Source organism: Rhineura floridana, chromosome 3 (assembly GCF_030035675.1).
Source record: "Rhineura floridana isolate rRhiFlo1 chromosome 3, rRhiFlo1.hap2, whole genome shotgun sequence".
NCBI classification, from domain to species: domain Eukaryota; kingdom Metazoa; phylum Chordata; class Lepidosauria; order Squamata; family Rhineuridae; genus Rhineura; species Rhineura floridana.
Genome location: NC_084482.1, coordinates 24,735,327 through 24,807,179, shown reverse-complemented (window position 1 = coordinate 24,807,179; position 71,853 = coordinate 24,735,327). Strand labels below are relative to the sequence as shown.

At 45.0% G+C, this 71,853-nt stretch overlaps 1 protein-coding gene across 3 annotated transcripts; it reads left to right on the top strand.

Moving 5' to 3' along the window:
- The first annotated feature begins 31,668 nt into the window (after window positions 1-31,668).
- Window positions 31,669-66,511, top strand: CALCOCO1 (calcium binding and coiled-coil domain 1). Of its 3 annotated transcripts, none has more exons than XM_061615082.1 (15): window positions 31,669-31,761; window positions 43,211-43,359; window positions 45,554-45,659; window positions 47,035-47,234; window positions 49,047-49,205; window positions 50,357-50,505; window positions 51,130-51,220; window positions 51,603-51,758; window positions 52,782-53,036; window positions 54,059-54,184; window positions 54,983-55,078; window positions 55,319-55,430; window positions 57,143-57,357; window positions 58,281-58,387; window positions 60,703-66,511. In XM_061615082.1, exons 2-15 carry the CDS (start codon window positions 43,219-43,221, stop codon window positions 60,902-60,904), a joined length of 2,115 nt encoding a protein of 704 aa, XP_061471066.1. In that variant the 5' UTR covers window positions 31,669-31,761; window positions 43,211-43,218; the 3' UTR covers window positions 60,905-66,511. The 3 variants fall into 3 exon arrangements, with proteins under 3 accessions (XP_061471066.1, XP_061471065.1, XP_061471067.1); XM_061615081.1 differs by having other exon boundaries at window positions 31,745-31,789; XM_061615083.1 differs by lacking the exon at window positions 31,669-31,761 and adding an exon at window positions 33,600-33,620.
- Window positions 66,512-71,853: the final 5,342 nt, after the last annotated feature.

The window sequence follows — 71,853 nt, the reverse complement described above, 5'->3', positions numbered from 1 at the left end:
TACACACTGTTGTCATGTGCATGCGTGGCTACATCTCCCTGTTAACATTTAGTTAAGGAAGACATGTGATTTGATGTCATTGCTTGCAGTGTTCTCCTGCCCCTCCCTTGAAAACGGGGACCAATGAAGTGGAATCAAAATCATGACATCACATCCTGTGTCATCTTTAATGAAAGATTACCAGGCAGACTCAGATGGAGACATGGAGTAGCAGCAAACACACATTCATCATTCATAGTAATGTGTCATTTGAGCCTGATGAAGAGAACTCTTGTCTTCTTACCAGAACTGGCAAGGGATACACCCTCTTCACTTCACTGACACACAAAAAAAGATAGTTCTGTGTGGACACAGTCTGGGGATGGGGAGGGGACAGGATTTACATTTATTTCTCCCTCCCAATCAAAAAAAAAATCCCTCTTCCTTTGAAACAAACAAACCAAACAGTGATTTGGCTTGCTTTTTTCATCAAGAAAAGAGTGGGGGGGGGGGAAACCTTCACCTGAATCCCTGTCTTCCCATGAACAAGAAAGAAAACAATTAAAATTTCGTAAAAGAGGTTTGATGGCTCCCTGAGCTCCATTCAAAGTCACCGGGTCTCTGCCGCCGAAAGGCTGCAATGCACAGAGACTTATATATAGCTGGTAATTTACGTAAAGCAAGTCAGCAGATGGTTCGGCAATTTAGCAATTACCGGGTGTTTGAACATGTAGATCTCGGCTTTATGTAGAATTTTATTATTCCTAATTGTCTCACCTTTTTTACTTTGGCTTTTTTTTTTTAAGAAGAAATCTTAAACAATTTCTGTGGCTTTCCTTCTCCCTTGCTTCTTCACTTCTGGGGTTAGCCGAAGGAGGCTCTGAAGCATCTCCCAGCGGGTGCGGGAAATCCTTGTTTGTCTGGGTGGATAGAAGGGGCATTTAGTTACAAGGTTGTTGTTTTTTCAATTTGTCCTTAAGGATAAGTCACGTTAAAGGTGTAATCGTAAAAAATAATTGCCAGGCATAAAGCTTTCGCGAAAATGTTGTGCCCATTACAAATTGTCGTTGCTTTCTTATTGGGCTCTGGTGGCACTGCGTGCTAATGCACTCAGCTATTTGCCTCGGGAGAGGCTGGGTTCAAATCCTGGGTAAGGTCACTCGTGAAACGAGCCCACAGGGCCTCAGCGCTGCTGTCGTAGAGGGCATTTGGCTGCTGCCTTTAACAGCCTGGTTCCGTAGTAATTGGAAGGAGGGTGGTCTATTTAGTTACAGCAAAGAAGACCAGGGGGTGGGGGACCCAAGAGGGCCTTAACCCAGCTCCTCTGAACTTGTTGTGTCTCTGCCAACGTAGTTAGAAATTCAAGAGGAGAGAGAGAGAGAGAGAACCCAGTGACTGTGAGTAGGAATGTCTTTGGCTTAGTTTGTATGACAATTTGGTACATGGTTGCTGGCTGCCCCATGCTGAAGAATGTCCCATGCCTCCTCAGACCCCTGATTAGGGTGGGGTGCTGAAGTTGGTGCATTCTCAAGGATGGCCCAGTGCTTGTCTTTTTCCCAGAGTGCCCTAGTGGGGAAGAGAAACAAAAGCTGTCACAAAAAAGGAGGCCACCACAGAGTGAGGGCCACAAATCGGGCCCTCCGCCACCCAGCATCTCCCACTCCTGTCCAAAATTATGCTCCCAATGTTACAGCCTGCAAGTGAGGCTCAGAATGGGCAAAGCTGAGGAGATCCAGGACTAAAGTTATTACCAGATTTTTCCAAATTTTCAAGGTGGAGGTTTCTCCCCGGGGGTTTCTCCCATGGAATTTTGAGGGAAGCAAAAGGAGTTTCAGTTAGACTCGGGACTTTATTCATCTCTGTTCTATGCACCCCTACTGTCCACTATGTCTTGGTGTCTTTTGAAGATTTTCCAGGAAGTGCTGAGCTGCAATTGTGGGACATGTTGGATAATTCACAAGGCAGTTCACTACACCAAAAGAGTCCACTGAAGATTGCTTCATCCACATAACAACTAACACAGCATCAAGGATGGGGTGGGGAATGCTTATGAAAATCCCCCTAGCTCAAATTTGCTTCCAAAAAAAATGTTTGTTGTCATAATTTGAATTTTCTCCAGTGCCATAATCCATCATTCCTCAAAAAGTCAAAGCAAAATTGGAAAATGTTTACATTTTTAAAAGTTAAATTCAAACTATGAATTCATACTAAATTTCAAATTTGTGCTAAAAAGAACCTGCTTTAATAACTATAATGATTTTTAAAATATGACCACATAAATCAGCCCTTAGATCTCATCAGTGAGTTGATTTTTGTTAATGTCCTGGGAAGATGGAAGCAGTTGGGACCATGTACCCCACACTGAGCTCCTTGAAGGAAGGACAGGATACGGAATGTGATGATGAAGTTGCAGCAAATCGTAAAGGAATAAAATGATGATCTGAATCAGGTCTGAGCATCCTTTTCTAATGTTAGGTCTAAGAGGTTTTAGCAATGCCTTGGTTCAGGTGGACAGACAAAGGATGATAGGAGTTGTAGTCCAGCAATATCTGGGGAATGGCTGCAGGTTCCCCACCCCTAGTCTAAGGGAACAGTTCATAGCACATAGCAAGAGCATCAGCCAGGATGCGCCTTAAGTAAGGAGCTGGAATGTCAGCACTCCTCTGCTTCTGCCTGTTTAATATCTTCTTTGTGTCCTTTGTCCAAAGCTTGCTTCTCTGTCCCATAGTATCACTTGCCTGGCCCTTAGCTACAATTGGTCTTTACAGTTGCGTCCGAAGACGCAGTCATGTTTTTTTCTTAGTAAACTTCACAGCGAGAGATGCAGAAAGGAGACATGGCAAGGTCACCCTTTCACAACATCAACATACATGAGGGCTTTTAAGCAATGAATGCAGCTGCTTTAATGGGATGATCAACAGAAGCATATGTACAGTTTCAAAGAATAATGGTGAAGCTACAGCTTTTGACTACTGAAAAGCATTGCTTAGTATCCCAGCAGGAATGGACTGTAGTTCATAAAGCTATAATCCTAACCTTCGGGGAAACGGAACATTTGTCTCTAAGCCAGTGCCTTGAAGTGAGTCCTCAGCCCTCACTGTCCTCCAACTGTTTCCAAGTCAGGATGTGTGAGCTGGGACTGAACAGGGACGGCCAAATTCAGATAGATTGGGTGAACGAGGCAGCTGGCACCAACAGCACCAGCTTCATTTGAGCCAAGAACTCATCAAGGCTTTGTTGCTCTCTTGGTGTTATGAGTTGTGGTGGTAGTGGTGCCAGAAACCCAGCCCTACAATATGTCAAGTAATAATTTTAAATTGAGAAAGCTTTTGAGCATGAGCAGAGTGCATACCCCTCAGTGGTGAATGGGGAAGGGCTGTAGCTCAGAGGCAGAGCATCTGTTTTGCATGAAGATTTCAGGTTCAATCCCTGGTGTCTCCAGGTAGGGCTGGGAAAGATTCCCTGCCTGAAACCGTGGAGAGCTGCTGCCAGTCAGTGTAGACAATACTGAGCTAGATGGGCCAATGGGTTTGACTCAGTATAAGGCAGCTCCCTGTGTTCCTGTGTTGAGTAGGCAGCCAGGGCATCCCCTTCAGACCTGCTACCCAATTGTCCCCCGGGCCACCTGCCCCTAAATTCAGGCCTGGCCAGTTGTGTGCAACTGGATGGAAGCCTAGGGTCCATTGCAATGCTCTCTCTTCCCAAGACACTTCTGGCTCTCCTCTTACGTGGTCAGAAATTGATGGAAGAACTTTTGCATGGCTTGCAGTCTGATGGAGCCAGTTCCAGGAAAACAATTGCAGGCTGACGTCTCAGGCTTTACTTGTAGCATTACCCTCCAGTCTCCACAGCAAAGATTTAATTTTTCCAGCTGGCAAAGAGGGACCAGATAGGCAGGGCCAACAACCTTTTCTTCTCTGGCTTGAGCTGGAGCAGGACCTGCCCAATCTGAGCTGCCAAGATCCGGCACTTTGCCCCTTGACTTCCTCTGACAGATGGGACAGACTTTTCCGAGACTGGCACGCTACTTGCCAGAATCGGGGGGGGGGGAACCATTAACCATGAGAAAGCACCAAGATTTCATTTCTCCAGATGGCAAAGAGCTGCCAGCTGGGCAAGGCTAGAAACCCTTCCACAGATTTATTGCTTTGGGGGCAATATCTTTCTCCCCCAGCTGCCCTCTGATTTGAGCTGCCAAGATCTGGTACTTTGCCCCCTTGCCTTCCTGTGACAGATGGAATGGCCCTTTTCGAGAATGGCATAACATTAGTTCAGCACATGCCAGAATCTACACACATACATACGCACACATCCTATTCCTGAAACAATACAAGATCCCTCAATAAAGAATAGAAACTCATCTTGAGTAAAGTTTGCTCAAAGGCTGACCTTCATCCATCCATCCCCAGGTAGATGGTGCAGATGTTGTGGGTTGGATCCTTTGAGTGCCATCAAGACAGACCATAAACTAATGAGATGCTCAAGGGACCATGGATGCACATGGCCCAGGTTGGGGACTCCAGGGAGAATTGCAGCCCTCCAACCCTCCCTATCTGGCCCTCAGGACTCTCCTTACGCCATTTCCCCTCCCCAAGGCTGCTGCACGCCCTCCTCAATTGTTTCTTTCTGGCTGACGTATGGCCTTGAACTGCAAATGCTTCTTGCTTGCCTGGACTTGGGTGTATGCATTTGTATATGGGAACCTCTTATTTTTGGTATGCCTGGAATATAGCATGAAAATCTTAACCTTTGAACATGCATAAGGCAGTCTGGTAGGATCTCAGTAGGCAAAGGTGAGGAAATAAACCTGGTGTCTCTTGTGAAACCAAACCAGGAGAGCTTGGAGGCAAGTTGGATTTCCGCATCCATCCCGCCCTTCCAGAGGATGCTGAGGAGGAGCAGGCTATCTCCAGATAATTGGCATGTTCGCTCAGCTGCAGCAGAGAGTCATTACTCGCCAGACTGGTTCTGCGATAATACACCAAGTCCCAGTGACAGCAGCAGCCACGCGCATTCTGCAATTATCCAGTCAGTGGCTTACTGAATCACCGGCTGCCCAGAAAACATGGAGAGCATCAGAAGGCACAGAACAACTTTGGGGTTCCAGAAATGTGGCTCCTCCGAACGAGGAAGGAAAGCTCCCCACGCAAGGCCTAGCAAAAGCATTAAATTCCACCTTGTGGGGTGGGCAGGGGGGTTCTCTGCTTATATTTTGTAACATAATTCTCTTTGATCTCTGTTGGCACCCCAGGGACCACCACAACAATAACGGTATCTCTCAGTTTGACAGGACAGATTGTCCCAATGTGAATACCCAACCTGCACTCTGATCCTATCATGCTTTAGGAGACATCCTGCTGAGTGAGTTCAATGTGTACAGCGAGGATGGGGAACCTGGTACCCTCCAGATGCTGCTGGACTACAGCTGCCATCATCCCTGACCATTGGCCATGCTAGCTGAGACTGATGGGAGCTGGAGCCCAGCAACATCTGGAAGATCACAAGTTCCCCACCCCTGGTACAGGATAACAGCCATAAATAGACCTGGCTGCAATCCTAAACCACTTTCCTAGGAATAAGTCCCCCTGAATTCAGTGGGACTTACTTCTCGGAATACATGTATAGGATTACACTGTCAGTTATTTTATGGCTGTGTACGCACAACATTTTATCCTAGAATCAATGGAGACTGAATACTTGTAGGGGGGGTTCTATGTAGTCCACACACAATCTAGATCTATTGTATATATTTTGCCCCTGAAAACCACTTCTTGAGAAACTGGTTTCATTCTGAAAATAAAAGCTCACTGCAGATTGATCTGCATTACCCCACAGTGTGTCCATTTGAAGACAGATATAGGCAGTCCTGGCAATGAGGGATGCATCTACACCTGCACAAGGCTACAATCACCACTTCCTTCTTCCTCCTTCATGGGCCATGTGCAGGGAGGAAAAGGTGTGGATAACCTAACCAAGGGGAGGGTTTTCAAATGTGTATGAAGTAACCATGCCCACCCTTGTGGATGGCAGGATCTAGAATCAATCTAGATTGAAAGTAGCATGAGGATGAACAGGAACAATTCCAGATTGAGAAAAACCTACATTGTTGTGCTATAAACTGGTTTGTGTGTAAGCAGCATGTATCTCTGGACCAGACCTGTTTAGCTTCTGCAATGGAACTACATCATGGCCTTTTCAAAATCATTATTTGGGCTCCTTCTGCCCAGAGTCAATACATATGTGTCGAATAATTTGGTTCATTCATATCCTACTATTGAACAGCTATTAAATACGAAAACACTCTCCTGTTGTCATATTTTATTTAGTGGTTTGTTTGTTTTGATTTATATCCCACTCAGGGCAGCAGATTTGAATTGTACATCAGTGCCCACATCCTTAAAGGACTCACAATAAAAATATGCCACATAAATATACGTAGGAGTGGGGAAAGGAAGGGGGTGGTAACAGGAGGAAGGGATCAGAATGTGAAAATGTTGGTTTCAAAATAGAAAAAAAAACTTCTTCCAACACACATGGAAGTAAGCAACAACAACAAAAGAATAGATTTTCGCCCAACCCCACTGTCATTACTAATCTGTTAGTTGTGCACACTGTTATCCAAGGTTTATGTTAATTAAAGTGCAGAAAAGCTGAAAAACTCTACCTAGGAGCCCTGCTTAGATCTAGGGCTCATCTACACAGGGTTTTACTGTGTGTCTGGTGCTACTTGCATCCCCTTTTAGCAGCGGCGTCACTAGCAGGAGTGCAGGGGGGTGCAGACCTCCAGCGTGTGCACTCGAGGCCAGCCACCCCATCCATGCCCCTGGGAGGGCGCGTTCCGGAGGGGCACCCAGCCGGAGAAGGCCTGGGAACGCCGGTGTGCCTCCCTCGCCCCGCCGACGCTGCTCCCGGTCTCGCCCGCCTGCCCGCCTCCAAGGAGTTGGAGCAGCCTTGCTGGGCAACGGCACGGGGCGGCTCTGGGTATCACCCCCCTCATGGTGACACCCGGGTGCGGGCCACACTCTCCGCACCCCGGTAGTGATGCCCCTGCCTTTTAGTCCACATGGCATTACTGGCAAACAGAAGCTATCACACAGTTTCCACCCTGTAAATCCGTACTAACCCAATCCTCTGATAATCCAAAAAGGGAAGGAAAAAAGTCTTCACTCTGTATCTCTAGGGCTTGCAGACGCTTTGCTCTGATGCTTTTAGGTGGGTGTGTTAATCGTTCCCCTCTCCATGCCCACTCCCTCCTCCTCCCTTTGTTCATTTCATTTCCTGGCTTTTTCCTGGCTGCAAACAGTGCCTTTATTTTCTTTTTTCCCCTTACTTGTGCACAAAAGCATAACACTGCTCAAACAAAGATTTGTATTTTAGCTGTATTGTACAAGTGAAAATACAAATAATCCCACTTCGGGATGTTGTTGTTTTAAAGGAAACGTACTGGTAGAACAAACTGAGCATGCTCAGTTGCCAGGTAACCAGAGGGATTGGAATGTTAAATTAGAGGGCTGTTTTTGGGATCCCATCATGCGTCTCAAATGCGATAGTAAGAATGGAAGCCGGTCTCCCTTCCATCGAAGCTCGAATTTGGAAACTTAAAATAAAGTGGTGGCTAAAACTCCAATTCTCACCTGTAGGCTTGGCTCCCTTAGTACTCTCTGACACCTTTCAGTCGTCCTGGCACAAGTCGGTGATTAAGAAAGTGTCATCTCTCGGCTTTTTGCCTGCCAACATTTACAACTTAGGATATGTTAAAGCATGGTCAGCTATGTCCCAATGCATAATGGACATAGAACTGCAAACCCAACTATCTGTGTCATCTAGCAAGCTCGATACCATCACCTTTTCCAGGGGCTTTGCCCCTGCTCAATACCTTAGTAACCTCCTTATTGCCAGATATAGAAGAGCTTTTACCATGGCGAGATTCAACGTGATGCCGTCAGCTTTACTTGAGGGTAGGTTTCGTGGGGTCCAGCGCTTGGATAGGCTGTGCCCATGTGGAACTGGAGAAACTGAGACAATATCCCATGTCCTTTTATACTGTACTTTCTACGAAGATATCCGCACTTGCAGCATTACTCCTATCATTCAATCGATACCTGGCCACGACTCATTATACTATACAAGGCATTTACTGAAAGATTGCCACCCTCAGATTACATACATCGTTGCTAAATTCTGCACCACAGCAATTATAATTCGTAGAACACTGCTAAATCAAAAGTCCATATAAAGAGTATCGACACTGGTTTTCATTTGTTTTAAAAAATGGTTTTAACTGTATGATGATTTTGTATTGGCCATCGGCTGCAATAAATATAAATATATACTAAATTAGAGGGTGTGGTCTACATGACTGATGCTTCCCCTCAAGCGTGACTAGAAAACACCATGTTTACAGCTGGCATTGAACCCTTACTGTGGCCAGTGCAAACAGAAAATGGAGGTAACAACAGCGTCTTTAGCACGAAGTTATGCTCCCATGTGGATGAGCCCCTAGTAACTCAGCTCTTGTGATGCTTTCTGTGCTTTCTCTTGGGTTGCCAGGAATAACTTTCTGCAGGATATTTCAATGAAGGAATAAGCACTCTTGGAGAATAAGGATACTTTGAGAAGCTGTGGTGTGAAGTGTTACAAAATATGCTCAAGTGGCCTTTTGCCAGGGGAAGCATTCGCTCTTCTTTAGCTCTGCTGTCCAGTAAATATCAGGCAACACCTGTCCCCTTAGCACAGTAATTATGGCTGATCCTACGTATTGCAATGGATGGCAGTGAGAGCTGTCAGGCAAAATGAGTCTACAACTCCCCACAGTTCATCCGACCATGGCATTATCACATTAGCATGTAAGGGGCCATCCGCTGCAGGGATGCACTTTGCCCAGCATCTCAGTGCATGTAATTTGATCATGTGATTTGGCCTGTAGTTTGATGGAATTTGTGTCTTTGTACAAGGAGGAGCTTGTAAGGGTGCAGAAAAGCATGCCTATGTGTGCCATCTGACTCCAAAGCGATCAATGACAAGCTCTTCCACTGCAGTAAAGCCCGGCTCGTGGTGTGGGTCCCATCTGGCTTTTGCCACACTCACACACAGCCTAGCCAAACAGGGCCATCTGCTCAGACCAGCTGGCCCAGACAAGGTTGTGCCAGCAATGTGGCACTATGATAAAGCCTTTTGAATTTTTGCACAGATGCCTTTAGTGAAACCAGCTAAGCATCCATGAAGGCAATGAATGTGGTGATGCTCAGCAGGAGAATATCTACCATGTGGTCCAGCCATAGTTTGCCTGGGCAAGTCTCTCAGGGCTGGTCTACGCAGAGAGATGATCACATAGTAAAACTGTGCTGTGCTGCTTCAGACTCTAGGGGGAAGTTGCATATTTGAATGCTTCTACTAGTTTTCTATTGGGGAGGAATCCCTGCAAATAGAAAACTAGTATGTCAGGGAGAAGACTCAGCTAGAATGTTTTTCCTCATCTAACATGTAGCGCAGGGAGATTAGAATGACAGAAGCATTAAATAATGTGATGCCTTTAAGTCGGAAGTGGTACAGCTCAAGGACAGTTTTATCATGTGAACTGCTGATTATGTAGACCAGCTGTCATTCTGAGCCCTAATTCTCCCCCTGTTAAATGGGAGTACTGGTAACCTTCCTTACATGGTTGCTTTGAAACATTCTGCTAACAGCCTGAATCTCTATGTCCTGCATTGTTTGTTTGTTTTTCCAAATCTGGTGAGCTATCTACATGCATGGGACTTAACATGAGGATCTTGAAAGATATATCTCAATTGATTAGTATGTAGCCACCCCAGTTCCAAGCTGGTTATTGTAAATCTGAGTTGTTCCACAAGACTGTGTGGCCCTCAGTCAAAAGTCCCTCAGTCAAAAAAATACGTACCTTTCCCATCTGATTATATGCATTTTAAGTACTTCCTATTCTAGGATATACTTGCAGTGGAGTTAATTGTGAATAAATTGGGGAAACCCTAACCTGCCAAGATTTCCAGGTCGTTAAGGTAGTTTTAGTAAATTGGTTTTCCAATTGATTGTAAAAATGAGTTAGTTATAGGTACAAATGGCAATGTCCATAATGGGCCAGAGCTTACCATTCACTCCTCCAGCACAGTCCAGCTTTTGTTCACTGTCATAACTATAAAACTAAATTGGTGGAGTTTCAATACATCATAGTATATTTGCAAGTTGGGTAATCCCCAACCTCCTCCAATCACATGGGTGTAATATGCTTTCATAGCTAGCCTTGGGTTTTTATGCTGGGAAATAAATGAATTTAAAGATTTTTGCCATTTCTTTATAATGGCGCAATTGAAGATGGGGAGAACCTGCAAGAGATACAAAAATCTCAGAACAAGTTTCAAACAAACTGAGGCAAGCCTTCCCAAAAGAAAAAGAGTAAGTTTTGACCAACATTTTATACGCTTTTTAAGAGTGCAGGTTAATGGAAAATAATTAATTTAAAACAATACGGAACACTTCCTCTGGATTTGTATCCCCAAATATCTAAAGGATTTAGTGCACACTGAGACTCCTAGTGCTTTAAAAACTTTCAGTTGTTGATTTGGAAATGTGTGGAAAAACATAATGGTTTATTTATCATGGTTAACCTACAGGCTGGCAACATGGGCAAGTTTATCCAACTCTTGCCCAAGAGGGCTAGCTGCTGTTACTGAATCTCCCAACATGAGGATCATGTCATTAATGTACATATTAAGTAAATGCTCTTCACCCTCTCCCCAATAACCTGTTATAGAGATGTTCCCACGCAATCTAGCAGCTAAAGCCTCCAGGAAGAGGGTGAAAGGCACTAGTGTGAGTTGGCAGCACTGTTTTGTTCCTCTTCCAATATTTATATGAGTAGAATCCAAAGTATTGGTTCTGACTGAAGCATTGGTATTCACATATAATCATGAAACCACTGAAAGAAAATTGCTTCCTAAATTAAATTTGGTTATAACTTGTTTTAAGTTACTCCAACCCAGGTAAATCAAAAGCCTTGAAAATATCTAATGAAAAAACTCCCAGTGACTGTTTAGCATGCACAGCATGATGAATAATATCAAGTAAGCGTCTAATTGGATCAGAAATATGCCGGCCTGGGATGAACCCCATTTGGTCTAAATGGACAATGTCAGAGATCACTAAATTAAGATGAGCAGCTAAAACAGAGGTAAATAAGGGCCTGATCAGATGCCGGTATAATGTGGATCTGATGCGTTTTGCAGATCCTTTTAATTTGGACCATTTGCATGACGTTTTTGCCAACGCGAGTACATTCAGCTGCTTTTGCCTTTAACTCCGGATTAAATTGATGCGTCAAAAACCCAAAATTGCTTTAAAATCCGCACCTGCTTTGGTGTGCTTCTTCTACCGTGTATTACCTTTTAAGCGCCTTTTTTTGGCTGCACAGTTTCTTCGCCATTGGATCCTCCCTTTTCTCCGCCCCTTTAACTGTCTCTGGGCATTATTTTGTTTCCTGCCATTGACGAAGCAACTTCGGGTCGCTCTTGCCTTCCTTTCTCCCGCTTTCTCCCGCTTTCTCCCACTCCACCCCCAAATACATTTCCTCTCCCACTCCTTTAAACAAAATCACATTCATCCAAATTATTCACCCTAGAATATCTAATTCTGTGAAAGCTCTCTGCATGTGATGTGAGGTTTTTTTCCCACCCTTTCATTCTCTCTCTTCTGCAGCAACACCAACAACTCCCCGAGGGTAGCAGGGAATAGCTGGAGCTCAGGAAATTCCTTCCTGGCCACCAGAGAGGGAGACTCCCCTTCAGCCTTGGCCGGCTCTCTCACTTGAGCTGCGGGAGGTGTCGGCAAGCCGCTACGCGCCACTCGCTGGAGCTACACCCAGGCTTGGAGCGTGTGCAGCCACGGTGAGAGGAGGCTGGCGAAGGCACCGCTGGGGTAATTTATAAGTGCCCAAAAGCGCTAGGGAAAGGGGAGCTGCCTTGGTGTCTCATCCCAGCATCTGCTCCACTCATCCCACTCACGGAGAGCGATAATATTAAACACTTCCTTTAGTAGCTGCTTTTAATGTCTCTCTAAAGATAATTGTTTCGGGGTGGGGTTATGTTTCCCAGAACGCATGCTGAGGCTTGTCCCGGGGTACCAAAGGCACACCAATCTCACACAGACAGCCTAACAGGTGGGAGCAGGGGGGACAGGAGAAAGCCTGCACTGCAGGGAAGGGGGGCAGCTGAAGGTGATTCCCTTTCTTTCAAGCGCCCATTCTTCTCTTCTTTTAGGGAAACACCACCCCTTCCCCACCTCCGCAGTTAACTTTCTAATGTGTGGGCACGGCAACAAGGAAATGCTGATAGCTGATAGCAATAAATGTGCACATGTGTGAATGCTAAAAAGAAAAACAGCCAATTTATTCGTAGTGAGGGCAGAAGTATGTGAACTGTCAAAATCAATTGTGATGGAAAAAGCAGCATTTTTAATGTGGATCTTGGCTCATATGTGAACCAGCCCTAATTTCTGGTCTTGGTTCAGGGAATTTATGAGTCTGAGATCCTACTTTTTTCTTTTCTTTACCTGGTTTGGGTTTGGAAGAAACAAATCACCAGGAACAGATGGCATACCAATAGAGTTGCTACAAGTTACTGAGACTGAATTCTGTCCAAATTTTGACAAACATTTGTCAACAAATATGGAAAACTAAACAATGGCCCCTAGACTGGAAGCGTTCCATATACATCCCAATTCCAAAGAAAGAGGATCCTAGGGAATGCAGTAATTATCGAACTATTGCCTTAATATCCCATGCAAGTCAAGTAATGCTCAAGATTCTACAAAAAAGGCTTTTACCATATATGGAGCGAGAAATGACAGATGTCCAAGCTGGATTTAGAAAGGGAAGAGGCATCAGAGATCATAGTGCAAACATACGTTGGATAATGGAACGGACCAAGGAATTTCAGAAGGAAATCACCTTGTGCTTTATAGATTACAGCAGAGTCTTTGACTGTGTAGCTCAGCCTTTCCCAACCAGTGTGCCTCCAGATGTTGTTGGACCACAACTCCCATCTTTCCTGACCATTGGCAATGCTGGCTGAAGCTGATGGGAGTTGTGGTCCAACAACATCTGGAGGCACACTGGTTGGGAAAGGCTGGTGTAGATCATGAAAAACTATTGAATGCTTTAAAAGAAATGGGTGTGCCACCGCATCTGATTGTCCTGGTATGCAACCTATACTCTGGACAAGAGGCTACTGTAAGGACAGAATATGGAGATACCGATTGGTTTCCAATCAGATAGGGTGTGAGACAGGGGTATATTTTATCACCCTATTTATTTAATCTATATGCAGAACATAACATACAGAAAGCAGGATTGGACCAAGATGAAGGAGGTGTGAAAACTGGAGGGAGAAATACCAATAATTTAAGATATGCAGACAATACCATACTACTAGCAGAAACCAGTAATGATTTGAAGCGAATGCTGATGAAAGTTAAAGAGGAAAGTACAAAAGCAGGACTACAGCTGAATGTCAAGAAGACTAAAGTAATGGCAACAGAAGATTTATGTAACTTGAAAATTGACAACAAGGACATTGAACTTGTCAAGGATTATCAATACCTCGGCACAGTCATGAACCAAAATTGAGACAATAGTCAAGAAATTAGAAGAAGGCTAGGACTGGGAAGGGCCGCTATGAGAGAACTAGAAAAGTTCCTCAAATGCAAAGATGTATCACTGAACACCAAAGTCAGAATCATTCAGACCATGATATTCCCGATCTCTATGTATGGCTGTGAAAGTTGGACAGTGAAAAAAGCGGATAAGAGAAAAATCAACTCATTTGAAATGTGGTGTTGGAGGAGAGCTTTGTGCATACCATGGACTGCGAAAAAGACAAATAATTGGGTGTTAGAACAAATTAAACCAGATCTATCACTAGAAGCTAAAATGATGAAAAGGAGGTTCTCATACTATGGACACAAAATGAGAAAACACAATTCACTAGAAAAGACAATAATGCTGGGAAAAACAGAAGGGAGTAGAAAAAGAGGAAGGTCAAACAAGAGATGGTTTGATTCCATAAAGGAAGCCACAGACCTGAACTTGAAATGGAATGGATTGCCTTCAAGTTGATCCCAACTTATGGCGACCGTCTGGATAGGGTTTTCATGGTTAGCAGTATTCAGAGGGGGTTTACCATTGCCTCCCTCTGAGACTGGCACAAGATCACCCAGTGAGCTTCATGGCTGTGTGGAGATTCGAACCCTGGTCTCCCAGGTCATAGCCCAACACCTTAACCACTACACCACATTGGCTCTCAGACCTGAACTTACAAGATCTGAACAGGGTAGTTCATGACAGATGCTACTTGAGGTCGTTGATTCATAGGGTCGCCATAAGTTGTAATCGATCTGAAGGCACATAACAACAACAACCTGATTTGCGAAACACCACAAAATGAGATAAATTCCAGGTATCAGGAATGGGGCCCCTCTCCAAATATGGTTAAATAATCAAACTACATGCAGTAGGAGAATATCTTTAAATTGTTTTGTAAAAAGAACTACCAAACCCATCTGGACCCGGAGCTTTATTCTGTTTGGTCTCTCCAGATTGCAGATATAACTTCTTTTGTAGAAATTGGTGACCTGAGAGAATGTTTTTGGGTATCAGAGTGTGGAAGTCCCGAAGATCATCTTGAATAACACCGTCCTCAGCCCCCTGGAGGTATACAAGTCCTGACAGTATTTGGCAAAAATTGAACTGATTTTCCTGAGGTCATATGTCAGATCTCCCTCACTTTTATGAAGAGCAGCAATGCATGTAGACTGCCATTGTGAGCAGAGAGCATGTGTTGAACATTTGTTGCAAGATTCACAATAGTTTTGTTTGGCATACCACATAGCTTTGGCTATCTTTGTAGAGTCTAAGGCTTCACATTCACTGTGCTTTTTTTGGAGTCCAGCATAAACCCTTTTTAGTCCCATAGTTCTATGTTGCTCTTCTAACAAGTTAATATTGTATAGCAGCTGGGACCTAATGGAGTCCACCCTCTTCTCATGTTTCGCTGCTTGTGCTATACAGTGCCCCCTCATTGTTGCTTTCCTCAGATCTCATATTGTAGTAAAACCCACCTTAAGAGTGGTATTAAATGTGAAATATTCCTTAAGGGACAAGGCTTGCGCAGCCAATTGGTCTGACAGCGAAAATGCATCCATGCTTTTTGGGTATCAGAATGCAGAAGTCCCAAATACATCATTCAGGGTTAGACAGAACATGCTGCGATATATTATTATTATTATTATTATATGTAAACTTCTACCGCCGCATGATCTGATAATATTCTAGGAATGATCTTTGCCCTAATTATATCTAGTGCCAAAGGTGCTGAGAGGAGTATATAATCCAAGCAGGAAAATGACTGAAAACATAGCAAAAACTAAGAACAATCCTTGGCCCCCTGATTAACCTATCTCCATGCATCCACCATCTGATAATGCTCCAGGAGGTCTGCTATATGCTTTCTACCTTGGAAGTGACCAGAAGGTCATTCAGTGTGTTTAGGCCCAGCGCTGGCAGGCAGCCAGGTTGGGCATGGGCCCAAGGGGCCCCTCAGCCCAGAAGAGCCCTTCCTGTGGCTGAGGCTGGAACATAGAGCTCCCATTCTGCAATCCATGGCAGCGTCAGATAGTGGGCCATGATTTGCAGCCAGGCCGATGCTGCTACAGACTGCACAGCAGGAGTTCCATTCTCCCAGGCAACACCCCTCCCCGAAAGCAGCCAGCACAGGCTTAAATAGGCCTGACAGCCCCATCTTCTGCATCAGTGCAATAGCACACACACACCTACCATCACTCCATTGATGCCCCCCCACCATCTTGGGTGATGGTAGGCACGTGCATGCTGATGCAGATATGTGGGGAGGTGGGCTTCTGAGCCTGTTTAAGCCAACATCAGCTGCTGGGGGGGGTGGGCAGTACCATGATGGCCCGAGCGCATGACCATCTGGTGCCCAAGGGCCCAGTCATGCCTGCTGCCAGCCCGGAATGTGTTTATTTATAACCAAATCACAGATGGCTTTCAGGTCATCTCCAAGAATCACTTCCCCCAATGCAAAATTTAAAAGTTTTCTTACTGTATATGCCAAGGAACTATACTGCTTTGAATTCCGAGAATAAATAGAGGCTAAAGTCACATTGTGGTTATTCAAAAAACCAGTGACAAAAAGAAACCTGCTGTCCTTATCAGTTTTTGTCTTATGAAGCTGAAAGTTCACCAAATGAGCAAGTAGCCCTCCCACACCTCTCAAGTGTGCAGAGCCCGAGGGCAAAAACTGCATTCTGAGATATGGATGGGTAAATAGATATCTCATCACTCACTTTATATATCTCTTGTAGGAAAATGATGGCAGACCCCCGAGCCCGAAGATAGTCGGAGACTGCCTCTGCTTAACCACATCTCCCAGCCTCCTGAAGTTATGAGTCAGTATTTTAAGATATGACATAGAAGAAGCTTATAAATAAACTGAAAGAACTACGTCTAGCCAATAATCCTCCTGATGCTAGCCACAGCAAATAAAAAAAATTGACATGAAAATTCCAAAGTTTCCACCATGATTCCAGTAACCCCTCCCAACACCTCTCCCACCCCCACAACCAACGAGTCCAACAAAGGCAATTCCCATCCTTGTGGTGAAGACCTAAGGCACCCCATGACCAGAAAGGCCAAGCCAAGAGGGGGCTTATAACCATGCTGCAACTGTAACAGCAAATCCCTGGTCGCCCCCTCCTCCCCCCAAATTATCATACCTTTTGCACAGTATCAAACCATATATTAGACACACATTCAAGATCTAAAATATGAATGAAAAGAAGAAAGAAGATAGAACAGATCCACAAAGTTTAAATAGAGGTTATGTGGAGAAGTGCTATCCGTTGCATTCCACTATAAGTCAGTCAAAATTTTATTTATTTATTTATTATTTGATTTATATCCCACCCTTCCTCCCAGCAGGAGCCCAGGGTGGCAAACAGAAATGCTAAAAACACTTTAAAACATCATAAAAAGACCTTAAAATACATTAAAACAAAACAATGTTAAAAACATTTTTAAAAAGAAAAAAAAGCTTTTAAAACATCTTTGTTTTAAAAGGGTTAAAATAATTTTGTCTTTGCAGCAGTAGATTCCGTATTTCTCTGAGGAAGAGGTGCTGTGATTACAGAGTCAACTCTTGGGCAGTGGCAACGTTTCAATGCCTGTGGGAAAGTTTTCCAGTCCTCACCTACCAGTACATGTTGATCAAATTATCTGATTCTAAATCATCTTCCCATGGAAAGGTTAGACTAAATAAAAACAAGCAATCTAGTCTGCAAAGTTGTAAAAAGCCACTGTAATATCTCGCAGAGGAGCATTATTCTTTGATCTGGTGGCTTAGCTGCGATGAGCCCACTCCATGTTGGAACAATACAATTCCACTTCTGGAACTAGGCCTTTCCACCAATCCAATAAAATTGAGTCACATCCACTTGTTCTGTCCTTTCTTTTAGTCCATGCATGTGAAGGTTTCTTTTGCATGCCTGGTTTTCTTGATCATCCAGACATATTTGTAAATCTCTTTGACTCCTAATAATATGTTTAATAGTATCTGCATGTTGTAAACCAATATCTAGGGCCTCACTCACAGGTTTGGCCATTTCTTCCACCCTACCTCTAAGGGTTGTGATCTTCTCTTCCAATGTTTTGAAGGTTTTGTCCCCCCCTTTTTTTTTTTGACCAAAGTCTCTTGCAAAGCAGCGATTTGCACAGTGACAGAGTCATCTGCTGGATCAGAGAGTGAAGTTTATTCATCTTTATTAGATTTAGAGGCCTTCACTGTCATATTGGATGTATTCAAACCTCTCCCTTGAGATTGATACAAAACAGACTTTAAAAATGCAGTTATTGTACACTCTTTGCCCTCTTGGACACCATGCAGCATAGCACGACAGCCTTATATCCACAAAAATAAGATTAGAATCTCAAAAGTGTGCAGAAAGGGGAATAAACAGGAGGGAGGAATTGGAGCCTTGGGATTACCCTGCTGCTCTTTCCCACATGCACATGTGCCCACTGCTATTTATATTAACTTCTGGTCATAGTTTATGCAGAACTTTATAATGCAGAGGCATTTATAATGTAGTGTAGGTTTTATACTTGTATTTTAAAGCAATTGACACTCCACTCTTTGCCTGGGTGGTAAGTACCACTGAATTCAGTAAGACTTGCTGCTTTGTAGATATGCCTAGCACTTGCATTATGAATAAAGAACTGCTTTCAGATTGCACTGATTGATTGATTGATTACTAAATTTATGTCCCACTTATCCAGTCAAGATGCCTAAAGCAGCTCATGATCTAAAATATAAAGACAACATTGAACAATTTAAAAACAAACAGGTACCAAAAATTAAATGCAAATAGAGTGTCAGGCAAAATACCAAGTTTACCAGATGAATGTTTAAAATGTCTGCTGAAACAAGTAATTTTTAAAGAAATGGCAAAAAAATATATCATTAAGTAGAACACAGGACAAATCTCCCAGGACAAAGAGTTCTTATAACCACAGAGAAAGCTTTCTCCTGTATTGGAGCCCAAAGTACCAGCATTCATACAAGCTGGATTCACGAAAGCCTACTCTGTTAATCTTTTAATAGACAGGCAGATTCATAAACGATGATGTCCTTTCTCTTCACTAGTAAATTGGTGGCTAGGTCTGTGTATACTATTCTGCAATTCCACACAAGTGCTGCTGTTTCCTCATCTTAACTTGAAACCCTGGAACTCCACTGGGCTGGCTCCTAAGTGAAAATACCTACAGTGTTAGCCATCTCCTACCAGCATCCCTGAACTACTGCAGGAAACTGAGCGAAGGCTGAAACAGTGTTGTGTATCCATTTATTCCATTTGTATCTCAGCCTTCCTCCACAGAGCTCTGGGCAGCATATATGGGGAGTCTAATTTTATCCTTACAACAATCCTGTGAGGTAGGCCAGGCTGAGAGAGAGAGAGAGAGAGAGAGAGATTTGCTTAAATCCATCAGGTGAGCTTCATGGCAGGGGTTTGAAACCAGGGCTCCCTGATCTGTTCAACAGTCTGCTTTGTACTGGCTCAAAGTATTATGACATCACCATGGATGCCTCTCCATGGACACAAGCAGCATACCTTGAATCCCAGATGCTGAGGACAAACAGAAAGAAAAGGCCATCATTTTCATGCCTGACCTGTGAGTCTTCCAAAAGCATCTAGCTGGCCACTGTTGGAGACAGAATGCCAGGCTAGAAGGATCTTTGTTCCGATCCATTGAGCCCATTCTTTCCTACATCCTGCTGTTCAACACATCATTGTGATGCAGTCAACATGGCACACTTCTGCTTTCCGCTCTTCCAGTTTGCAAAGCTTGGCGACTTTTTATTCGCGTTGGCACATGTTTTCCTTCACCAAGTATGAAACGTGCCGGAATGTCTGCCTGCCATGGAAGCCCCCCAGGAGGCGGAAGGAGAAGCCCATGCAAAAGGTAGGTGGGCATGCCTGAATGGGCAAAGCAGATATAGGGCTGGAGTCCAATTGGCACTCCTTGTGCTTTTGCTCCAGTGAAGGCATCTGCTAATGGAAGAGGAGGAGAGGCAAATTTGCCCTTCCCCCTGCAGCAGCATCCCCCCATGTCACTTCAGTCCTGTTCTGGATGGTCTCCCATCCTCCAGAGCACATTTTGGGGTATTGTTGGGGCTGCAGGGAACAGAAAAAAATGAGCAAAAATTGCCTCCTCTTCTGTAAGCAGATGCTTTCCACTGAGTTAAAATCCCTTCCATTAATGCACCAGTTAGATGCAGTAGCGTAACTAGCTTTTCATGTGCCCTGTGCAAGGTTTTATTTTTGGGCCCCTTAATATTTTTTTGGGGAAAAATAACAATAAAACAAATACGATATAACAATTGTTTATAAATAATTTTCATTTCAGCAAAAATAATAATAAAACAAATACGATATAACAATTGTTTATAAATAATTTTCATTTCAGCAAATCCATTTCAGGGGCCCCTTCATCCTGGGCCTGTGCACCTGTTGCACCTGCCTAGTTACGGCACTGGTTAGATGTACAACCAATTGTTCTTTTGATGCCAGACAGAGTAGAGCTAGAAAGAAAAGAGATATGGAACTGCTTCTCCTCTGTCCATGGCAAGGAAGATGAGCCATAGCTCAGTGGGTAGAGCATCTATTTTGCATGCAGAAGGTCTCAAGTTCAATCCCCATCATCTCCAGGTAGGGTTGGGAATGTCCCCTATCTGAAACCCTGGAGAGACATTGCTAGTCAGCGTGTAAACAATATTGAGCTAGTTGGCCCAACAGTCTTAACCGGATAGAACGTAGCTTCCTATATTCCTTTGCATCTCTTCCCCCTCCTCATGGCACCATTTAATATAATGAGTGGTGTGATTTATAGATGGATGGATAAATACCAAGAAATCAATGTTCCTCCAAGGAACTCAAGGTGGTATGTATAGCTTCCGTCACCACCACCACTTTATCAAGCCTGTGAGGTAGATCAGATAGCTGAGAAACAGTGATTGACTCAAAACCACCCAGTGAACTTCATGGCTGAGTGGAGATTTGAACCCTGGTCTCCCGACACCTTTTTGAACACTTTGTACATTGCATCACATTAGCTCTCTTGCCACCATGTCATTTGCACTGTCTGTGCATTTCCCCACCTCTGCCACCAACAGCCAAGAATGTAAGAGGGGGCTGGGGGAGGGGCAAAGTGCACCACAGTGATGTCGCATCACACGTTATATTGCCACCTTGGTAAGTAAACCCACAAAGATTACTGTTGTAAACCCCCCCTCCCGGGACCTGCTGGTGAAGGGTGGGTAATAAATGTAATCATCATCTGCTGGGGTTTGGCAGGGGAGAGATTGAGAGCTCCAGCCCTCCTGCAACCACTCTGCACTTCTGTGTTCCATGAGGAGAACAAAAGAACATAAGAGCCCTGCTGGATCAGGCTAGGGGCCCATCTAGTCCAGCATCCTGTTCTCACAGGGGCTAACCAGATGCGCATGGGAAGCCCACAAGCAGGAGGATGGAGCTTTCCTCCTCTGGAGGCCTGCCCAAACACAGGAGAAGTGAAGCATCCCATCTCTTTTCTGCCAGCCTCCTCACTCACCTGCATGGAATTCTGGGTCACCTATGGCAGGGCAGGGAATCTCTTTCAGCCCGAGGGACACATTCCTTTCTAAGCAACATTCAGGGGACCAAGTGCCAGTGGTGGGCAGGGCCAGAACTAAAAGTGGGTGGGCAACGCATGTAATTTTTAACTTTGTTCAGCTGACTCGTTTCTACCTACACCCTCTCTATCCTCCGGGCAAGCAAAAGGCATTATTAGAGTTCAAGGACACATTTCAGGCAGACCAAAACATTAAAGGGGGATACAAAGCAGGGCCTGCAAAGCGCTTGGGCTTGGAGAGGGAGTGTGGCTGATGATGGGGGGGTGGAGTGGGGAGGGGAGAGTCCCAAGGGCCAGACAGAAAGGTTTGGAGGGCTGCATTTGGCCCCAAGGCCTGAGATTTTCCCAGCCCTGGCATATGGCTACCAGGCTAGTGCTTAAATTCAAGGCTGCATCAAACTAGATGTCAGGATCCAGAAAGAGACACAGAGTAGCTGCAGCTCTGTGTTTCCCATCACATCACCTCTGTCTCCCTCACAAGCTCCCACAAGGATCTAGATGGCTACTGTGAGATTACACAAAATAGTACTGATCTCCACCATGAATTCAGGTGCTAGGTTTATTGAAAGCGCTGTCAATTTTGTCCTGTTCAGGTTTGTCCTGGACCGTTTGGATTATTCCTCTGCATGTCACGCTGTCACTGTAGATGGTACTTTTTTACACAGAACAAGCAAAGCAGATTCCTGCCCCCAAGGAGTTTATAATCTTGAAAAAAGAGTGAGGAAAAAGTGATAGGATGAATGTCAACAAGATCCAATGTTAAATATTGCGGGGGGGGGCTAACACTGGTAGTAATAGGATGACAAGATCGGTCAATTTTGGTTCTCTCAATTTCTCATTTTCCCAATCTTAAATTCAGTTCTCCACATTTCTGCAGCAATTTGTGATTTTTTTAAAAAAAAATCCTCATGAAACTTCTCCAGCATTTTAGTGTGAATTTCTTCTAATAAACACATCTTTGTAGGCGATTTTGACTAAAGTACACGTTTTGCAAGCAATTTCTCCTAATATAATGCATTTTCTATGCTATTTTCACTCGTACAGTGCCTTGCAAAAGTACTCAGACCCCTGACCAATGCTCTCATATTACTGAATTACACGTGGTACATTGTAATTTCGTTCTGCATATTTTATTTTGAAACACTGAAACTCAAAATCAATTACTGTAAGGTGACATTGGTTTTATGTTAGGAAATGTTTGTAAGAAACATAAAAAACTGAAACATGTTGCTTGCATAAGTGTTCAACCCCTGTGCTGCGGAAGCTCCCAGTTTACACAGATGAAAGAAATTGCCCTATCGAGGACACAGTTACCTTACCATTGGCCTCCACCTGTGAACCATTAAAGTTGCTGTCACATTGTCAGGATAAAAACCCCACTGTTGAAGGATTGTTGGTCAGGCTGTGGATCTGAAGGAAAATGAAGACCAAAGAGCATTCTAGAGAAGTGAGAGATAATATAATACAAACGCATAGATTAGGAATAGGGTACAAAATAGTATCCAAGTGTTTGGATATCCCAGTGAGCACAGTTGGATCAATAATCACAAAGTGGAAGCTGCATCACACCACCCAGGTACTGGCAAGAAAAGGTCATCCCTCAAAACTCAGCAGTCAAACAAGGAGACTTGTGAGAGAAGCCACAGGGAGGCCAACAATCACTTGGAAGGAGCTACAGAGTTCCGTGGCTGGGAGTGGAGTAATGGTGCACCAGTCAACCACATGAAGAGCTCTGCATAACACTGGCCTGCATGGGAGGGTGGCAAGAAAGAAGCCATTACTCAAAAAGTACCATCTGAAAGCATGTCTGGAGTTTGCCAGAAAGCGTGAGAGGGCCCCAACTGTGATGTGGGAAAAGGTTTTGTGGTCAATTGAAACCAAGATAGAGCTTTTTGGCCAAAACTCAAAGTGCTATGTGTGGCGCAAACCTAACATTGCCCGTGCCTCAAGACACACCATCCCTACAGTGAAGTATGGTGGTGGCAGCATCATGCTGTGAGGATGCTGCTCGTCAGCTGGGACTCGGCATCTTGTTAAAACTGAAGGAAGAATGGATGGAGAACCTTGCTTCAGTTGTCCATGCTCTAGTAACCTCTAAATTAGATTACTGCAATGCACTCTACGTGGGGCTGCCCTTGAAAACGGCTCGGAAACTGCAGCTCGTGCAAAATGCGGCGGCCAGACTGATTACTGGGACCAAACAGTCTGAACATATAACACCGATTCTGGCCCGCTTGCACTGGTTGCCTATATGTTTCCGGGCTCGATTCAAGGTGCTGGTTTTAACCTATAAAGCCTTGCACGGCATGGGACCACAATACCTGATGCAACGCCTCTCCCGATATGAACCTACCCGTACACTACGCTCAACATCGAAGGCCCTCCTCCGGGTGCCTACTCAGAGAGAAGCCCGGAATATGATGACAAGAAAAAGGGCCTTCTCAGTGGTGGCCCCCGAATTATGGAATACTCTTCCTAATGAGATACGCCTGGCACCAACATTACTATCTTTCCAGCGTCAGGTAAAAACCTTCCTCTTCTCCCAGACTTTTTAGCATTTTAGCTTTTAGCATTTTTAGCATTTAGCATTCTAACATTCCTGCATTTTACTATTTAATATGCATTCAATATGTGTTTAATTTTGTCTTAATTTTTGTATAATTAATTTATTTTAATTGATGATATGTGGTTTTTAATTGTATGTTACTGGTTTTGTTGTTGTGAACCGCCCAGAGAGCTTCGGCTATGGGGCGGTATATAAATTTAATAAATAAATAAATAATAAAATAAATAAATAAATAAATATGGAGCAAAATACAGGGAAATACTGCCAGAGAACCTGCTTCAGTCCACTAAAAAAATGAAGTTTGGAAGGAAATTCACTTTTCAGCAGGACAATGATCCCAAGCACAAGGCCAAAGCAACACTGGAGTGGCTCAAGATCAAAAAGGTGAATGTCATACACTGGCCCAGTCAAAGTCTGGATCTCAATCCCACTGAGAATCTGTGGCTGTCTTTGAAAATTGCGGTCCACAAGCAACGTCCAACCAACCTGAATGACCTGGAGCGAATCTGCCAAGAATGGGCCAAAAGCCCTCCAACTGTGTGCAAAGCTGGTCCATACCTACCTACCCCAAAAGACTTACGGCTGTTATTGCAGCGAAAGGTGGCTCTACCAAATATTACTGTGGGGGGGTTGAATACTTATGCAAGCAACATGTTTCAGTTTTTTATGTTTCTTACAAACATTTCCCAACATAAAACCAACGTCACCTTACAGTAATTGATTTTGAGTTTCACTGTTTCAAAACAAAACATCATACAGAACGAAATCATGATGTACCATTTATAATTCAGGAATATGAGAGCATTGGTCAGGGGTCTGATTACTTTTGCAAGGCACTGTATATTCATTTTTATCCACACTTTCCCCTAACATATACAATTCTGTAAACATTGTTTACAAAATTTGAAAAAGTAAGAATTTCAAAAGATAGAGTAAATAGCCAGACTACATTTCTGGGCTTCCTCATTCCTTGTGACTTGAAGACGAGAAAAACAACAAATCATTCGCAAATTAAAGAACACACACATACACACACGTATATAGACGCTTCATGGACAAATGTTCTTCTGACGAGCAAGTTCAGTTTAAGCCCAGTGATTGGCAGGCTAGAGGAGAAGAAGAGCAGCCTGGCGCAGCGAGGCGGGCTGGCACACGGTGCGGGCCTGACCACAGAATGTCGAGCCAACAGCCCCTTCTGTTCGTTTTAGTGCCAGGCCTGGCATCAGAGGCACTAATGAGAGGCAGATGAGCCAGCCGGATCGAAGACTTAATTAGGTCCCTATCAAGCAGTGGTCTCTGCTTTTTAGCACTGTGCCACGTCACCATCCTCCAAAAGGCAGCCCAATCTACGCCATGCTGGGGTGCAAAAAACATTTTTTATGTTCAAGTTATGATGCTCTCGGCCCCAGCCCACCCACTGCCACGTAGACACACACATTCATGCACTCTCAGCATCACACATCCATGCACTCCATGCTAGTCAGAAAGCTGCTGACATGGGGCTCTGCAGGATCTTAAAGCACTCTCTCAAGATATTTCAGCTTCTGCTTAAAGCCGAAGAAGACGCTTGTTGCTTTTTCCAGTATGAAGCCCTAAGTAGCTGTAAAAGCAAAGGCTTGTAGCGGCAGATATTTCTTGCCGTATCTTCTCTTCCATTGCACAAACCTGTGTTATGCCCATCAGAATAACTCTGGCCAAAGGACATGAGCAGGATTATATCCTCTGGAGAGCAGGCAGGTTATGGGTCCAAAATGTTAGGGCACTTTCCCAGCATCCCCAAGGATACCAACTCCTCCTGTATAATCTTTGGATGCTTCTTTCAGGTAGTTCTGAAATAACACAACTGTGTTTTTTTTCTGTATGCTCCCATATCAGTTTAAATGTGCAGGATGATTTAGTTCACAGTGATCACTATCAGCCCATGATAGGAACCAGTAAGGTACTCATATGCCCTAGTGGCATCCAGGACTGAGTGTAGGGCATGCCCATGCAACTCATTTCTAAAAACAAAAGAATCAGAATTGTGTATCAAGGCTATCCTATTTAAGCAGCAAGAAAATATGAATTCTGTGACCTGCAGAAATTATGCAAATTGAAACAATTTGTGTTAGTTCCCTTTATTTTGCATGATTCTGTCATTTTTACTATTACACATAATTTATTCGATTGCTATTAGACTTGGAGAAGGACAAGAGAGCCTCTGATGATTGGAAAACATATCTAAATAGCTGCGTCCTGAGCATAATTAAACTATGGGATTCACTCCCACAAGAGGCAGTGGTAGCCACCAACTTGGCTGGCTTTAAAACAGGATTAGAAAAATTCATGGGGGAGGATAAGGCTATCAGTGGCTACTAGCCACAATGGCTATGTTCTGCCTCCACTGTCAGAGGCACTGTGCTTCTGAATACCAGTTGCTAGAAACCACAGGGGGGGAGAGTGCTCCTGCACTCAGGTCCTGTTTGCAGAATTCCCATAGATATCTGACTGGCCACTGTGAGAACAAGCTAGATTTGGTACCGAATTTTTCATTAATTTGTTTGCTCTCTTTTGTTGGATTTTTATTAGTGATTTTCTGCAACGATTTTCAAAAAAAGTTTTTTTTAAAAAAAAGGTCACCTGTAAAACATGAGAAGAATATTAAGAATAATTAATAGTATTAAGAATATTAAGATGTTTTTCCTTTCAAAATATCAATATCAACAAAATTTGCAAGGCAGAAAAACGGATCAGTAAAAGCAGTATCTAGCAGACAAAGAACAAACTCACATCAATACTGGCCTGTAAGGTGGCTGGAATGCTTTCAAAGCAGAACCATCCAACAGATCCCATCCCTATTACACACACACACAAACAAACACACACACATTTTCAGGTATATCTCTGCAACCAAAAAGGCTAGAAACTTTATTTAAAAAAATATGAAACCTGAGATCCATAAAGAGTCATAGCCTGCACTCTGCAATAGGGATGGGATCTGTTAGCTGGCACCAGGTCAAAAGCATTCCAATGACCAAACAGGTTGGTATCAATTCAAGTTTGTTCTTTATCCACAAGCCACTGCTTTTACTGATCTGTTTCCCCTACTGCAGAAAATATTGATATTAATATTGATATTTTGAAAGGAAATATTGATATTTTAAAGGAAATGTCAATAAAAGGAAATATCAATACAATACATTGAAGTAAATATTGATAAAAAGTTTGCTAAAATATAAATATCAGTATGTTAGGCTGATTTTATACAATAATATCAGTATTTTTAAAAAATCCATTTCTGAAAATAGCCACAGAAAATCATTACAGAAACAAGCAAATTAATAGAACATTCGGTACCCACTCTGAGTTGGGTAGAATTCTAGCACATTCCTTACTCTGCAGTCAGTCAGCATCACATGCATCACAGCACCTGCATTCCCACAGAATCACAACACACCTGGTGCAGGGGTATTGGTAGGGAAGGAAACAAGCATCTAGGTCAGAGCACAGAATGCTACCATCTGATCATTTTGTTACGTGCTCCGCATTTTCCCAAGAAGCTCCACAGAAGTTTTAGAAGTTCTGTTCTGAGATTGCTTAGTTTCCTGTGGAAGAGAGGGCCCCTAGCTTTGTGTTGTTTTTCTAAGATCTGCTTTATTTACGAATATGACATAAATGAAGATTAGCAGCATATGCACATTCCTGCTATGCAACAGATCCTTCACCTCACATCAGATCTCCAAAAAGAGGCCCTCTGCACTCTAAGACGCTTTGAAGCTTTCAGCTTTCAACTTGTTTTTTTTATGCATACACACACATACACACACACACCTGCATCTTCTCTTCAGCCCAGGGATGGGGAACCACTGGTCCTCCAGATGTTGTTGGACTTCGGCTCCCATCAGTCCCAGCCATCATGGCCAATGATCAGGCATGATGGGGGTTTCTCCATTTCTGCTTTAACCAAAAAGGCTGGTATCTGTCACTTTCCTAATCTCTGATGGCTTTCCTTTCCCCAACATTCCAGAGGTATATCTGTGAACCATTCATTACTTGGAAAGTTCATTTAAAAAAAATTTTTGTTCCAGTTCAGGTTTGCCCCCTCCAAAAAGGAACTAATTCCATTGCAATTCAATTCACAATTCATTCAGGTGGTCCTCAGGATTTTTTTTTAACCTTCAGAATTTTACATGCTCCTCTGCTAAAGTATAAAATATATGTAAGAAGACTAAGAAAACATCAAAACACACATACACAGTTTAATGTGAACCATGGTTTTACTTATTTCCCCCCCAAATTATTATCTTTAAGCTTAAACAACAACATCACTTTCTCAAGTAGGTAGAAATGGTATTGACACAATCAACTACAGAGGTAAGTGAGATAAAATTGAATTAAAATTAAAATTGAATTGAATTTAAAATTGGCCAAAATTCCACTGCAAAAGTAATCAGGTCACCCGGAAATTATAAGAACTACTTTCAGGTGTAATTCAGAGATTTTTGAATTAATTCACTGAATTAGTTAATCTGAGTAAATTCATTCCAAGCACTGCCATGAACCAAGAAATCATTTTCTAGCAATTAGTTCTCATATAAAAATAGAACCATCCGGGACCATTAACTGTCTTTTTCTGACCAGGAATTGTTTTAAAAGGCAAATAATGGATGGATGGACGCCTTCAAGTCGATCCCGATTTATGGCGACCCTATGAATAGGGTTTTCATGGTAAGCAGTATTCAGAGGTAGTTTTACCATTGCCTTCCTCTGAGGCTGAGAGGCAGTGACTGGCCCAAGGTTACCCAGTGAGTTTCATGGTTGTGTGGAGATTCAAACCCTGGCCTCCCAGGTCCTAGTCCTGAAAAGCCCATCAAGTCCGTCCTCCAGTGTACCTCTGAATTCATGTGTGTGATGCAGATCACAGCCTGACACAAGCAGGGAGGACATGCTTCACAGAAAGTGCTTGCAGAGCCACTTCTTTCAAGAAGGGAGCCAAGGTCTTTCTCTCTTCTTCCTGTCATCCCCTTGCCCCACCCTAGCAGTGGTGCCAAAGTTTTGATTGCCCCTGCTTTCCTGATTTTATCAGCAGCCTTTCTCATTGACATTTTCCACTTTCTCATTGACATTTTTCCCTGGCACGAGGATGGGGAAAGTTTAATATTTTTTTCTGTCTTTCGTCAGGCTTCTATTAGGCACAGGAGCATGGATGTTCTCCTCCTCCTCCTGCCGGGCGGGGGTGGGGGGTGGAATTGGTTTTAATGATGGCTCACCTTCACAATAGCCAGAGGAGGAGGAGAGGGAGATTTATTAGCCGCCCTTCACCAATAGGTCCCAGGGCAGGTCACAACAATATAAAATACATTTCTAAAAACAGTTAAAACAAAATACATTCACAATTAGGGAGTAAAAGAGGAGGAGACAAACATGTTTTGGCCAGAGCTTGGCAAAGTTACTTTTTTATGAACTACAACTTCCATCAGCCCCAGCCAGCATGGCCACTGGATTGGGCTGATGGGAGTTGTAGTTCAAAAAAGTAACTTTGCCAAGCTCTGGTTTTGGCTAATATGTGTTTCAGTCACTGATGCCTGCAGTCAGGTAGCTGTCACTCACAGAGACTCTGGAAAGAAGGCAGACAAACAAATTAAAAGATCAGCAGCTTGACTGGGGCAGAGATCTCCAAACACCTTAGCTGAAAGTTGCTTCAGGAATGTCCAGATAGAGGATACGGTGAACTTGTCTCTCTGCCTTCCAAATGGGAGCATGGAACTTTGGCCAGATGAAACAGAAGCAGGGCCGGCCCTATCTTTAGGCAATCGCCTCCAGTGGCAGATGGTGGTGACCAGCAGCGGCAGCCTCCCCAGCTTTTCCCCTTAGAGCTATGTGTGCCACAAGCCTGTTATGTACCCCCTAAACTAGCCTGCTGCCATCAGGTGCACCAGAAGATGCTATCACATTGCTGTTGTTGAAATAAGATTCAAACGCTAGTCCACTCAGCTTCTGTGCATAGGATAGGGGACGTGTGGCATTTTGTCCTTTGCCTCAGGCAGCAAAATGTCTTGGGGCAACCCTTAATAGAAGTGATACAAATTTTGTCACTCTGCAAGTATTTCATATGTGACTGACACTACAAGTGCTTTGGAGTCAGGGGTGGGTAGGAGATAGTTTTGGAACTATTGGTCAGTCTGTGAGTAAATTGCAGGGGGTTGACAAGGACTTCTGACTCCCAATTGACCAACAGAAACAACTAAGCGCTTCCTACCCCCCTCCCAGCCCCCAATATAGGTCACTGAAAAATAACATTTGTGGGGCAACCCAGGAGTGAATTTTTGTGTGAAAGGATTTGCTAGCTTGGTTCCAGTAGTGTTCACAAATTTCTGGGCTTAACATGTACTCAGAGGCACCATGTCCCTTATTTTTTTAGTGTACATCTGTCAAGCCAAGCCATTGTTTTGCACCTGGCCCTGGTTAGAGGATCTAAAGGTAATAATAATAGTAATAATAATAATCCCTGCAAGCCTGATGTATTCCCACCACTGCCTTAGAGCTTCTCTCACATTTTTGCAGCTGCATGTGTGATTCTTGTTGCATTCTAGCCAATGTTAATGTGGCACCTTCTCCATTATTCTGCTAAATTTCACCTTCACTGACGTTTCCAAATGATCACAGAAGGCCTGACCCTGTACATCACAGCAGCACCATGCAACAGCTCAGTTCCTCTGCAAACTAATTCAGTTGAGCTTTGCAGAACCTGAGCTGCTGCTTCAAAGAGGTCCTGGCAACTCCTTAGCACCCTTGCAAGTTAATTTAGATAAATGTGGGGAAATTGTAGGACTTGTCAGGGCAGTGGACATGAAGCTGCAATGCTTGGAGCAGAGACCAGAGGTGCCTAATATGCCAAGCCCTGCCATTACTAAAGCTACTCCAGATCAGGAGCAGTGTTGAATGTTAGGAGTTCCAGGGAATAGGAAAACAGAAGGCATGAAAATGGGAGTGCAGAAGGGAATAAAAGGCAGAAGTATCAAATAAACTTAATGTCAAATTGTCTGAGGCTTGGATGCACACCACACAGATCTGCTCGAAACAGAGAGCTTTGCTTTGCATACCGCATGTCCTTTCATATCATTTACACTTGCACAGGTGCAATAAGGCTTTGGCAATGATGGCACATCATAAATGTCATCGATTTCCTGTACATAGTTTGTACAGGAAGGATACACAATTTCTCTCTCTGTGGATATGTGTATTTGAGATTGCCTGTCTATAGTTCTGTCTTCATACAGATGTGTGCACGGCTGCACCAACACATTTATTTCTATTTTCAGATGTAGTTTTAGGTCAGCAAGTCCCTATTTTATCCCTTGAGTGTTTGTATTAACTCTCTACATGCATGTCAAGGTAGGTGCGTATGTGCAGCCCTGCATTTTGTACACAGTATACATTTTTGGATGTGTTCCCTGGTTTATTCCTTCATATTTGTTTGGAAGTACATATTCCATCACTGTACTTTCACGCGTCTTTTTCATCTGCACATTTTTACACTGTTTTGGCAGCGTGTTTTGCCTGTAAATGGCTTCAGACAGGCTAGACGCACCTAAGTCAGAGGCAAGGCCGTTGGTCCAGAAGGGCGTCTCGGGATATTGGATTCCTCACTTAGGCAACTTGAGCCCCTTCTGAATTATTTACTCTCCTTCCAGTAAACTGCTTCCATAGCCCTCAGTCAATGCTGCTCCCTGGAACTTGGAGTCCCTCAGGCCTCATTTTCCCCTTGAGTTGTCCGGCCTTGGGACTACTAAACCCACAATCCTTGGCGGTCTTCCCAGCCTCGCGCGGCTCTTTGGGAGATGCAGTCTCTCCCCTCCGCTCTTGCCGATTTACGAGCAACACGAGAGAACTACAATTCCCAGAAGCACTTGGAATCTCGCCTGCCTCCTCCTCCTCCTCCTCCTCCCCCAGCTGGCTTGAAGGCTGTTATTGTTGTTGCTAAAAGGTTAGTGGAACAGCTGATTGCTCTCTGGGTAAGAGACGTCTTCTGTCTTGGGGAAGGGGACGTTTCTGCTTTCTCTCTCTCTTCTCCGCTTTTCTTTGCTGCTGCTTGGAGGGGGATGGAAAGAGTGGATTTGGTGTGCACTGGGACAGGGAACCCCTTTCCCCTTCTATTTCAGGAGCATTTGATCACATAACACTTCCTGTGAATGCTGTGAGCAAAACTAAAAAAGGGGGGTGAGTTGCCTTTGCCACGCCGTCTATCAAGGGAGTAGTTTTCCATTGATTTCCACTCCTTCCTCTCTTAAGAAGCGGGGGGAGAAAAAACAGTATACCAAGGCCTCAGCAGGCCTTTAATGCAGGGCTTGCAGCACAAAAGGGGGGGGGAGACGATCGAGGGAATCTCTGCACTACCGTATCAAATAGTTAGGTCTTTCCTAATTACATTTACTTTTCTCTCTCTTTTGCCCCCACCCCCCGAGTCTGCCAGTTTTGAGTCACCAAAAGTCGTTGTTTCTGTCTGTTTCCGTGCTGAATAGGCCCAGGATGTTCTACGCCTGCAGTTTTTCTCTCCACTCGATTATTACTCTGTCTAACTTGCATATTATTTCGGTACTGGGGCCTCTCAAAAATGCGTAACTGCCAATAAGATGGAAGGACTGTGCGAGAGGCTTGATGTTTATTTGAGGGAAGCAAGGGACTTCTGGTTGCTTAAAAACAAGTTTTCCTTTGTTTGGCATTGAGCTCCTCAGGAGCTCAAACCCTGACGCCCGATAGGAAGGCAGTTTTACAGGAGAGTCATAACCTTTCCCAAAAGAAGGTGGGGATTAAGATCCGCCTCCTTCCCCAAAATTGCACGCGATTTCACCACCACCCCTTATAAACCAGGATGATGGGTTCCCTTGCGTAAGCCTTGCACCAGGCCAGCAAAATACTTAAGACTTCGTGATCCTTCCCACGCTTCTGCCTCTTAGATGAACAGATCTGATTGCTGGTTTGTTTTGCTCTGCCCAGCACAAACGTGTCTGGGCTCTTGCCTGGCCTCTGATTGGTGTTCTGCTTGGAGAAGCTCCACCCAGATGCTCCTGGAGAAAGGAATTTGGCCAACAGTGCTAGGAGCTGCCCGGGTTTTGTTACCCATGTGGTTTGGCTGTGACTCTGCCTGGGTCATGGGTCATTTGGGGACAAACTTGTTGCCTTGACTTGTGTAGCTTAGAAGGTATCTAGTACAGCTCCCATTTGACAAGGTTTCATCACAGGCTTCCCCTATAAGGAAAGGTTGCAAGGTCTGCTTAGTTGAAGCTTTACAATAAAGGTGAGAGAGGGTTGTGATAAGGGGTTTATCAAAGTATGCATGGTGTGGGAAAAGTGGATTGAGATTTTTTTCTCCCTCTCATAACACCTGGGATCATCCAGTAAAGTTGAACAGTGGACGATCAGGACAGACAAAAGAAAGTACTTCTCCTCACAGTGCATAGTTAAACTATGGAATTCACTTTTGCAAGATGTGGTGATGGCCAGCAACTTGAAATGGAAATGGACTGCCTTCAAGTCGATTCCGACTTATGGTGACCCTATGAATAGGGTTTTCAGAGGGGGGTTACCATTGCCTTAGATGGCTTTAAAAGGCGGTTAGACAAATTCACAGAGGATAAGGCTAGCCATGGCTACTGGTCATGGTGCTCATATATACAACTTCCAGGATCAGTTCAGCAGTATACCTCTAGATCAGTTGCTGGAGAACAGCAGTGGAAGAGTGCTCATGCCTTGCTTGTGTCCTTCCTGTAGGCCACTGTGAGAAGCAGGATGGTGAACTGCAGGCTGTTCTTATGTGTTAAACTAACTCTGAAGAAGCCGTTGCAGGTACTTGTGGACACAGAGGCAATAGATTTGCAGTGTGGTGTAATGATTAGGCTAATGACTATGATCTGGGAGACCAGTATTCGAATCCCCATTCAGCCGTTAAGCTCCCTGGGTGACCCTCGGCCAGTTACCCTAACCTACCTTAGAGTGTCGCCGTGAGGGTCAAATGAAGAGGAGAGAAACATGTAGGCCACGTTGAGCTTCTTGGAGGAAAGGTAGGGTATAAATGTAATAAAATAAATAATAAATATCCCTGGGCAATAAACCTCCCACTCAGTTATATCATCCTTAAGCCATCCTCACAAGAATGTAAGAATTGCCTCCAAGTTGAGAGTAAGGTTCATTTCATTCAGCGTTCTGTTTCCAATGGCAACCAGCTAAATGCTTCCCACATCTCTCAAGCTGGCCATGAAGCTGGCCATCCTCTGTTCTGTGTCCCCAGAATCTGGTATTCAAAATAAGCTGCTCCTATACATGAAGGTTCCATGACTAAGGGCTGTTGATAGATCTGTGGCCCAATAATGTAAGTAATCCTTACTTAAAGTAGCAGCTGTTGCCTTATCTTGTGGAAAGGAAGTCCACAAGTGGAGCACACAAGAATCTGCAATTGAATGTGTGTGGGTCAGAGATCCTGAGAAATCCATACAGCTCCATGAGCTGCCTGACCTTGCTGAAGGTTTGTACCAGTCATGTTCTCAAAACTAGACAACTTGTGCAGAGTTTGGGTTGACAAAACCTTAGTGGGTTTTTTAAGCTTCCTTATGCTACCATGTGGGCTAGAAACTTTTTCCCTTTTAAAAATATTTAGTAAAAGAACACATGCTATGCTGCAGTGTGGCAAAATGTCACACGAGGCCCCTAGGAATGCCCTTCATTCCTAGGTTGGGCAACCTCCTGGATTTGGGGGTGGAGGGAGATGAGTAGTGTCAGACATGGTTATATCATTAGGGAATACATGAGTTACTTTCAGAGACTCAAGGCCAACATTGTTAATAATTGCTGTACATCTTCTGCTCATCTGGTAAAAGCCGGGAGCAAGAGTGCTGGTATCTGGGCTACATTCCAGTGTAGTTGACTGATACCTTGCTTTGATGGCAAAGAATGCTTGTCATCCTACCCTTCCAAATTTATAATGCTATGAGCCTAGATCTCAGTTCAGCTGCCTTGTGACTGATCTTTATTACTTTATTTTATACCAGGGGGCTCTGCCTTCCTGCTCACCCCACTCGCCAACCCCCTCCCCCAAGGCACCCCCAGTCACCCCCACTCCCTTTGCCAACCTACTTGCCTCATCTGTTCTGCTGCCACCCCACAGCCCTACCGCCCTGGACAAACTTTGCCACTGCGCAACGCGCCTAGGCCACACACCAGCCTTCCGCTGCCGCATAGCCGCCACCACACCTAGACTGCTCACTCACCAAGGCTGCCACTAACGCCTTGCCTGTTTGTGAAGACAGGTAGTACAAGTGGCATACAGATGGGAGAAGCATTCATGCTGATGCTTACATTTTTATGTATATATAGATTGAAAATGTATAAGCCACCGTTCAGCTTGAGGTTCACAGTAAAACATGTTATTCCCAGTGCAACAAATGGAATTAAAAATAAATAAATAAATGAAGCCAGTAAAATCAATAAACCAACAGGCCATAGCCAGAAGACAAAACCCAGCAAAAGCCATACAGATATTTAAAACCAGCTAGTTAACAGGCTGGAATTTCTGAGCAAATTAACAAAAGTCTTTTGTCTGGTACCAACATCAGTTTTGGTACCAGGCGAGTGTCTCTGGGGAAAGCATCCAAAATACAGAACATTGTAGCCAAGAGATCTCTGTCTCTAGTTACCTCCTGGCTGACTTCTGATGGTGGCTGGAGGGTGGTGCTCAGAGGATGGCCTCACAGGGTGCGTGTAAGTGAAGACTTGCCTCCATCATGGGCTGAGTGAGTGCCAGCCAACTGCTTAGCCCCACTCCCTACCTTAGAAGTCATCAAGTGAGCTCTGCTGCCTAGGGAGCAGTGATCAACGGAGGGAAGACCAAGGATGAGGACAGGAAATGCCACCCAAATCATCCTGGCATCCTAGGAACGCCATATTATTTCTGTTGCTGAAACCAGACTTGAAAGTTGTTGATTGTCCGAGAATCTTTTGTAAACTGCTTTGAGGACCTCTCGGGTCAATAAAGTAGGAAATAAGCATTCTAAAACATGAGTTCCCAAACTGTAGCCCGCAGACTACCAGTCGTCCACAGGTTTCATTCAAGTGGTTCACGGCGTGTCTGTGACTGAAGATGGGAGATGGTACATCCATGGTATTAAATATTTGTATTGATTTTAATTATGTTTATTGCTTCTTTTATTTCTTATATTGTATTCTTATGTTGTATTCAATTCTATGTATTTCAAATTGTCATACAATAAAATACAAAATATAAGAAATGAAACAATAAATTTGCAATTAAAAACCATATAGCATCTAGCACAATGCGTTGCAATTGATACAACAGTCAGAAAAATCATGAAGTAGTCCGCTAAGACCCTCAGCAATTTTCAAGTGGACTGTGGGGAAAAAGGTTTGGGAACCACTGGTCTAAAATACATATATGAAACAGGCAGGCTCATGTTGTAGAAGCAGTCCTTTATATGTGCTGTGCTAAAGGCAATGCTGTCTGTCAACAGTGCACACAAGAAAGAAACCTTCAGTTCCTCATTTCTTTAGGTTAACTCAGTGGTTTTCAAACACTGTTCAGGGAATCCTTCCCTGTTGATTTGTGTGCCAAGGGAAGTGCTCATCTGCCAGAAAACCATTGAGCATTGCAAAGGATTCTGGGATGTGTGCTAGTTGCCCACTCATTACATATGGGATGCTGACTTGGCCAGTTGGGCTTAGCTGTCACCTCACACAGAGAGTGTGCAGTAGAATGCACCCCCTCCATGGCTACGTATGTCAGGAGACCCCCAATAGTAATGGGTAAACCACATTTCAAGGACATTTGGCCACCATTATTGGTTTTCTGAGTGAGGAACTCACTGTGAGTTTTTCAGGAACCCCAGAATTCCCACTTCCCCAAGTATAGTTTGAAAACAACTGGGTTCATTGAACTGTGTAGGTTGTATTCAACTAAGTCTTACTCAGAGTAGACCCATTGAAATTAATAAACATATATGTGTTTATTAACATCAGTGGGTCTACTCTGAGTAGGACTTGCACGGAATATGCCACCCTGTGAGTGTTAGAATTTTTCCTCATGCATAAGCTGAGGCTGTACAGCAAGTTAGGTGGCCTGTTCTAGTCTCTCTTGTTTTTCCTTCCAGCTGTGTCCCATGGCACTACTATAGGACTTCAAGGTCATTGCCCAGTGGGTGAAAATGGGCCAAGATAGATAGGACTAGGAAACATGTTACAGAGCATACCAGCAAATCGTTTTCACCTATGTTTGTCACTGATCTTCAAGTGCCAATTATGGGAAGTTCTGGCAAAACCTGAAATCTAATTTCATTAAACCTTTTTTTAAAAAAACAAAAAACATGTTTTTAACCTTTTTTAAAAAAAAGTCTTCAAAGCTTTTTAAAAAAATGTTTTTAAAGTTCTTTTGTTTTAATGTATTTTAATGTTTGTTTTTATGTTGTTTTAAAGTGTTTTTAGTGCTTTTGTTTGCCGCCCTGGGGTCCTGCTGGGAGGAAAGGCGGGATATAAATCAAATAATAAATAAATTACTGCCAAAAGCTTTTCCAGCCTCACCCAGCCCACCTGCCTGCTCCTGACTTGATAGCAGAACTGCACCAAAGCTGAAGGAAACAGTGGAGGGAGGCTTATGGGAGAGGCCCTGATTCAAATCCCTGCCCATTCAGTCATGAAACCTGCTGTGTGGCCTTAAGCCTGTCCTCTCACCTGTGGTATTGTGAGAATAAAGTTTTGAGTTCTTTAGTAAAGTGCCCTGTTCACTGAATCTGTCAGATAAATTATTATGAATTATTATATTTGTGCCAGATGAACACTGATCAGGTGGCAAACCTGTCTAGGTATGGCTGCTCTCTCGCTCTCTCATATGACTCTACATTACAGAGAGTTTTGTGGAAAGGAGCAAGATCTGGTTGTGCCTTTCACTGTACCTAGCATTGATCTACCTCTGTGAATTTGCAGTCAGTGTTCTGTGCAGAATTCAGAATCTTGTGTAAAAAGTAGACTCCATACAATTTCACTTTCTATATTTCTCCCTCCCAGAATACCATTATAGCAGTGGTTCTCAAACTTGTTTGGTTCGCGGCACACTGTAAAACATATAAAAAATTTCTGGCGCACTTCGTGTACAAAATTAAAAATATATTAATATATTTTAAACTATGAATAAAAATAACTTAATAATAATATACTTTCATAATATTCGCGGCACACCTAGCCACCTCTTGTGGCGCACCAGTGTGCCCCGGCGCACCGTTTGAGAACCACTGCATTATAGTATCATCTCTCTTTTTTTCCTCCCACCTCACCTCTTGAAACTTCAACCCTTCTGCCACTTCTTTGGCTTAATATGTTAGCCCTACTGAAACAAAGCCTGGTATATAACAGAACTGAATCACATTCACCATTTGTTTATTCCTGCCTCTCCTTTGATATTTCTATTGCCTTTTCCCATCGTCACAGTATGGATTCTAAGCTCCTTGGAGCAGAGACTTGCTTCTAAGGTTGTTTTCACACAGTGGCACTGCAAACTACAGCGTGATGACCAGGGCCGTGGAGTCGGTATGTCAAACCTTCGACTCCGACTCCTCTGTTTTTCTACTGTCCGACTCTGACTCCTTCATAAATGGCAAATGTATATTAATTTTTCTGCTGTCTGACTCCGACTCCGACTCCTTCATAAATGGCAAATGTATATTAATTTTTCTACTGTCTGACTCCGACTCTGACTCCTTCATAAATGGCAAATGTATATTAATTAATATTAATATTAAAATATAAATTTTATTTTGAAGTCAGAGCCAGTACATTTCTTCTGACTCTGACTCCACCAAAAGTAGCTTCCGACTACACTCAAAATTGCTTCCGACTCCGACTCCACAGCCCTGGTGATGGCAGCCTTCTAAATGCTGCAGGGCCATAGCAGTGAGGTGATCGAGCAAGACGGGTGGTGAGTGTGGTGGGCGGCAGCAGCCAGGTGGCCCAGGTGAACCACAGAGGAACAGTCATGACAGGCCGGGGCAGCTCCTCAGCAACGGTCCTGCTCTGCTGCCACCACCCACCTCACCAACAATGATTCCAGCCTCAGTGGCAGAGGGAAGCAGCAGGAGAGCAGGATGGTTTCTGGCGAGCTGCCCCAGCCTGTCCGGAATGTTCCTCAGCAGCTCGCCTGGGCTTTCCAGCCGCCGCTACGCGCCTCATCATCCACCACCTTGCAGGACAAGGTCTAAAGGGAGAGAGAACATAAGAACATAAGAAGAGCCTGCTGGATCAGGCCAGTGGCCCATCTAGTCCAGCATCCTGTTCTCACAGTGGCCAACCAGGTGTCTGGGGGAAGCCCGCAAGCAGGACCCGAGTGCAAGAACGCTCTCCCCTCCTGAGGCTTCCGGCAACTGGTTTTCAGAAGCATGCTGCCTCTGACTAGGGTGGCAGAGCACAGCCATCACGGCTAGTAGCCATTGATAGCCCTGTCCTCCATGAATTTGTCTAATCTTCTTTTAAAGCCATCCAAGCTGGTGGCCATTACTGCATCTTGTGGGAGCAAATTCCATAGTTTAACTATGCTCTGAGTAAAGAAGTACTTCCTTTTGTCTGTCCTGAATCTTCCAACATTCAGCTTCTTTGAATGTCCACGAGTTCTAGTATTATGAGAGAGGGAGAAGAACTTTTCTCTATCCACTTTCTCAATGCCATGCATAATTTTATACACTTCTATCATGTCTCCTCTGACCCGCCTTTTCTTTAAACTAAAAAGCCCCAAATGCTGCAACCTTTCCTCGTAAGGGAGTCGCTCCATCCCCTTGATCATTCTGGTTGCCCTCTTCTGAACCTTTTCCAACTCTATAATATCCTTTTTGAGATGAGGCAACCAGAACTGTACACAGTATTCCAAATGCGGCCGCACCATAGATTTATACAACGGCATTATGATATCGACTGTTTTATTTTCAATACCTTTCCTAATTATCGCTAGAAAGGAATTTGCCTTTTTCACAGCTGCCGCACACTGGGTCGACATTTTCATCGTGCTGTCCACTACAACCCCGAGGTCTCTCTCCTGGTCGGTCACCGCCAGTTCAGACCCCATGAGCGTATATGTGAAATTCAGATTTTTTGCTCCAATATGCATAATTTTACACTTGTTTATATTGAATTGCATTTGCCATTTTTCTGCCCATTCACTCAGTTTGGAAAGGTCTTTTTGGAGCTCTTGGCAATCCCTTTTTGTTTTAACAACCCTGAACAATTTAGTGTCGTCAGCAAACTTGGCCACTTCACTGCTCACTCCTAATTCTAGGTCATTAATGAACAAGTTGAAAAGTACAGGTCCCAATACCGATCCTTGAGGGACTCCACTTTCTACAGCCCTCCATTGGGAGAACTGTCCGTTTATTCCTACTCTCTGCTTTCTGCTTCTTAACCAATTCCTTATCCACAAGAGGACCTCTCCTCTTATTCCATGACTGCTAAGCTTCCTCAGAAGCCTTTGGTGAGGTACCTTGTCAAACGCTTTTTGAAAGTCTAAGTACACTATGTCCACTGGATCACCTCTATCTATATGCTTGTTGACACTCTCAAAGAATTCTAATAGGTTACTGAGACAGGACTTTCCCTTGCAGAAGCCATGCTGGCTCTGCTTCAGCAAGGCTTGTTCTTCTATGTGCTTAGTTAATCTAGCTTTAATTATACTTTCTACCAGTTTTCCAGGGACAGAAGTTAAGCTAACTGGCCTGTAATTTCCGGGATCCCCTCTGGATCCCTTTTTGAAGATTGGCGTTACATTTGCCACTTTCCAGTCCTCAGGCATGGAGGAGGACCCAAGGGACAAGTTACATATTTTAGTTAGCAGATCAGCAATTTCACCTTTGAGTTCTTTGAGAACTCTCGGGTGGATGCCATCCGGGCCCGGTGATTTGTCAGTTTTTATATTGTCCATTAAGCTTAGAACTTCTTCTCTCGTTACCACTATTTGTCTCAGTTCCTCAGAATCCCTTCCTGCAAATGTTAGTTCAGGTTCAGGGATCTGCCCTATATCTTCCACTGTGAAGACAGATGCAAAGAATTCATTTAGCTTCTCTGCAATCTCCTGATCGTTCTTTAGTACACCTTTGACTCCCTTATCATCCAAGGGTCCAATTGTCTCCCTAGATGGTCTCCTGCTTTGAATGTATTTATAGAATTTTTTGTTGTTGGTTTTTATGTTCTTAGCAATGTGCTCCTCAAATTCTTTTTTTGCATCCCTTATTGTCTTCTTGCATTTCTTTTGCCAGAGTTTGTGTTCTTTTTTATTTTCTTCATTCGGACAAGACTTCCATTTTCTGAAGGAAGACTTTTTGCCTCTAAGAGCTTCCTTGACTTTGCTTGTTAACCATGCTGGCATCTTCTTGGCCCTGGTGGTACCTTTTCTGATCTGCGGTATGCACTGCAGTTGAGCTTCTAATATAGTGTTTTTAAACAACTTCCAAGCATTTTCGAGTGATGTGACCCTCTGGACTTTGTTTTTCAGCTTTCTTTTTAACAGTCCCCTCATTTTTGTGAAGTTTCCTCTTTTGAAGTCAGATGTGACCATGTTGGATTTTCTTGGCAATTGGCCATTTACATGTATGTTTAATTTAATAGCACTGTGGTCACTGCTCCCAGTCAGTTCAACAACACTTACATCTCGCACCAGGTCCCGGTCCCCACTGAGGATTAAGTCCAGGGTTGCCGTCCCTCTGGTTGGTTCCATGACCAACTGGTCATGGAACTGGTCAAGAGGAGGCTTGGTGACCTGTAGGGGGGAGGAGGAGGAGACTTGGCCAGGTCTCAGAGGAGGGAGAGTTTGACAAGGCATAGGGGCAGCAGAAGATTTGGCTGTGGGGTCAGTGGGGCTGATGTTTCTTTGCATTTCCGGCATGGGGCAGTCAGAAGGAGAAGCAGAGGCAGGACTGTAAAAGGCTTTTGGTGAGCTCTAAGGGAAGGGGTGGTTTGGGCAAGAGATGGCGGGGTGGGCAAGCTAAGTGAAGCAACATATACCACAGTGCAGTGGTGTAAATAAATCATGGCGCTTAATGAATTGGTCTTCATAGTTGTGGAGATATAATCTGCCAAAGATACTTCTGTGTCCTGCATTCCTGTGACCTTTCCTCACAGTCTCCATCTGTGTTCCTCTGTGCATGCACCCCCACTTCCCATTGTTCCTTATATTGTCTTCCCTGCCGGAAGGCAACATTTTCACCAGAGGTTTCCTAGTTTCATGTAAGTAAATAAAAACACCCAACTTGACTATTAGACAGAATGAAGTATATAAATCATAATGATTACGCATAATAAGCAAATTGTATTGATTTGCATAGAGTTATTTCAATTTGCAAGGGTTTGTAACACTCTGTGGGCTGCTTTGGGAGGAAGGGCAGGATATAAATTTAATCAATAAATAAATACATGCATACATTCATACAGAAAGGCCTGCGCTGTGTGTATTCCGCAAACACATCGTCCCATTGTAGAAACTGGAACTGAGCCCAGTATTTTACATCCCAAGAAGCCACATAGTGCAACCCTGTTTATGTTTACTCAGAAATAAATCCCATGTTATTCAATGGTGCTGCTTACTCCCATGTAAGCATCCATAGAATTGCAGCCTCAGTGTTGTTTATTTCTGTAAAGACCCAACCTAAGCAGCAACATAATCCCCCCCACCCCCAAATGACTGGTCCCTGCCCCATAGAGCTTCCAATCTAGATTTCAGCAATGGGGAAGACGAGAGAAGAAGAGGAAAGACGAGCAAAGGATGAATGCAAGCAAATTGATTTACACACGCTGAAGCAGAGTTTCACTTTGGGATGAGGATAAGAAAGGTTTGCATGTTTGTGGGCAATGCCTGGTAAAAATTTAAGATGTTTGGTAATATTCAATTGGGGCTTCCGTGACACCCATAACTTCCCCCTGCCACTTTTGCATGGCAGAAAATATGCAAAAATAACTAGAAGTATGCAGTTTTCTCATGCAGCTTTTCAAAAGTTACAGAACATGGATTTTCTTGGTGCAGAATTTTAGCACAAGCCTCTGCCTTGCCCCGCATAGGCATATGAAGTTGCCTTGTCCCGAGTCAGACTCATTGGTCCATTTAGCCCAGCATTGTCTACTCTGACTGGCAGTGGCCCTCGCAAGGTCTCCGGACTGGAAAAGGCCTTTGTCTGTCTGAGATCCTTTTAACCAGAGAGAGGCAAAGACGTATAGGACAAGTACTATTGCTCAGCTCTGGGCCGACGTCCTGATACGCATTTGCCTATCAAGAGACTTACAGCTCATCTTTCAACAACCGACCTGGCTTTTGCCCTGGCAGACGCTGTCCGTGCCGGCACAGCTGCAGTTTCCAGGCATGATGGCAGCTTCTCTTGCCCTGCTGACCACCTTCATTTCCCTTGCAGCCACCAAAATGGAAGAGGTGGAGTCCCAGCCTGGCGTGGCTTTCCTGAATGTGGCCTCGAGCTATGTGCCCCACGCAAAGGTGGAGTGTCATTACAACCTGCCACCTGGCATGAAGCCATCAGCCAGAGACTGGGTCGGGATCTTTAAGGTATTATACCAGGGAGAGGGTGGAGGGAGGTTCTAGGAATGATGGGGGAACTGAAACTCACACTTTCTCATTTCCCTTATGTTGTCACTTGCAGTTGTTGTTATTGCCTTTTTATCCCACCTTTTCTCCATGGAGCTTAAAATGGCTTCCCCCCTCCATAGTATCCTCACAAAGAACCTTGTGAGGTAGGCTGGCCCAAGGTCACCCAGTGAGCTTCATGGCAGAGTGGGAATTTGAAGCCTGCTCTCTCAGAGCCTAGCCCAAAGGAGCCTTTGATTGCACCCTTGGTGCCCATTTATCAGGCCTGCTCTACACATACAACAGAATGAGTGGCAGAGCCCTGAGGATGGAGAACGGCCGTACTACTTCAGACTACAGGTGTCAGGGAGGTGTCACATTTTTGTAAAGCTGTTCTCCATTTAAAAAGGAAGAAGAATTCTGCAAATAGAAAGCTAACACAGTAGGGAGTTGATGTTCTAGTTCTCCCTTTTTTATCTTGCTGTTACAGGATGTTCTATATATGGAGCAGTCAAAAATGGCATCCCCCCCTTCCGCCTTCCACTTGGAGTAATATAGTGTCTTCTTCCCTTTCATCCTGCCGCATGTCCAAGACCCAGAGTCCATGCAATGTACGAGGTGGGGAAGGGGAGGTGGGGAAAGAGGACAAACACTCTTCCTTTATGCAGCCATAGAAAGGGAATGCTGTTTATTCAAGAGCAAGCTGGGGGTTTCCTTTTCTGTCTGCCACAGTCATTGGGAATTGAAATTTGGGGGCTTAATTCAGCATTCTTTCCTCTTTACCTGACCCCGACAGTACTGGGGAAATACTTCCCACCCTTCAGTGAATTCTGTGGGGGGGAAATCTGGATTTACCTCGAGACTCAGAAATTCTTCATCAAATCCTCGAGATGTCAATTGTTCTTTAGTCCTGCTGATGATGTAGGGATGGAATGTGGCTTTATGAGCTGCGGTCATAACAGAATGAGGCACAAAAGTCATAGGATTTTAAAGCTGGAAGGGACCTCAGAAGTCATCTGGTCCAACCCCCTGCTCAATCCTCAGCACCCCTGAGGGAATATAGGAAGCTGCCTTATACTGAATTGGCCATTGATCCACCTTGCTCAGTACTGTCAACACTGACTGGCCGTGGCTCTCCAGGGTTCAGTCCCAGCTCCACCTGGAGATGCTGAGGATTGAACTCGAAACCTTCTGCTTGCAAAGCAGCTGCTCTACTGCTGTGGCCCTTCCCCAAGAGGCTGGTGGTCCAACCTCTGCTTAAATACCTTTAGCGAAGGAGAGCTTACCACCTTCCAAGGCAACTGTTGAAGAGCTCCTAGTGTTAGAAAATTTCTCCTGATGTTTAGCCAAAATCTTCTCCCTTGCCATTTCAACCCATTGGTTCAGACCAGAGTGAACCTTCAAAGAAACTGGGAGCACATTTTAAGGTTGCAGGGAGCTCCTTTAAAGTTTCTGCATTTTTTTTCTTTACAGAAGAAGCAGTTTGTATTCAAAGCTTTGGAAGAAGCACTTTGAATCCAGGCCACTTCCTCCAGCCGCCTCGGCTGCACTCGGGAGTTCCTGAAGAAGAACTCCTGAGTGCAGCTGATCCCAGCTGATTGTCAGGGTTTTGGTTGTGCAGGGCTGTCTTCAAGCACCAACAATCAGCTGATAGTCAGGGCTTCACAGTGCCTTGCAATGGGCTTTGCAAGTGCCACCAATCAGCTGATCAATGGTGCCCGCAGCCACCTTTTTGGCCCCTCACTTGATGTCATATATAATGGCAGGTGTAGGGCAGGTGGATGTGGCATGGCCAAAATGGCCTGGCAAGACAAACAGGTAGGCCTGGCAAGCCTAAATTAGGTCCTCGGGCCAGAGGTTCCCCACCCCTGGTGTAGACCAATTGTATACAAGGGATAGTTGGGAAACTCTGGGCCAAATCTTGAAACTGGAAAAAAGGCATAGAATTGTGTTTTGTGTCTCCTGCCTAATCCTGGCTCCTACCATGTTTGGAAAGGTAGGGAAGAGACAAAGTAAAGCCATGACAGTTGCAAAAGTGGGTGAATATCTTCTATTCCCTGAATCTGTTCTGTGTCTGCCATCTCATACAGTGACGTGTTAACCTAAGCAACATGTCCTAAGGGAAGCTATAGAGATGTAGGTTGTTCGAATGCTTTCTTCCTGTTCCCTTTCCCAGGTGGAAGCCTCTTCAGTGCGTGATTATTATACCTTTGTGTGGTGCACGGTGCCAGATGGAGGAGCTTCTGCAGGAGCCCTTCTTCACTGCAGCGTCCAGTTCCAGGGTAGGTGTATGAGGTCAGATGGTCCACAGCATGTTAAGTGTCAGTGTGTCAGTGGCTGGACCCTCCAAAATAACATTTGAAATGTAGTTTTCTAACCTAAGCAGGACAGTGATTCAGGAAATGTAGAACCAAACAGAAGGAAGAGGACAGATGGAGATCACTGGATTTTGCTGCATTTGGTTTGAGCATCATGCTTGACCTGCCCTTCACTTTCAAAAACCGTGCATAAGTTTTAATTAACATACATGTACACACATCTTACACTATGTGCAGGTTAGAAAACAGGCTTTGCCTGTCTGAAAAATGGTCCTCGACATAGATGTTAGCTTGGCCGCTGTGATGTCACAGAATGTTCATGAGCGTTCTGGCCACAGAGGCGGTGCTAGCTTTTTTTCTACTACTCCTATTGGTGTAGAATTTAAGCCAAGGCATAGTAGTTTAGCTGGTGCCTGACAAGAGGTGCTGGAGAGTGGGGCTGGTGTGTGTTTGGATGGAAGGAGGTGTGGCTGGCTCCAACTGAAGATTGGTTGTGATTTTTTGCCTCCCCAGGTATAGTATTTAAGCTGGTGCCTGACAAAGGGCGCTAGCCAAAGGGCTGTCATCCTGCGGCTCTCAGCCGAGGCAGAGCAGCCAGAATATGAGATGGAGGTGACACAGCATGATAAGCACGTAATATCCAGAGCTACCCAAGAGGGAGACCACAGACGTGCAAGGCTAGTGCCTTGGATGGCTGCCTTTGGGTGGATATTGAGGAGAGGACAGCATTTTGGGGAGGTCTTGTGGGGGATCCGGAATGCAGTCTGGGATCCTTTGTTCTGCTACAGCATCTGGAATATCATTTCTCTTATTGTATTGTTATTATTGTATTTTTGTTATTGTAGTCAGTATGTAATTTTAATATCTTATATTATACTTTATATTTTACGTTGTATTCAGTATTTTGTATTGTATTATATCATATTGCTGTTCTTTATTGTAAGTTGCTTTGGGTGTTTCTGTAATAGAAAAAGAGTATAAATACTAAATCTAATCTAATTTATATCCAGTTTTTGTTATAAAATAAATTCAAAGCTCTGACTGCAGCGTTCATAAAATACAACAGAAACAGTCCAAATTATGGAAATCAGTTTCATACCATAGAAAGAGCAGGATAAAACAATTCAGCCAGAAAACAGGGAGACAAAATTTTCACCCACACTAAAAACATGGCAAAATTAAAAAAGTCTCAGCAGCTTGTCCAAAGGTTAAAAGAGAAAGATCAAACCGGAATCAAGATATTCAAGATCCACATTGCACTTTGCCGTAATGTGAAATGTTTGGGTTTTGTCAAACTATATCTACGAAGATAAACAAAACAGCTTTATCCTGTTTACAGCCAGCTACCTGCCTAAACCAGGCCCCCAACAATACCAGTTCCGCTATGTGGACCGCCGTGGAGAAATGCATGGTCAAAGTTCCCCTTTCCAGTTCAGTGAGCCACGGCCCATGGATGAGCTTGTCACTCTGGAGGAAGCTAGTGATGATGGTGGGGGCACTGACATGTTGCTGGTGGTTCCCAAGGCCGCCCTGCTAGAGGTAATGTACTCCAAGCCACATCCTGGGTTTTAGAAGTTTCCTACTCTGGCTGTTCAATCTATGGGATCTTTTACCATGTGTGCTCTGGACAACATAGGAAATCTTCCCAAGGGAGCAAATGGTTTAAAACAAGGCTGGAGGACCCGTGGCCCTCCAGATGTTGTTGAACCACAACTTCCATCATCCCTGACCATTGGTCATTCTGTCTGGCACTGATGAGAGTTGGGAGCCCCACAAAATCTGGAGGGCCACAGGTTCCCCAGCCCTGAAAGCCCTGAAACACCAGGGGGGGGTGCCTGGGAGGTTGGCTCCCGCTGTGTGATTTGTGGCAGTATCAAGTGTCACTGGACGTATGCTCCACAACCTGATGCTAGTGTGGATCATGGAGCAGGAGCTACACCCACCCAGCCCCAGCAGCCAGGGCCCCTCTCAGCTGCAGGGGCTCTCAGCCAGTGGCCAACCTGGCCGTCCACTGGCTCTGGGCCTGCCCTGAAATATGGCTTCCTAGAGCAATGACTTGGCCTTTACAACAACAAGGAACAGTTCCTGAACTGGACCACAACAGACAGTAGATGCAGAATTCTCCCTGTTGAAACCAACTTCCTGTATATGGAAAGCTAATGTGGCTGACTGAAGATTAAGCTAAACCTCTTCTGCATGACATGCTAGATTCCCATGTACAACATTGGTGTTGTTTTTTTAATGAGCACTCACATATATGCTTCTTTATTTTTATTTATTACATTTATATCCCGCTCTTCCTCCCAGAAGGAGCACAGTGTGGCAAGTGTTACTCCTTCAAGTGTTACAGCCCAAAGGGGCTTTATCATACTATTTCTTCTGAATCGTCTCTCAATTCCGCCCCATGATAGCAACATAGGGGCAGCAACTTTAAGATGAACTCTTAAGCACATCTATTAATGTGGGTGGTTCTTCTGACCAGATGGTGGATGTCCAACCTGTCCTGGATGCAGTTGCACTCCCCCTGAAGGAGCAGGTTCATAGCTTGGGGGTTCTCCTAGAACCATCTCTGTCACTTGAGGCTCAGGTAGCCTCGGTGGCACAGAGTGCCTTCTACCAACTTCAGTTGGTGGCCCAGCTACACCCCTATCTGGACAGGGATAACCTGGCTTCAGTTGTCCATGCTCTGGTAACCTCCAAGTTAGATTACTGCAATGGGCTCTATGTGGGGCTGCCTTTGAAGACGGTTTGGAAACTGCAGCTTGTGCAAAATGCAGCAGCCAGATTGGTAACAGTGACCAGATGGTTCAAACATATAAAACCGATTCTGGCCCGCTTGCATTGGCTGCCTGTATGTTTCCGACCTCGATTCAAGGTGCTGGTTTTAACCTATAAAGCCTTACATGGCTTGGGACTACAATACCTGACAGAATGCCTCTCCTAACACGAACCCACCAGTACACTACCCTCAACATCCAAGGCCCTCCTCTGGGTGCCTCCTCCGAGGGAAGCTGGGAGTCTGGCAACAAGGGAGAGGGCCTCCTTAGTGGTGGCCCCTAAATTATGGAATGATCATCTTTACGAGGTGCGCCTGGCGCCAACACTGTTATCTTTTCGGCGCCAGGTCAAGACTTTCCTCTTCTCCCAGGCATTTTAGCATGTGTTTTTAAATTGCTTTTTAAAAATGTGTTTTTAAATTTGTGTGTTTGATTTTAATGTTTTTAATTGTTGTAAACCACCCAGAGAGCTTTAGCTGTGGGGTGGTATACAAATGCAATAAATAAATAAATATTGACCTGTCCCCTGGCTTCTCATCAACCCTCTTTGGTATCTCTCCCCATCCTCCAACAGACGCAGCTGAAGGAGAGTCGGCAGGAGCAAGGAGCCCTGTTGCAGGAGTCATGCCGCCTGAAGGATGAGGTTCAAGAGCTGAGAAGCCGCATGGCTGAGCTAGAAGCAGCCCTTGGCTCCCTTCGTGATGAGCACACCAAGCTGGCTGCGCAGTACAAGGCAAGAAAGAGAGCCCAGGGATCTGGGAATTCTCAGTCTCTCCAGGTCCCCGTCCCTTTCAGGGCTAGAGGGGACCTGTGCCTTTTTCTCCTGCAGGTGATGAAGGTGGATGCCTTCATCAGGAAGGGCTAAGGTGGCCATGGAACCTTCACCTGAAGCCTGGTTCTGGGCAGCCGAAATTTGCAGCAGGGACTGATCTGGCTGTCATGGGCAACTCCACACTCTAGCACCATCTGTCTCACGTCTCACAATGGGATGGCTCAGACAATCTGTTTGTTTTAAGGGTTATACACTGCCCTTCAGGGATGCTATCAGGATGGGTGACGATAAAATATTTAAGATGTCATGAAATAACTAATACATAAAATAAGGTAAAAGCAGCCAATCTATAAAATAGTGCCAAACTAATCCAAGTAAAACAAATCAATGAAAGTTAGAAAGCCTAGAAAAAATAAAAAGGTCTTCTGGCACTGGAAAGGCATCAGTGTAGGTATCAGGCAAGCCTCTCTGGGAGGGTATTCCAAATCCAGGGCAACACTACTGAAAAGTCCCTCCCCTTATAACCACCTGTTCCAGATGGCAGGGAACCTGGTGAAGATGATTATCTTTTTTTAAAAAAAAATGTGAATAGCTTATTTTCCAAAGACAGTCAGACTTTGGAAGTCACCCACTGATCCTTCTTGACCCTCCTCCCATTATATTTGACACCGTTGTTTCCCAGGCTCCTGATTCTTCATCATACTTGGATTATTCATAGGGTTGATCCCACCCAATCAGGGATCCCTGGTGAACAGAATGATGACATGATGCTACCTAACCAATCAGCTTTAATTGCATAGTGATGTCACTGAAGGCAATAAACAGCAAGTAAGAGTAAGGGAAAGCAACAGCAATTTCAACAAACAAGCAATTTCCCCCCAAAAGGGTGCTGAAAGGCCATTGAAAAGGGAGATGTTTTCCAGAGTATATTTCAGAGTGTAGAAAAGAAGCAGAAAATTTATGTGATTGTCTCTTTGTACTCAGAAGTCCCCTGTACTTGTAGATACTGTTTCCTCACAGTGCTTGGAACTACAAGATTTTCTACAAGAAGTTTCAAGCACTCTCCAAATAACGTGGGCTTTGTTCACTCCTCTGTCTCCCCACCATTCCAGGAATTATCAAATTCTTATGCAGACACGTCCAAGCAGAGAGACACACTAAGCCTTCAAGAAGCTGAGCACATGGCCCGAATCCGAGAACTGGAGGGTGACATCCAGGCCATGGGCGAGAAGATGCTACAAAGAGAGACGGAGCTAGACAGGTGTGGGTCATGGCTGGGAGAGAGACCCACCAGTGTTTGCTGCCATGTGGCTAGTTGCCATTGTGCCATGCAGTCCCGAAGCTTGCATGCCTGCCACCAGAGTTGGCAGCCCCCCTATTACTTCCAAACTGAGCCGAGTCCGGAAGGATAGACTTTGGCCTTATTGGATGTTGATTGCTTTTTTCAGCCTGGTTCATCCTCTGGCCCATGAGTTGAATAGGTCCATAATGCAGATGGAAGAGGCTGAACTGCTGCTGTTAATGCTGATTGTATCAGTCCACACTCAATGAACCACATTTTGTTTGGGCGGAGGGGGAATTCCACCACCGAGATTGGCCGATTGAGAGTTACTGCCCTAACATTTGGTCGTTCCTCTGCTTTGAGACCAAGGAGACTCTGTTTAATAGAGAGTGTCATCTTAAGAGCAGACCTATGGAGCTTCCAGGTGGGGGTTCTGCTTTATTGGGGAGGATGCTGAAGTAAAGGGCTTCCCAAAGCCAACTTCTAGTGGTTCCCCTCTCACCACCACCACCAAAATGACACTCGTGATGCCAAAATTCATTCCTGGGAATGATCCCAGGGCCACAACTTCTCACCCGCCTCCGTTCTCCCTTCGGGCCCTAGAATGAAGGATACTGTCAAGTCTCTGCTGCGTGAGCAGGAGCAGATTCACAACCAGCTCAAAGAGGAGAATGCTGAGAAAGAGCAGTACCAGGTGAGTGGGGAGCAAGGTGGAGAACCTCAGGCCCGGGGGCCACATTCAGTCCCCCAGGCCTCTCTGTCTGGCCTTGGAAGGCTGTCCAGGCCACACCCATAACTGTAGAAACAAGCCTACTGTGCAAAGGTCAAATTTACATTTGTTGCTCCACCTACTTTGCCTCTGGCTCCACCTACCACTATCATGTGGCCCTCAAAAGGCTGCCCAGAAGGTAATGCAGCCCTCAAGCTTTAAAAAAAAAAAAAGATTCCCTATCCCTGGTGTGGTGGATGGAGCAGTTTGAGAAGAAGAGGGCCCAAATGGGAAGTAGGAAATCCAAGTAGGTAAGGTGATGTAATAAAGCAGCCCAAATGTTGTGACTCCCCTCCTTTCTCCTCAGGTAAAGCTGCAGGCCTCAGAAGAGGAGAGCCGCAGCCTGGCCTCTGACCTGCAGGAAGCCAAGACCCTCCATGGTGAGAAGATCTCACAGTCTCTGGTGCTGCAGGAGGACATTAGCAAATTACAGCAGAAGCTAGCAGCTGCTAATCGCCGCATTGTAAGTGCCTGACTGTGGAGTATGCTGTGCCTGAGCAAGACACTCTGTCTCCAGTAGCATGGTGTAGTAGTTAGAGTGTCTGTCTAGGACCTGGGAGACCAACGTTCAAATCCCCACTCAGCCATGAAGCTCACTGGGCCAGTGACTGTCTCTGCCTCCAACCTACCTCACAGGGTTGCTGTGGGGATAAAATGGAACAGGAGAGAACCACATTTGCCACTTGCAGCTCCTCGGAGGAAAAAGCAGGATATAAACGTAATGATAAATAAATAAAAGAGCAACCGCACAGATTCCTCCCACTGAAGCTTTCAAACTAGGTGAGGTAGAGATAGCCATGAAAGAGAGGAAAGGGGGAATCACTGAAAATCGGGCTTATATTGTGTGATCGCAGAAAGAAAAAGCAGAAAGAGTCTTGCAGCACCTTAAAGATTAACAAATGTATTATGGCATAAGCAGTAGGCCACAGAAGTTACTCTTTAAGGTGCCATAAGACTCCTTATTTTCCCTGCAAGAGTCTAATGCACTGCTACCCCTCTAGAAACTGTTACCATGAATGGCAGAAGAAAGTTTCCCATCCCATCTTAGTCCCAGCAACCTCTTGCCCTCCATCCTGCATGGGTCAGCAGGGGCCCCCCAACCCTACAGGGAGGCTTTTTTGAGGTCACAGGTGACTGCAGAAGAAACGAGGGCAGGAAGCTTTTCTTCTTTGGACATCCTTAAGTTAACTTGGGCTCCAAATCATTTTTTTTAAGTGGGCAGGTGAGAGGGGGCAGGGAACTTTTGAGAGTATCTAATATGAATAAGACCCACTCGAATAATCTGATTTTATCATTTATTTTATATAATTGCCCAAAATGCCACTGGTTCCAAGCATGAACTTACGACAAAAAGTACTTCTGAGTAAAGATGGAAAGATCTGTCAATTCCTGTTCTCTCAGTTTGTCATGTTTCCCTCAGCCCTACCCACACATCCTTCCATTGCCACTGTTGCACCCATTCACACCCCATCCTATCTCTTCCCAGGCCCAAATGGAGACCCTGTGTGAACAACTGCGCTCCACACAGGATGTCCTGGCTGCCAGCCAGCAGAAGGTGGCGCTCTTAGGGGAAGAATTGGCCAGCGTAGCCTCCATCCGGGATCGCACCATCTCTGATCTGCACAAGAGCCGCCTCGAGGCAGCCGAGATCAACATCAAACTTGCTGACATGACTCTCAAGTGGAAAGAGGGCAAAGGCCAATGGTGGAAGGAGAAGGCCACACTGCTGCAGAACATGGAGGTTAGACACACACCACCTGTCCCCCAGTCCTGCTTAGCAGCTGATGATAAACTCTTTATCCTGCTCCCTGCAGTGGACCCCCCCCCTCATCATTTCACATACATTCTCAAACACAGTGACAGGTGAGGCAAGCAGAGTGGGGTAACAGTGCTTACCTGACCTCCCATTACCGGCATCACTGCGGCTTACTGGGAGAGGCAAGGTTGGTGATTGGTTCCCCCAGCACATTTGCACCATGCCAACCTCACCTCGCCCTTTCCCTCCCAGTAAGCTGCAGAGACTGTGGTGAAGGGAGGTCAGGTGACCTCCTCCCTCAGCTGGCTGCTACTACTCAAACTGTAAGTTGAATTCTGTTTTTAGTGGGCGGGAGTAAAGTGCAGTGGATAAAGCAGAATACGGCATTGATTATTTGTGCGGGGATGAAATGAATGTATGGGGGGAATTTAAATCAGTTTTGCATGCAGGAAGAGTACATTTCCCATTTGGAGGTGGATGTCAGCTACTCTCGTCTGCAAAAATGTTTGGATTTTGATGTCAAGACATAACATTTGAGGTTGTTGGGTTTTTTAAGGCTTTGGAAACCCAGCATTCTGTGTATTAAGGCACAATATATTCCCCCAGGTAACTTTTTCACTATAAAGTGTATGGAGATGTGACAAAACATTTCTTGGTATACTTCACTAGATAATATAATAATCTTATCTAGATAAACCTAAATTTTACTTATAGAGAATGAATGGATTTTACTTATAGGGAATGGATTTCCAGTTTTCCATGCAGAAACCGCAATTTTGGATTTGACTTTCTGAATGGAGTGTTTTAAACACCAATACAATTTTATAATTTCAGTTCCACCGGCCCTGTTCAGCTCCTTCCCTCTCTGCTTTGTGGAATGTCCCCTGCTACTTATTTTCCAATTCTAAAACGATGCATGATTAGTTTGCTCCACTGGGGGGGGGGTGAGGGGAAGTTCCATCCACCCCCTGCACTGTCCATTCAATCCAAACCTGTGGTATTGGCAGGCAGAGAAGGACAAAATCCTGAAGCTGAGTGCCGAGGTGCTGCGCCTCGAGAAGAGCCTGCAAGAAGAGCGGGCACAGCACCAGGTGTTGCGTTTGGAGTTGGCACAAGAGCGTGACTCCAGTCTGGTAAATCAGGACCGGGTGGGGGGGAACCATTGCCCTGGGTAGCAGGAAAATAACAATCCCTTTGAGCCCCGCTTGTTTTCATCATACTGGATCAAACACCCACCAATAGAAACAGCTTGCCCACATTTCTTATCAGCATCGCCAAGCTACAATTAAGATATTGTTTTTATGTTCAGCTTTGTTTCCTGCCCATAAGGATGGGTTCCAAATGCAATACATAGCAGCCCTAGTAAGTTTTGAAAAAGGATTCACCAGATGCATGGTCTGTTGGTATCTATTTGCAATCACAGCAAAGGAAAAGTAGGACATGTGCAGTGCTGTTGTCTGGGTTCCAACCACTTCATTCCATTCCCCTACCACCCACAACAACCACCATCTGTGGCCACTTTTAGTCTTTATTGGACTATTTTGGGGGGGGTCTTCCTCCTTCCCCCTTTAGTTTTTTTTCTAAATATTTTTTGTACTTCAAACTTTGGGGTCCCCCCAAGTCCGCTGACACCTCCCTCTTGTGCATAACTCCTGCCATTTTGGCTAAATAAGGATTGGCACTCAGTCCTGAACATTTGAAATAGAGGGATCATTACAGTAAGAAGTTTTCCTGGGGGACATTTGGTGAAGAGGGGTGAGGTCTGGCCCATAGCTGAAAACAACCAAAGCCCTAGGGATGTGGGAGACTCTGGGGATTGGATATTTGTCTCTGCAGCTGCTTCCTTGACTCCCCCTCCCCTTCACATCCTGCAACCCATGCATTGCCTTAATGTTCTGGAATGTGCAAAATCTCGCCCTTTGCCCTCTCAGGTGCAGGTCTCTGAGAGCCGCCGGGAGCTACGGGAGCTGCGGGCTGCACTGCAGGTTGCCCAGAAGGAGAAGGAGCAGCTACAAGCCGAGAAGCAGGTTGGTGCAAAGAGTGGGGAGAGAAGGTCCAAAGGGAACAGCAACCATGAAATGCGAGTGTAGGGGAGGAGGGGGAAGCCAGTATCCACGGCCAGAGCCTGAACACAGAATGTTGGGAGGGGTGGAAGGCAGTGGCAAGGGGGAGGGTCTTTGGCAGGAAGTGGGCAGAGTCGCATCTTCCACCCACCTTCTTTCTGGAAGCTGTTGCTGTGACCTTTCAACCATTTCCCTGCCTTTCAGGAGCTGCTGGTGTACATACGGTGCCTTGAAGAGCGTCTGGAGAAAGTGGCTGATGAGAAATGGAGTGAATCTATTCTTGGCGACAAAGAGGAGACAGCGCCAGACTCCCCTGGTTGGTCTTCCCAACCTCCCACCTTGCATCACTGTCCAATTATGCTTGCTTGTCCCCAACCTCCCCTCAGAGTCATGTTTAACTGCTCGAAGGCTTTATAAAGCCCAGAAACCCAAACATCTAGTAGCTCACAACTCTCCCTTAAATTAGATTGGGGGGGGGGAGAGAGATGGCCAGGGGTTGGATGGAGCTTTCCTTGGGCCTTCCCAGAGTTTTGATGTAGCTAAGCCCTTTTCTCATGTTTTGTCTTTTAAAATAGCATCCATGGGAATGGGTGGGTCAAAGCTGCAGGTGAACTAGGCATGGGGAACCATTGGCCCTCCAGATGTTGTTGGACTCCAGCTCCCATCAGCCCCAGTGCTCAGGGATGATGGCCATTGAACAGCTTGAGGTTCCCCATCCCTGGTTAAGAATAGTGGCACAGTTTGCAATCTTCCCTGCTCCCTTGTGATGCTCTGAAAGTGAGCTTTAGGCCTCCATGAGATGTTTGTGTTAGGTGCAGTGGAACATCCTGTCCCGTTGAGACTCCACACGAGAGCCCTTTTCCATTCTTTTTGCTCTGTTTTCCCACCACCCCTGGGTTTTCTGATGAGACAATATAACAAGTGTGTTGGTTTTAAAACTGTTTTATAAAACTATTTTATAAAACTATTACTGTGTCTTGAATCCATCCAGTTCAGTAGGCAGGAAGAGAAGGGAAGGGGCAGAGGGGGACCAAAACAGAGAGGCCTCAGGCCAGAGATGACAACAGCAGAGTTCCCTTGTTTTTCAGCCTGGCCTGGAAGCTTTTCTAGAGGACCAGGCCTTGCCACAAGACCTGCTCTGGCTAGGTGTGTTTTGGTTGGCTTGATTTGTTACTCTGAAATTCCTCACGTAGGCTGGAGCTTGGAGATGGTGCACAGGCAGAGTCCCTGGTGGACATCCATCACATTTCAGGTTTAAGACCTGCTGCAAACCAAACGGGGAGAACAGGGAGTTGTATTTTTCTCTGCAAGGTTGGCTTATGCCGGGAGTTCCTCCTTTGCCTACCATGTGACTGCGGAGTGCAGGCTAAGCATTTAGAATCCAGTCCCAGGGCTTGCATCAGAAGGCCGGCCCTGTCGAGCACTTACCAAGGCCCATGTGCTTCATTAGGGGTCCACTGATAATGACTGGAAACCTCTCACCCTGCTGCGGCTTCTGCTCTGCCTTGTCATAGCTTCACATTCACGTGCCTTTCCTCAGTATGTGGCAACGGGTGAGAAAGAGCAGCAACTGCCTTCTACTGATGGTTGACAATGGGCTAATTTGGGAAGATGGCTGATGAATGGGGTAATGGTGGCAAGGAAGAGCCCTTCTTCAGGAGATCTTGCCCAAAGACCCTCCAAAAGCCAGAACAGGCACTAATTGTTGTCTTTTTCTTTCCCTTCCACAACACTTGAAAGTTCTGAAGAGTTTCCTAGGTGCCACCATCTAATATCTAATATTTAGGGACCTAAGAAACCAGACACCTGGGATTTTTCCACCTGTGCCTGAAGGGGCCTGGTCTGATTTCACACCCTAAAGTGAATTCTGGTGGAGAACCAAATTTGTTTCTGGACTCAAACCCTGAGAGTATTTGTGTCGGTGTTCTCTGGGAAGATTAGTTCTGACACACGTGCGGACTCCGTGGCACTGCTTTCTCCACTGACCGTGTGCTCTCGTTCTTCTGCTCTCTCATGCATGCTTCCCAGACTCCCCGGACTCGCCGCTGTCTGACTCTGAGGATGAATGCCCTGAGGACATGCGCCTGCCTGCACAGCTTGGTTCCTACAGTCTGTGTGACAACCGGGCAGCTACCACCACACCACCCTGTGCCCGGGGACCTGCTCACACTGTGGTGATCAGCCAGCCTGCACCCATTGCCAGTCAGATCAAACAGCCACCTGAGGATTCCAGTTCTGACTCGGTGAGGACGCAGGAGACAGGAAAGAGTGCAACTCAGCAGAGGGTAGATTCTGGGCCTGGCCAAGCTTTCTAAACCTAAAGAATTGCTTTGGTGGTTGTAGCCAAGAGTCCACCTAACCAGCGTGCTCTGTTCAACAGTAGCCAGTCAGATGGTCTCAAACAGGGCATACTGGAAAACACAGAAGTCCGTATTCAACTAACTTGTTGAGCTAGCAGAAGCCAGCACAAGGATTTCCGCTAGCACAATGGAGCTTCTCCCCCTGACACCCTCCCTGCTCCGAAGGGTTAAGAGAACTCCCAAAACAGTGCACAGGGGGGAAGGGAGGGGAGAGCATTCCGTTGGGTAGGCAGAAATGGATGGAATGATCTCCTTAGTGCTAGTTGAATACAACCCAAAAGTGCCAAAGTTAGCTATTGCAACTGGGACCTGCAATAAATTGTTGCAGTGTGGAGTGCTCTTGTTCAGTGCCAGTCAGCTAACCATGCCCTCTATCATGATACTCCATTCCATCCCTTCTCCCACTCTTTCCTCCCCTATCCCTAACAGTCAGTCGGCTTTCCTTAGCCACTGAACGTGCTCATTCCTCATTGGACACTGGATTTCGTTTGTTTTGGGTTTTTATTTTTAAGGAGGGAGGACATTTAACTTCTTTGGTGTTTCTTTTTCCTAATTCTTTTTTTTTTTTACTCCTGCAAACCTCGGGGTTTCCCCAAGCCTGCTTATAACTCCCTCTTGGGTGTGGATGGTGGCTTTCCATTTTTTCACATACCCAAGAGAGACCCTACTATAGCTTCACCTGCAAACCTGAGCCCATCTTAGTCTTGTTTGTCCTCAGTGGTGGGGAAAGGATGTTGTGGCTGAGTTGTGTGGGGTTAGCAAAAGCCAGGCACGCTTGTACCACTTTTCTTTCATTCTGTATTTAGGAGGCAGAGGATGAGAAGGCGGTGCTGATGGCTGCTGCGGAGAGCGGTGGCGAAGAAACAAACCTGCTCCTTCCAGAGCTGAGCGGTGGCTTCTATGAAGTGGCCAGGTGAGGAGAGCTAGAATGCTCCAGGTTCTTTTGACTACAGTTCCCTTTTGTACTGCGGTGGTGGGAAGCCTATAGCCCTCCAATTGGGGGATTCCCCATTCCCAGGTGAGGGATGTTGGGAGCTATCTTCTGACAACGTCTAGAGGGCCACAGGTTCTCCATCCCTGCTGCACAGGCTCTTAATTAGTTAACTCCTTTAGACAGGCATGGGCGCACCTGCACACGGAGGAGCACTGAAAAAGCAAAGAATGTGGGGAAAGAATTTTTACCTTCCTCTCAATCTTTTCTTTTGTTGGGGGATGGGGTGGAGAAGCCCATTTCTAGCCCTGTGGCTGTGAAGATACGTTTGAAAGTTTTGTAGGCCATCTCAGAATCCAAAGGGGTAGCTCCGTGGCACAGAGTGGTAAGCGGTGGTAACGCAGCTGAAGCTCTGCTCACGGCCGGAGTTCGATTCCAACGGAAGGAGGAAGTCGAATCTCCAGTAAAAGGGGTCGAGGTCCACTCAGCCTTCCATCCATCCGTGGTCGGTAAAATGAGTACCTGGCATATGCTGGGGGGTAAAGAAAGGCCGGGGGAGGAACTGGCAATCCCACCCCATATATACGGTCTGCCTAGTAAATGTCGCAAGACGTCACCCTAAGAGTCGGAAACAACTCACACTACAAGTGCAGGGACACCTTTACCTTTTAGCTGGACGAGATTTCCATATGATGGGAGCAGGGGTTCAGTGCCTTGCAATACCATCTAGCCCTTCCTTGTGACTAGAAAAATTATGCAAAATAGTAAAAAAAAAAAAAAAACCACAGACAAAATTACACAAAGCAAGAGAAGAATGTGGATTTGCACAATTTAGGCTGCAATCCAATACACACTTACCTGGGAGTAAGTCCCATTGAACCCAACGGAGCGTACTTCTGAGTGAATATGTATTGGACTGCAGCTTTAGATCACAGCTTGTTACTTTTTTGGGCACAGAATTTAGATTGATAATTTTAAATGCTTTTAATGCAGAGTGCACATACTATCTTGACTATGGAGTTCTGCAGCCAAAGATTTGACAGGTTATTTCAAATCGGAATCTGGTTCCTCATCTATTCAGTTCCAGGGCAGCAGCATTATGATGCTGATGATGAGTATTAGCAGTAGTATTCCTATGTTTATTCATTGCCTTACACTCCAAGGTTCTTAAGGCAACTTACATCAGTGCAACAAATCATTTAAAAAACTGCACAATAAAATACAAACCAAGTGAAACCTATCATGCATAAATATCCAAACTTTAAAACTTAAATCACTTGCACTACTACAGTATGATCCACCATTAAAGCAACTAGCTAAGAAAACAAAACCCACAGCAGCAGAAGAAACATCAGCAATCAAATGCTTGGGAGTAAAGGAAGCTTGGCGCTGAGAAGGTCACAGTGTTGGCACCAGGCGAGCTTCCCTGGGGAGAGCATCCCAGAGTCAGCAAAGGCACTACTGTAAAAGCCCTTTCTCCTGTAGCCGCCCTCTCTCTCCCCTCCTCTGCTGGAAGGGGCACTCAGAAGAGAGCCTCTGATGACGATGTAAGTTCTAGGCAAGTTCAAACAGGGAGAGATGTTCCAGGAGGTAATGGGACCCAGAGCCATCTAAGGCTTTATAAAAAAACAGGACATTGAATCGGGCCTGGAAATGTTTCGGAAGCCACTGCAGTCATGGGAGAACCAGAGTTATATATTCAAACCATCTGGTCCCCGTCGGCTGCAGAATTCAGCCCCACCTGGCATTTCCAGGCAGTCTTCAAACACAGCCCTGTGGGGGAACCAGTAAACTGTACACAGTAGTGAGGATCCAAAACAGCTGCTGGCTCTTCTTAGGTGAGCTGGAAGAGGTCGCATCAAAAAGGGGTTTTTTTTACAAGAAGCATCAGGGGTTAGATTTGATGAAGAGAATATCTCAAAATGCTCCAGGAACCACTTTCACAGGTGTCTGTTTCTTTTTTTGAAACAGTAAATGGTTTCTCAGGTCTTGTACACAGAGCAAGATAGCGAGGTGCTTCCCCCGCTATTCACGTGAAATCTTAGAAATGCCCGCCTTGTCCTGTGCCTAACATGGTGACCCCATTGAGCTTGATGCTGACATCTCCAGGAGTCCTGAGCCTTGTCTGTCTTTGTGACAAGGCACACGACCCTTGACCCTTAACTTGCCCATGCGAAAGTAACCACCACCACTGGTAAACAAGCCGGGCTCCAGTTTTCCCAGTGTCAGGTTAAGGGTCTGGCATTTGAGCAACCCATTTTACATTGCTCCCTCTTTCTTTCTCCCTCTGCATGCAGTGGCCTGGCAGGGCGGCAGATGTCGGAACCGGGGGCCTGCGGCATGGGGGCATCCCCCTTGGACCTGCCCTCGCCAGCACTTTGGAAGGAGTGCCCCATCTGCCACGAGCGCTTCCCACCTGAGAGTGACAAGGAAACATTGGATACGCATGTCGATGGGCACTTCTTTTTCAGTACCCATGACCCCTTTACTTTTGAGTAACTGCTTTCTCCTTACCCCCCAACCACCACCACCGTGCCCCCTCTGTTTCCCCCTCCCTCTTCAGTGGGATCCAGGCTGGGTATCTATCTTCCCTTCCATAGTGAGATTGCTGCAGTGACTGCATTGCCCCAACAGTGTAACTTCACCTGCTAGGTTGTAGCAAGGGGGAACCATCTTTCTGGGACCCTCTCTATGGTGGTGCAGTCAACCTGTATCGGAAGGGACAACACACATACACACTTTTATATGTACACACATTACACTAAACTGAATGTCAGTGGCCGAGAGCTCAGAAATTAAGTAGAAGACTTCCTTTAACCTCTTACATGCCAGAGGACCTATGAGGACCTGTTCACACACAATCAATTATCCTATGATGGCAACTGAGTTTGAAAAAAGAGCTGTCAATCCCTGACAAAGCTCAACGGGCTCTTAATCTCCTCTTGCTTATCCTGGTGTAAGTGACCATGTGAAACAATAAAGCGGAGATAGTCAATGTGGTCCCTTCCAGATGTAGTTGGACTCGTAACTCCCGTCAGCCCCAGTCCAGCAATTTCTGGAATGCACCAAATTGGCTAGCCCTGCAAATAACAGGTCATCCAAATGGTTGTAATCTTTTGGTGGGTGGACCTCTCCGTTCAGTGGAGAAATACCTCAGCAAAAGGGTGTTACTGAAATATCCTGCAATTATGTGTGCGTGTAGACAGGTTGTTAGTGTTTTAATCGCAGAATAGTAATCCTATGATGATAAACACATCCACATACTTCTGGGCAGCACACACATGAAATGCCTGTTCAGAATGGCCCTATCTAGTCTGGGGGCAGGAGACCTGCAAGGCCCAGAGCTCCAAGGTACAGGGGGACATGGGGACGTTTCAGGGTTCCATTGTGAGCGTCAAAAAACCAAAGGCCATGCTGTAATGCATAATGACGCACTTGTTTACACACACACTAATGAGTGGGGTTTCTCTCTCATAAACTTTGTTGCTCCAGCTGTTAACCCTGGTAGCGCAGAAAGCAACATAAATCAAGTTGTCAACTTTTTAAAAAACTACACATTTTAAGAATTTGCATACCCCCTGTCCCTCTCCCTCTAGTTGTCAGCACAAACTATGCCACAGAACTTGCCTTGTGAAAAAATCTGTAATGGAACAAAAAGCCATTTTAGTTAGAAATAGGCTGCTGTTGACATCTGAACAGGAAAAATATGAAGCTGAGCAGATATAGAGGGGCTGTTTAGACAATCTTTTCTGATCTTGCTTCCACATGCTGCAAGGTTGGGAGTGGGTCCTGGGTTTGCATGCTTCCTTGCTGTCTCTTGCCCGCTGTTCTCACCATTAAGAATTAATGGCCGAAGTAGGAGGTTGTAGGATCTCCTGGGTTGGGGCATTACATGTCATGAGGAACATGGGAACCCACTGAAGATCTTACTGCACATACAGGTGAGATCAGAATTGTTGTCGTAATGAGAGAGATGGGAGTTGGAAAGGAACATTAAGAAGCCAAATCCCTTGGGTAAGGCTGGCCTCTGCAGCTGTGGGTCATGTACTGGGGATGGACAGTTTCAGTAAAGAGGACAGGGGCATCTTAGAGAGGTGAGGGAATAAAAAGACCAGCACAACATGGACAAGGCCACGTCTTTTATTCCAGGTTGGTGGTCTCCCCAGATTGATTTGCACCCCATAGTTTTGTGTTTGCTGCAGTCCTCAGCACACTAACCTGAGAGCAATTCTCATTGAACTCTTGGGGTGTCCATCCCCTTGATCTGTGAGGTGGGTAGTCTGAGGGACAGGGCCTTCTCTGTTGTGGCTTCATGCTTTTGGAACTCCCACTAGAAGTGTGGCAGACCACTACACCTATTTATTTTGATTGCCTTCCCTGAGTTACTTTTATCCCATTGGATGGGCTAGGCCTGAAAACACAGCATAGAATAATTTTAAATAAATAATATAGAATAAATAGAGAGGGAGGGGAAGGCTGTATCTTAGCAGTGGGAGGGCTTAGAGGTAAAGCAAATGAACAAAAGCCCCTCCCACTTGCTGGACTCTATCATTTTGGCTGCAAGTTGAATCTCTGGATGCTCTCCTTGCATAGAGTACTCTCTCTGCATACAAAATTAACATGTCAGGAAGATAGGAAGCAGCCTTATCCCAAGTCAGACCATTGGTCCATCTAGCTCAGTATTGCCTGCACTGACTGGGAGCAGCACTCCAGAGTTTCAGGCAGGAGTCTCTCTCATCTCCTACCTGGAGATGCCAAAGATTGAGTCTGGGACCTTATGCATGCAAAGCAGATGCTCTACTACTGAGCTATAGCAAGCACTTCCTTTTCTAGGGTGTATATTCCCCCTCTTCCCCACTGTCTGAAATGGCCCGGCCCAGCAATACACACCTCTAGCGGGGCTTCTGTTCATCCAACTTTTAACTCCTGTGTGTGAGCAGGAAGCAAACAGATGGATGCAAATGAATGAATCTGTGTATTTATTGTTTTGGCTATAGGCACTTACTTCAGCAAAACCCAAAAGGTTTTATAGCTTTACATTTATATATTACATGGCATTTTGTGTGTTTTTGTTTCATTTTAAATAACTAAAGCAACCAGAGTGGTAGATGCATAAATTAGAGTCAAGCAGAGAAGGGCTTCCAATAAAACCTCCTCCTGCATGCCTCAACATCACCAGTAAACAAAATTACACACATTCACAGGCAGTTTTCCCCCACCCCCTTTAAAAATGATCGGTATATTTCCTAAATGTAGCTGTTACCTTTGCATAAATAGCTAAAAAGGAGGTTATTTATTCTGTAATAACTCAGGCTGCAAAAAATGAAAATTCAGCAACAGAGCAATGTGGGGGATAAAACCCATTCCTTTCCTAGCAAGGAGTAAAAAGGAGTGGGGAAGGGTCACTCTCGGGATATTCTTGGATTAAAGATGAATCCAGCTGTTTTTGATCAGGGTGGTAGTCTGCAACCCCTGCCCCAGGATAAATGAGGCACATTCTGTAAAATTGCACAAGCAGTGAAAGGATTTTACCTCCAAAATAAAAGGAAGCAAAGTCTTTAGATTTCAGAAGGAAAGGGGGCAGAGTGGGCTACTGCAAGGAAGAGAGCCTGGTAGCTCTAACTACTAATTTATGCAGAATTTTGAGCTGGGGGCTATGCATGCGTAGAATACACAAGGTGTGTTTTTAGATTAAAGAATAACTCCCCCTCATCGAAGTCCTGGTGATCAGGGTCACCCACCCCCACATTCTGCATCCAAAACAAATGAGACAAAGATTGTGCATTTGCATAGCACTGAAGTAAATTCTGCTTCCAGAGAAAAGGATAGCAAATTTCAGAAGAGAAGCCAGATAAGATGGCTACGAGAGAGAGAGAGCCCTTTGGTAACTTAAATGACTGACTTATTTATTGTGGCATAGATTTTCATAGGCAAGAGCCCACTTTATCAGAAACGGTACCAAACCAGTACAGGATATTTTCAAAAGGATTAGAATGGCATGGAGACTGATGTCACATGATGCCCGCAGCAGAGGGGTTTTGGTCAGTAGTAGCCACAGATGAAAGGTGAGTTGTGGAAGACACTGACCCCCCCCCATTGCAGAACCCTGGGGTCCTATCACTCAGAAAAAAGGAATGATTGGCCAGCCCCATTCAGATCCATCTGCCTATCTTTGCCACCTTAAGGGCTTGTAACATGGGGAGCTTTTTGGTTTTGCTGAGCTAGGAATCACTGATGTGCAGAATACACAGGGAACTGCTGTGCTGGTCCCAATTCTAATATGGAAGAAACCCAGTGCAGTCACTCAGCATATTTGGGCTCTTGTGTAGTAGCAGCAGGCAGGTAATGATCATGAACATTGTGCGTGTGTGTGTGTTTGCCATTATGCACAGATTTGTCATGGGCAGGGCATGTGGGACTTTCTTTGTACTATACACCCATCAAATAGCCACCTCTACTACTGTCGGGGTTGTAGCCAATGCTCATCCTGTTCAGAGTAAACCCACTGAAACCAATAGACATGACTAAGTTAGGTGTATTAATTTTGGTGGGTCTACTCTGAGTAGGACATAATTGCAGCCCAGAGTGAGGATAGACCCTGGCACTTCATTTCTGGCTAAACAGTTACTCCATAGTTCTTTCTGCCTCCGGTGAAGGAGTAGCATAATATCTACAGGTGCAACCCTCAAGGTGCATATCTGCACATTTGGTGGTAGCGATGGTCAACATTTGTTAGGGGATAGTAGCCCACCCATGATCATCTTACCTCCCAGCCTGGTTCCCATTGTTAAGCAATTTGTTTGGCAGCCAGTCTACACCTGCAGCATGATCTTGTGTGGTCCAGTTAAAACTGCAGGGGGGGGGATTACACGTATGAACCTTCCCCCATAAACAAACTCCCTGCTCACAGAATGTCAGCATGGCAGGGAGAAGGGTTCAGTTCTTGCCTTCCCTCTGTTGTGCTAGTTTCTATAGTTTGTGGGGAGCACTTTGAAAATGTGATGCACCATCTGCAGTCTGAAATGATACGTTCCAGGAAAAGCTGTATGCCCTGATTCTGCTGAATGTGTAGATCGGCTCGGAGATTGGTTCAGAGGCAAGGATTCATTACATGATGGTTGATGATATCAGATTTTCATTTTTTATTTTAAATTTATTCTTTTGTAAGAACTGCCAGGAACAGAGAGGGCAAATGAGAAGGTGGCCCTCAACCAGCCGTAGTTCCTTAAGTAGACTTGGTTCCCCCACCCCTCTCCTGTTTGTTTTGCGGTTGTTATTTTTAAATAGCCCTTTCTCAGTGCTGGCCTGCCACCTCCTCAGCTTGCTACCCAATGACTACTGCTGCATGCGTCTCCCTTCCACTGCGTTGCACCCTGCACGGGGGGCCCATTGTGTTTAGTTTATTATGTAACCCCTGTTTGGATCCTCCCCATCCCCTGTACATATATCCCTGGGCTTCCCCATTTGTTGAGCTTTGCACTTGCTTTCTGCAAAGTTTTGGTTGCAAATTCTTCTTTTTATATTCCCCCTACTTGGCATCTCTGCTGGGCCTTGAGAAGAAGGATGCAAGGCTTGTATGGAGCTGGGGGTGGACAGGACAGAGAGAGACATCACATCCACACCAAACCTTTAAAGCACTCTTATACCACTTTTAACAGTCACAGAGAATCCCAGGAACTGCAATTTGCTAAGGGTGCTGACCTCATAGAGGTTTCCAGGACCTTTAGCAAACTACAGTTCCCAGGATTCTCTATGACTGTTAAAGTGGTGTAAGAGGACTTTAAATGTATGGTGTGGATGTGACCAGAGATGATGACTCTGTAGCGACTGTGCCTTTTGGGGAGGCTGTGACACCTCTGCTCACTTGCACGGGAACCTTTTCAATGAGTGACACATTTGTGGCCATGGATTCTTTTCATCTGCTTCTTCCTCGCCCATCTTTTTCTGAATGTAATAGTCAATGGCAAAAAGTTCAAAGCAATAACCTTTTTCCCTCCCCCCAATCTTGACATACCCCCAAGTCTATGTATAGGGTGTACATATATATATTTATATTTATATGACATGTTGCAGCTATTCTAATAAAATGCGTCCTCTCCGCAACAACCTGCCTATCTTGTTTTTTGAATATTGTGTTTCCTGAAAGCCCTTCTTATGGGTGCACATGTGATGGCACAAGCCTTACCCCCACCCCCAATGGTCCTTTGACCCTCCCTCTGTCATTAGCCCTTGCCGGCGGCACCCAGGAATGACATCAGCCATGATTGCCAGCAGGCCACAGGTTCTGCTGAGTGGGAAAAGCAAATGGTCATGATTAGGGATGGGGGAGAAGTTCAATTCAGTTCTTTAAAGCTGAACTGATCAAATTCACACTTTCCGAAACAGTACACAAACCACAGCCATCCGTCAAAATTCACACCTGTCCAAATGCTGCAATGCAGTTCTCCCTGCCAAGTAATGTAAATGTATATACTAGGTTAACATGTGCATATACATGCATATGTTTGTGAAAACAACAATACAAATGCACTCTTTGGGGAGGGAATTGCAAAAGTGCATATCGGGCAAAATTGCATACAAAATGTGTACATCAGCAGTAATTCTCACTAAAATGCTGATGAATTCTCATGAGGACTGTGATGTTCCTATATTAATGTATATATGGTAAGTGTTGTTTAGAAGATACATGGTAAGTGGAGTGAAAGAGGAGGGGGAGTGAATGGGCAGTAGAATGCTAGATGATTGGCTGAGTGTTTAAAAATGGCTGAGCGTATAAAAGGAAGAGAGAGTGGAATCTGGGAGGTGGTGGTGGTGGATGAGGTGAACTGAGTGGGTTGCTTGGTGGGGTTTAGAGAGTTGTTTGCCAGGAGAGAGTGGAGAAGGAGGGGGGTGGAGTTCGGATTAGTATTGAGTAAAACCATATGCTTATGTGCCTTAAGAAGAAATCTTGTTAATCTTGTTAGCTTTGTTATCTTTCATAAATACTTAATTTGGTTTACCAAAGGCCTGATCCTTGGCTGGGGTTTCACAGACCAGAAGGGAGGGTAAGGTAATGACCAAGGCTGAAGGGAAACTGTAACAAATGGTGGCAGCGGTGAAGAGAATAACAATACCAGTATTCAGAGTCTCTGGGAATACTAGTATTAGGTCGTGACTGGTGGTTGCCTAGCAGGGGGATCTGTTGAGATCTGTGCTAGAGTGGGGAGAGAAAAAATAAAAAAGGACAGTCCGGACTGGTGGAGTCCCTGGTGGTGCCTAGTGACAGGCAGTAGCCACGCGCAGGTAGGAACCTGACAGGGAGAGCCAGGGAAGGGCGTCACACGTGGTGGCAGTAGCGGTGGGATACGAACAACAGAGAATCCAGATACGAATACTAGAGAATCCAGAACAGTGGTGTGGCAAACAGAAATAACAAAACAAGATTTCTTGTGAGAGTGACTGGCAAAGAGTGTGTGGCAAAGAGTGAGTGAACTCAAACACCATGGCTGAATACATAAAAATGAAAAGAGAGGAGCTGGTGGAGAAGTGCATAACATTCAATTTACCTCACGAGGGTAAAGGGGTAGATGAATTGAGGGTAGCACTTATAGGATTTGCTACTGCCCAGCAAAAACAACCTGTCAGAGAAGAGACCCCAGAAGGATACTTAAGCAATCCCGCTTATATAGAGTACTTGAGAGAGAAGTTAAGATGGGAGGCTGAGGAAAAAGACAAGCGGAGGGAGTTGGAAACTGAGAAGTTGAAGATGGAAACTGAGAGAATGAGAATGGGGTTTGAGGAGAGGGAGAAGCAACGAGCAGTGGATGCCGAATTACAAGTAGAAAAGTTAAAATTTGAAAGAGAGAAGTTTCATTCTGATGAAACAAGAAAGGACAGAGATGGAGCAAAAATAAAAATTACTCCAAAGGACTTTGCTGTCTATGAGCCTGGTCAAGATCCTCAAATTTACCTCAGCACCTTTGAAAAAGCAGCTCAGTTGTGGGGGCTACCTGAAGATAAATACATGCAGTATTTATCAAACCTGATTAAAGGGGAATTGGCTGAGGTATACCAATATTTCCCCTCAGACAGGCCCGTCACCTATGCTGAATTCAAAGAAGCAGTGTTTAAAAGATTCAGACTGGGGCCTGATTATTTTAGAAAGCTTTTCAGAAACTGCCAGATACAGACAGGGAGGTCTTTCGTGGAGCTGGGGGCAAAACTGATGGACATATTTGGGAAATGGCTGACAAGTGCAAAAGCTCAGTCTGTGGAGGAGGTGAAAAACCTCATGATATTGGATCAATTATACCATCAGTTACCACCAGAAATAAGGCTCCTGGTCAAAGACCGTTCCCCTACATCGGTGCAGGAGGCCGCAGAGATGGCAGATCACTTCGCCTCCAACAGAACTGGCTGGGTGGGGAAAACATCAAGAGATTTTAAACCCAGACCATATAACGCTGGCAGAAGGGATGTGGTACCACAGAGAGTGAGTCCTCCAGTAAAATCTGAAGGGCACAGGACACCCCAGAGTGGATCTGTGTACCCTAAAAGTGAGGAGAAATTATGCTACAAATGTGGTAGACCGGGGCACCTACGTTTTCAATGTGAGGTTGCCAACCCCATTAGTAATCCTGCTCAGACAAGGGCAGTGAAAACAGAGCCCAAGGCTTTAGAAACAGCGAAAAAGGTTCAGTTCTGCCAGATAAACTGGACAGAAGTAACAGACCTTGATTCAAGTCTGAGAGAGGAAGTGAGTGTACAAGGGGCAAATTATTGGGCATTGCTTGATACTGGTGCCGCTCAGACATTACTGAGGCCAGATTTAATAAAATCTGAGGTAATATTACCTCAGGAAACTGTGACTATCCAAGGAGTGAGGGGTCAACCTGAAAGTTTGCCTGTGGCCCTGGTGGAAATGACTTGGAGAGGCCGAGAGGGCCGATATAAAGTAGGCATTAATGCCCAGCAACAAGAACCAGTAATACTGGGAAGAGATGTAATGGGAGCCCAAGGAAAGATCTATGTAGTGACCAGACAGCAAATTGGCAGAGAAAAAGAAGCCATATTAAGGGGGGCTGAAACAAACAGGGTGGAATCTGTTAACCAGCCTCAGGTCACCATAGCAACCACTAGCAGGCCTGCTGAAGGAGACAAACTGTATCAAGTGGTCTCTGATAAGAAAGAAGCAGAGCAATTCAGGGAAGAGCTGCATAAAGATATAAGTTTGAAGCAGATAAAGGAACAAGCTCTGACCCAACAGATTCCTTTCACTGACAAACTGAGGAATCAAGTTGTGTGTGAGAATGGGATTTTATATAGACTGTGGATGCCCGCTGAGAGAAAGGATGAATGTGAACCAGTGAAGCAATTGATAGTACCTAGCAAATACAGAACCAGATTGCTAGAGGTAGCCCACGATGTCCCATGTGCAGGACATCTGGGAATAAAAAAGACCAAGAGGAGATTGGCGGCACACTATTATTGGCCAAACTTCTCCAAAGATGTAAAACAACATTGTCTATCTTGTGGAATATGCCAAAAGGTGGGAAAAAGTGGAGTAAAGACTAAGGCACCCTTAAAGCCCCTTCCTATAATTGGACAACCCTTTTATAGAGTGGGAATAGATTTGGTGGGCCCTTTTTCCAAACCCACAAGGCATGGCAAGAAATATCTATTGGTGGTGGTGGATTTTGCCACCAGGTACCCAGACGCAGAAGCACTAAGATCTGTAGAAGCCCCTGTAGTGGCAGAGGCTTTATTAAAAATCTTTATGAGGCTGGGTTTCCCTCATGAAGTGCTGACGGATCAAGGCAGTGTATTCATGGGAGAAGTGATGCAATGTATGTGGAAATGTTGTGGTCTAAAACATCTAAAGACCACTACTTACCATCCCACCACTAATGGATTAACAGAGAAATTCAATGGCGTTTTGAAGGGCATGATCAGAAGCTATGTTCAAGATCACCCACAAGACTGGGATGAACGGTTGGGATGCTTCTTATTTGCATACAGAGAAGTCCCTCGGGAGTCAACAGGCTTCTCACCCTTTGAACTCATGTTCACTAGAAAAGTGAGGGGACCTTTGGAACTATTAAAAAATTCATGGGAAGGAACCCTGGGAGAGTACAAAACATCTGTAGTAGATTTTGTATTGGAATTCCGCAATAAATTAACATCAATGATGGAGGTGGTGGAAAATAATTTGAGTCAAGCACAGGAGAAGCAACGTTACTGGTATGACAGAACAGCCAGGGAACGTGTGTATGATGTGGGAGATATGGTTATGGCGTTCATACCCAAGAAACATGACAAATTACAGGCTAACTGGGAAGGACCATATACCATCAGAGAAAGGCTTGACACAGTGACGTATGTAATCACCACAGACCAATTAAACAAAAGCAAAATGGTTCATGTAAATATGTTGAAGCCTTACCATACCAGGGATGTACAGGTGTTGCAAGTTACCTTATTCCCTGAGGGAAGTGGGCCTGAACTTCCAGATTTGGTACAGGAAAGCAAAGACAAAGGAGGGGTAGATCAAGTGGAATGGTCAGAGGAGGTGAAGGAGGAAGTAAAAGAAGAGATTCTGAGAGTTTTGAAAACCTATAGGAATCTCTTTAGCAACAAACCTGGCCGAACCAGTATAGTTACACATTCGATTGATACTGGAGATCATGCCCCAATCAGATCTGTTCCGTACCGTGTGAATGGGAAAGTTTTGAATGAGATCAAAAAGGAGGTGGAAGATATGCTGGAATTAGGAGTGATCAGGGAATCCATCAGTCCCCGGGCCTCAAGTATTGTCCTGGTTCCGAAAAAAGATGGAACGACAAGGTTTTGCATTGATTATCGGCTAATCAATAAAATTACTGTCCCAGATGCGTATCCTATGCCTAGGGTAGACGCAATGTTAGAGTTATTGGGGGCAGCAACCATTATCTCTACACTAGATCTCTCTAAAGGATTTTGGCAAATGGAACTAGACGAGCAATCCAGAGCCAAAACTGCCTTCAGTACACCAGATGGGTTATATGAGTTTGTGACCTTACCCATGGGACTAAGGAACTCACCAAGTTCATTTCAGAGGCTAATCAATACTGTGTTGCGAGGCATGTCAGATTTTGCAGTGGCCTATATCGATGACGTGGCCATTTTTAGCAAGTCGGTGCCTGAGCATGTCCAACACCTGACAACAGTATTGGAGGCCTTAAGAAAAGCAGGCCTCACAATAAAAGCTAAGAAATGCCAGTTTGGACTAAAGGAAGTAATCTATTTAGGACATAAGGTGGGGAGTGGGAAAATCACCCCCTTATGGAGCAAGGTGGAGGCAATACAAGCGTGGCCGATCCCTTTAACCAAAAAACAAGTAAGGGCATTTCTGGGTGTGGCTGGATTTTATAGGAAGTTTGTGAGAAATTTTGGGGAAATAGCAACCCCCTTGCATGAATTAACAAAGAAGA

Bases quoted from the DNA above. Each gene is read 5' to 3' on its own strand.
- CALCOCO1 (XM_061615082.1), top strand. From the start codon at position 43,219: ATGGAAGAGGTGGAGTCCCAGCCTGGCGTGGCTTTCCTGAATGTGGCC. The intron at 47,235-49,046 runs GTAATGTACTCC...ATCCTCCAACAG, and splicing joins CCAAGGCCGCCCTGCTAGAG to ACGCAGCTGAAGGAGAGTCG. The intron at 50,506-51,129 runs GTGTGGGTCATG...TTCGGGCCCTAG, and splicing joins AGAGAGACGGAGCTAGACAG to AATGAAGGATACTGTCAAGT.